Genomic DNA, 61,113 nt, shown 5'->3' on the forward strand with positions numbered 1-61,113 from the left:
CCTGGTTCGGCACAGTGATTGCCTACTACAGCCTTTCACCACCTCTTACAAAAATTTTAAAGTGGGGTTTATGAAAGTGATGATTCGGCCAGAGCTAGGGAACAAGTATTTTTTTGATGCCGAAGGGAGATCATTGTTTCCCTTGTACTGGACTCGGAAGCCGAGGAAGTACGACACGGTTTCCAAATCCCGAATGTCCCCAGAGGAGAGATTGAGTCTGAATTTTTTGGAGAAGTTGCCTCGGCCTTTGCCGTGCTGTCCTCTGGTCCGGTTGTGTGAATCGGCCGACGTAGTTGAAGAATTGATTAGTATGGTACCATTCTTACTTTTTTTAAAATTCTTACGTTATCATTGATTTTGACTAATGATGTGTAGATATCATGGCGAATCACGGAGAGGACGATTTGGATATTCGCACACTGATCAGGAATCAAGTGGCGGCAACCACTACAAACAGGGCCCCGACCGGTGCGCGCGGGAATCAGCCGTCTGCCCAAGGTAGTGGAGCAGGGCCAACAGTCAGGCCGAAAAAACCCACTCGGCCCCAGCCTAAAAAAAGAAGGCCTGACCCTAGGGCCGAGGAAGAGAGCCGTCGGGCCAAGCAGCGCCGAGTGGCGAGTTCACCTGTTTCAGAAAGCTTGGTTGGACCGAGTTTTCTGGCCGGCAATGTCAACGCTCAGGATTTTCTGAGCCAAGACTTGACCTCTGAATCGGGTCAGGGGGTGCTCAGTCATATGACCTCGGCCCAGAAATGGAGCTTCTTCTGTGAATTCCAAGTGCGTGCTGTGGCTTTAGCCCAAAGCATCGTGATGGAGCTGAATGGTGAGGCTGATGGGTTGCGTCGGCAGCTGGCCGAGCAGGAGAAGTCTCTTCGAGAGACGCTGGCAACGCTTACTGATGCCCAAACGGCCAACACCAAATACCAGGCCGAGGTGGATCGCCGGGGTCGAACAGTTGATGACCTGGCTTTAAAGGTTCAGCGCCTTGAACTTGCTTTGAAAAGCGAAACAGAGAAGGTTGTTGTTCTGAGCAAGGAGCTGGAGGCCAAGAGGATTGCTTTCGGGGCTTACCAGGAGAAAGCGCGCAACAAGGTTTTAACTCAACATCAGGCTGGCTTTGCTCAGGCCGCCCGACAAGCATGCTTCTTTGGCGACTTCCCCCCTGAATTTCACTTGGACATGACCAAGGACTTCTTCCAGGGGAAGTTGGTGGACCTGACTTCTATCCCTCCTGACCAACAAGCCGATGAGGAGGCCCCGGCACGGCCAGCTGGGCCGAATGAGGAGGTGATGGCGTACGAGGAGGGTGCGCCGGAGGATGGTCCGGTTCAGGGGGAACCGGAGGTTAGGTCTTAAGCTTTTTTCTTGTTTTTGTAATGTTGGGCCGATAGTGCCCCCTTTTTTAATGTATCCTTTTAGGCCGATAGCGCCTTTATCAATGAATGTGAATCTTGTTTGCTGTCATTCCGGTGCACCTGGCCGAAAGGGATCTCGGGAGGGAAGACTCCCTAAATAATTAAAGCCGCATCCTTGGCCGAGAGAGATCTCGGGAGGGAAGACTTATTAAATAATTAAAGCCGCATCCTTGGCCGAGAGAGATCTCGGGAGGGAAGACTTGTTAAATAATTAAAGCCGCATCCTTGGCCGAGAGAGATCTCGGGAGGGAAGACTTGTTAAATAATTAAAGCCGCATCCTTGGCCGAGAGAGATCTCGGGAGGGAAGACTTGTTAAATAATTAAAGCCGCATCCTTGGCCGAGAGAGATCTCGGGAGGGAAGACTTGTTAAATAATTAAAGCTGCATCCTTGGCCGAGAGAGATCTCGGGAGGGAAGACTTTATTAAATAATTAAAGCCGCATCCTTGGCCGAGAGAGATCTCGGGAGGGAAGACTTGTTAAATAATTAAAGCCGCATCCTTGGCCGAGAGAGATCTCGGGAGGGAAGACTTGTTAAATAATTAAAGCCACATCCTTGGCCGAGAGAGATCTCGGGAGGGAAGACTTTATTAAATAATTAAAGCCGCATCCTTGGCCGAGAGAGATCTCGAGAGGGAAGACTTGTTAAATAATTAAAGCTGCATCCTTGGCCGAGAGAGATCTCGGGAGGGAAGACTTTATTTAACAATTAAAGCCGCATCCTTGGCCGAGAGAGATCTCGGGAGGGAAGACTTGTTAAATTATTAAAGTCGCATCCTTGGCCGAGAGAGATCTTGATGGAATAACACTAAGGCCGAGAAGACCAAGAGGTGATATACTAAAGGAGGCAAGAGGAATGGGATAGTAAGGCCATTTTTGGACCTTAGCTCCTAGGTTTTATAGCATTTATTTCTTTATTCCTATTTTGCCCTTGTCTTTAATTTCCTATTTTACCCTTGTATTTTGGGGTATTTTAGTCATAGAATTTATTTTACTTGTATTTCCAATTTTACCCTTGTATTTTGGGGTATCTTAGTCATAGGATTTATTTTCTCTTGTATTTCCCATTTTACCCTTGTATTATGGGGTGCTTTAGATGATTAGGGTTTTAATTTTGGGATACGGTGTACATTAGAAGGGTGACGCATATTTTGGTGACCATTGGACCTATTTTTGGTGTTAGAAAGGCTTAGGCCCAAGTGGAGGGCAAAGGTTGCATGGTCTTATCATACACCTTGATGTAGCCAATCTAGACCCATAGATTCCAAACTTGGTCACCAAGTAGCATCTAGGGTTCATTTGGCATGTCATTTGGAGTGCATTTGCCTTATGAATTTCGGCCATGCATGTCCCAAATGCAACCCTAGATGCCTCCCCTCCTATAAATACCCAACACCCCACCACTTGTAAATACTTTGGATTATATGAATTTGAGAGAGCATTTCTTTGCCTCAAATCCTATCCTTAGTCCCTAGGTTAGTTTCGGCTAGCCCCCTTCATTCTCCACCCTTGGAGAGTGAAACCCTAGATTGGCCTCCACCTACAGTTGGAGTGAGCCAACCTTGAGCAACCATACACCACCACCCTAAAACACTTCCGCCACCATACTCTTGTTCACGCATATCTTCCTTTTCCCATCCTAAATCATCCTTTGTCTACCCTTTGGTGAACCTAGATCAAGGGCAAGGAGTCTCCTTTCAACCACTATCATCATCCATGGAAGGAACTACTCCATCAAGTGGTATCTAGAGCCAAGGTTCATCAAGGGTAAAACTTTGTCTTCCTTGTCTTCTTGCTTGTTTTTCCTATTCGGTCTTTTCTCTACTCCTTCTCATTTCTTGTGTGGCCGAATATTTTAGGGCTCATTCTTTGTTCCTTGTGAGCCTTCCTTGAATATTATAGGTTTCCATTATTAGGTGTTGCCATGCTTTTTCATTTTTAGGTTTGAGTCCCATATGAATATGCTTTTTGATTTTTGAATCTTTTAAGTTTTGTCAAAGTTTTGTTTCCTATATTTTGTCAAAAAAAAAATTCCATGTATGTATGCCAAACACTTTGCATGAATGCATGAATCAAAAATATATGATAGTGGGCGTGACATATAGAAGCTTTTTAGGGGTCATTCATGCATGCTACTTAGTCCTAGCATGTTCTTTGTATTTTTGAGTTTCCATGTGTGAAATGCTTCCTTGCACATGCATAAAAATTGCTGCCCACTTTTCCCTTGCATTCCACTTGTTATGGTCTTTATTTGATGCTTAATAACCCTAAAAGAATCTAAGAGGTGTGCTGAAAATTTTGTGCAAAACAACTTGTACTAGATAGTACAAATCAATTTCCACTCAAAAGATTCCCTAAGCACCACTAAGAAACCGCCACTTGTCCTCCTCTCCTTCTCCTAAAATTTGACCTAATTTCTCTCCACCCACAAGTGCAAAACCTAAGCAACAATTGGGCTGAACATTAAAAAAAAATTTGGACCCAAAGTATAAAAGAAAGTGACGTGAAAAGAAAGGAAAAGAAAGAACAAAAAAAAAATTTTGACCAAAAAGGACTTGTTGCTAGACTTGTGGACTTGGACCAATACCTATGCTTTTTGGAGTTGGAATTAAGACCATTATTGACCTATTTTGAGACCTTAAAGGTGGCTGGAACGCAATTAAAAGACTTAAGCAAGTGGACTAAACACTAATCCATTCTAGTGCCATTCTAGGATTACTCTTTTGTGTGCTTCCTATTTTTGATTGAGTCTTAATTTTAGTTTGTCTTTTCTTTGGCCTCTTTTGTTTTGTCTCAACTAATTCTCTCTGAGTTTAGCCTTCCCTAATTGTGCTTTTCAGTTTTATTTCTTGGACTCTTGCTCTTTGGGTTGGTTTCATTTTGAATGTAGGTGAAGAACCTATCTAGCAAACTAGCAAACTTTTGGTGGATTTGAGTGGAGGAGTGAACCGAATCCAAACCTAGCCTTTGGAGGGATTTTCACCAAACAAAAGGAGTGTTTAAACACTTGGAGAGGACTAACAAGTTTGTTCTTTGTGAAGGAACCCCAAGTGGAGGAGTTTGAAGACCAAGACTTTTGTTTTTCATAATTTTTGCTTGAATTGTTCTTTTCGGCCTTTTGTGTTCGTTGGCCTTGTTTTCATTCTTTTGGTTTGTAATTGGCCATTCTTAAACTTCTTCATTTTGGTTTAGCTTCGTGTAGTTTGAAGGTGATTTGAAAACCTTCACCTAGGACCTCGACTAGACTATGTTTTAAGTGTTTTTCTTTTGCATGCTTTATAGCTTTTGGTAGTATAATTGTTTAGGCTTTTATCTTTGTCTTCAAATCCGTTTAGAAGGCTTGCTATTTGCCTACTAGGGGTAACGTGCACACACACACTTTATTGTTGTGCAAAATTGTTTTGTAAGAAAAGTAGAAAAGGCTTAGTGATTTTTACTTGATAGGACTTGGTTATTAAGTGATTCTTTGTAGTCCACCTCCCCTTGAAAGTTCACTTTGTACACTTAGGCCTTTTCCTACCTATCTTGCACTTTGAAAACCTTTTGTGAAAACCATTTTTATCACTCACTCTTTGTGAAAACTTTTCTAACCCCTTTGAAAACAATTTGTGAAAACCTTTTTCTTGATCAAAGATGAGTGATCATTTTAGTGCACATGGTCATAATTCTTGTAGTACTAGGTATAGTGTTAGGGATGAACTTAGGCAACTCAAGGAGTACCTAAGAAAAAATATAAAAAGAGAGGAAGAATTAAGACAAAAAGAAAAAGAGTTTGAAAAGAATAATGAGGAAATAAGAAATTTACTTGCAAAGTTGGTAGAAACTAGTGGATCCAAACCTAGGATTGTTCCAACTAGATCTCAAATAGGAAAAGAAGTTAGAGTCCCTAGGAGTATGCATGAGGAGGAAAATACAAAAAGAGAGGAAAAACTTAGAAGAAAAGAAAAAGAAAAGAAAATAGAAAAGAAAGAAAAAATGAAGAAAAGCATAGAAAAAGTTCAAGAGTGGTTAGAAAATGAAAAACAACAAACACTCTTAGAGAAGAGTAAGGAGAATAATGTTTCCTCCAAAGGGCTTATGCTTGAAGAGAGTCACTTTCCCATTGAAAATGATTTAAAAGAAACTCTCTTTATTCATCAAGACCTCAACTCTTTCTCCCATGTTACCACTAGTCATGAAGTGGAGATTCAAAAACAAACCCTTTTTAAAGAAAAAGAATCTCAACTTCAAGATTTAGTGAAGAAGAAATGGACTTCACTTAGTTCCACTTCTTGTGCTACTTCCTTGGTGGTGCCCAAGGTAGATAGCCTTCCTTTGTGTAGGACTTTTCCTACCTTAGTTGTGTCAATAATGCACCCAATTTATGGAATATATTATTTGTTGGATATAACATATGAACCTTCAAGGTTCCTTGTGACGAATTCTTTTCATAACTATCCAACAAATAATATAATCCAAAATTGCTTAGGAAATTTTCTAGTAGTATTTCCTTTGTTTTCTAGGAAATGCCTAGGTTACCACATAGGGTACTTTAGGCAAGATGTTCTAGTTTTTAGGACTAATGCATTAGTGTGCTTTAGTTTTAGTCTTTTTAACTTTTTAGGTTTTAGTTATACACCTAGACTTCATCATGGGGAGGATCCTATCCTTAGCATTAGGGAGTCTAGTCTTTTTAGTTTAGAAAATCTTTTTAGCATTTTTAGTGGCACTCCTCTTAGGATGCACTTTCCATCTATATCATATACTATTACCTCTCATGCTTACTTTTATGTTTTTGTTGGTCATGACGTCCACCATAAAGAACCTCTTGATTTGAGGTCAAATCCTTTTCAAGAGGGAGGGAATGATGGAATAACACTAAGGCCGAGAAGACCAAGAGGTGATATACTAAAGGAGGCAAGAGGAATGGGATAGTAAGGCCATTTTTGGACCTTAGCTCCTAGGTTTTATAGCATTTATTTCTTTATTCCTATTTTGCCCTTGTCTTTAATTTCCTATTTTACCCTTGTATTTTGGGGTATTTTAGTCATAGAATTTATTTTACTTGTATTTCCAATTTTACCCTTGTATTTTGGGGTATCTTAGTCATAGAATTTATTTTCTCTTGTATTTCCCATTTTACCCTTGTATTATGGGGTGCTTTAGATGATTAGGGTTTTTATTTTGGGATAGGGTGTACATTAGAAGGGTGACGCATATTTTGGTGACCATTGGACCTATTTTTGGTGTTAGAAAGGCTTAGGCCCAAGTGGAGGGCAAAGGTTGCATGGTCTTATCATACACCTTGATGTAGCCAATCTAGACCCATAGATTCCAAACTTGATCACCAAGTAGCATCTAGGGTTCATTTGGCATGTCATTTGGAGTGCATTTGCCTTATGAATTTCGGCCATGCATGTCCCAAATGCAACCCTAGATGCCTCCCCTCCTATAAATACCCAACACCCCACCACTTGTAAATACTTTGGATTATATGAATTTGAGAGAGCATTTTCTTGCCTCAAATCCTATCCTTAGTCCCTAGGTTAGTTTCGGCTAGCCACCTTCATTCTCCACCCTTGGAGAGTGAAACCCTAGATTGGCCTCCATCTACACTTGGAGTGAGCCAACCTACTTGAGCAACCATACACCATCCTTCACCATTCACCATACACTTCCGCCACCTACAACCATTTCATGCCTAGCTTCCCTTGTCACCATAAACCTCCCTTTTGTCTACCCTTTGGTGAGCCTAGATCATGGGCAAGGTGTCTCCCTTCATCACACTATCATCAACCATGGAAGGAGGGACTCCATCAGATCTCGGGAGGGAAGACTTGTCATTGGAAATAAAATTGCAGGAATTTAAAGTAAGTCATGGATGATTGAACTATCTTGGTATTAATTGAATGGATGCCTCATTAAAAACCTTGCCGACCAAAACCTCTTTTCACAATTTTTTAGGAGGACAAAAGACCGGTTCAAGGAAAAGAATGCATCATTATACATTTTCAGAGGGACATGAGTTAAATTCTAACTGTAATAGGTCTTCAAATGAGTAGAATTCCATGTCCGAGGGATAATCTTCCCGGATAGTTCCTCTAACTTATACGCTCCATTGTGTAGGGCGTGCCTGATCCAGAACGGGCCGTCCCAATTGGCTGCGAGCTTTCCCTCAGAAGAGTTGCGCCTCGCCGAACCGGTTGCTCTCCATACGAGATCACCTTCATGGAATGTCCTTGGCATTAAGTTGGAATTAAAGCGTCGGGTCATGCGTTGTTTGCATGCTTTCGCCACTGCCTGTGTCTTCTCTCGTAGTTCATCGAGAACATCGAGTTCGGGCCGGAGTGAGCTGTCATTAGAGTCTTCATGGAAATGTTGTCGTCTAAAGGACGGTTCTCCCACTTCAGCCGGGATCATTGCGTCCGCGCCGTACGTTAGGCGAAAAGGCGTCTCTTTGGTGGTTGACTGTGGTGTGCAGCGGTATGCCCAAAGGACTTCTGGTAACTCTTCGGCCCATGCTCCTTTGGCCGAGCCGAGTCTTTTTTTGAGCTCGGCGAGTATAACCTTGTTGGCTGCTTCAGCTTGCCCATTTGACTGCGGATGCTCGACTGAAGTGAACCGATGTCGAATGCCAAGGTTTTCGAGGAAAATGTTGAACTTTTTGTCGGTGAATTGGAGACCATTGTCTGAAACAATGGCGTACGGGATGCTGAAGCGTGTAACCAAATTTTTCCAAACAAACTTCTGAACATTAGCAGCGGAGATGCAGGCCAGCGGTTCAGCTTCTATCCATTTTGTAAAGTAATCCACCGCAACGAGAAGGAATTTAACTTGCCCCTTTGCCACAGGGAATGGTCCCAGCACGTCTATACCCCATAAAGCAAACGGCCATGGAGAGCTGATGCTATGCAATTCGGTAGCCGAGGCATGGATGAGATTCCCATGTCTTTGACATTGAACGCACTTTTTGACGAACTCGGCGCAGTCTCCCTTCAGAGTTGGCCAATAATAACCGGCTCGCAAGACTTTAGCCGCCAGGGTTCGCCCCCCCGAGTGAGATCCGCAAATGCCTTCGTGAACTTCCCGCATCACATAATCGGCTTGTAGGTTGTCAATGCACCTGAGCAGTGGGGTGGAGAATCCCCGCCGATAGAGCACTTCGGCTACCATGGAGTACCGAGCCGCTTGAGTTCGTAATTTCTTGGCTTCCATCGGATCGGTTGGTAATTCGTCTCGAACAATAAAGTTTCGAATGGCGGTCATCCAGGTCGGCGCTTCGACTTCGGTTGACATGCACTCGGCCATCACACTCGGGGAGGGAATCTCTAGGTGAATGGTTGTGCGCAACTGTCCGGGCTTCCGGCTGCTGGCGAGCCGGGCTAACTGATCAGCTCGTTCATTGTTGCATCGTGGGACGTGCCGCACCTGAACCTCAATGAAATCGTCCCTGTGCTTTTGGAAGAGGTGGTAGTATTGCAACAAGTTGGGGTCCTTGACCTGGAAGTTGTCATTGACCTGTTCGGTCACAATCTTCGAGTCAGTCCAACATATGAATTTTTTCACACCCATCTCGGTTGCCAACCGCATTCCCGCTAGCAAGGCTTCATACTCCGCTTGATTATTAGAGGCTCGGAAGCCGAAACGCAGAGATTGCTCTACAGTGATGCTCGAGGGACTAGCTAGAATTATACCTGCCCCACTTCCTTGAGCGTTAGAGGACGCATCAACATGCATGGTCCACGACTCGTCTTTGAAACGGCCCGGAGGAGTGAGCTCGTTGATGAAGTCGGCTAAATGTTGTGACTTGATGGGGCCTCTCGGCTCAAAAGTTACGTTGAACTCTGAGAGCTCAACTGACCATGCCATCATCCGGCCGGCAATCTCAGGTTTCTTCAGGACTTTGGCAATTGGACAATCGGTTCGGACAATTATCTTGTGGCTTTGGAAGTACTGCCTGAGCTGGCGAGCGGTGTAGATGAGCCCTAAGGCTACTTTTTCTATCAATTGGTAGCGTCGTTCGGCATCCTGCAATGTCCGACTGATGAAGTACACCAGCTGTTGTTCGTCTTGTTTTTCCTGAATCAGGACGGCACTGATTGATGTGCTAGAAACGGCTAAATACACAATCATGTCGAGGTCGGCAACTGGTTTGGAAAGGATTGGAGGTGCGCCCAGGCGTTCCTTGAACTGTTGGAACGATGCCTCACACTCCGGGGTCCATTTGAATCGTTCAGCTTTCTTCAGTAAAAGAAGGATAGGTCTAGCTATCTCGGCCAGGCAAGGAAGAAACCGAGAGAGGGAGGTGAGTCGGCCTGCTAACTTTTGAACCTCCTTCAGAGTACTTGGACTTTTCATGTCTAGGATGGCCTGACACTTGTCTGGATTTGCCTCAATGCCTCGGCTGGACAGCATGAGTCCTAAAAATTTACCGCCCGAGACTCCGAACACACACTTCTCGGGGTTGAGTCTCATTTGGTGGTGCCAAAGCGCCTGAAACACCTCGGTCAAATCTTGTGCATGTGCCGACACTGTACTTGACTTCACCACCATGTCATCAACGTACACCTCCATGCTTCGGCCAATTTGATCATGAAAAATTTTATTCATTAATCGCTGATATGTGGCTCCGGCATTTTTTAAGCCGAACGGCATTACTCGGTAGCAGTAGTTTGTCATTTTAGTAATGAACGCTGTCTTCTCTTCGTCTTGAGGGTGCATACGGATCTGATTATATCCTGAGTATGCATCAAGGAAGGATAAAAATCTGTGGCCGGATGCCCCATCAACAAGTCGGTCAATGTTGGGCAATGGATATGCATCCTTAGGGCATGCCTTGTTCAAGTTGGTGTAGTCGGTGCACATGCGCCACTTCCCGTTCGGTTTCTTGACCATGACTACATTGGCCAACCATGTTGTATAATGTACTTTTCGGATGAACCGAGCATCTAATAGCTTTTCCACCTCAGCTTCGATCGTCGCCTTCCTTTCCTCTCCGGCCTTCCAGCGCCGTTGAGCGATCGGCCTTGCCTGCTTGCTCACTGATAACTTGTGGCAAATAAAGTTGGGGTCAATGTCGGGCATATCAGACGGGTACTAGGCGAATAAGTCACTGTTTTCAAGGACCACTTGCTTAAGGGCCAGGCGCTCTTGTTCGGATAAATTGGTCCCGAGGTAGGTGACTTGAGCTCCGGACACCCCCACCTGGATGGGTTGCTTGTCTTCAATAGGCTCGACCCTCTCATCTTGATAAATCCGAGGGTTGAGGTCTAAGGTCGACTGCTGTGATACCGAATGTACCCCTGCTGGTTTTGTTACTTCGGGCTTCATTTCCGGTAATCGCAAACTAGCAAAGTAGCACTCTCGCGCGGTTTTTTGATCAGCGTGAACCGTGATTACTCGTCCTGAGTCGGCTGGGAACTTCATAGCCAGGTGCGGAGTGGAGACGATTGCACCGAGCTGATTTAAGGACGGCCGACCGAGCAAAATGTTATAGGACGTGTTGGCATGAACCACCACATATTTGACCGAAACGTCTCTGTATTCGGTTCCTTCAAACCCAAACCAGGTTGACAACTTGATATAACCCTTTGTTTTGACTCTTTCCCCTGAAAATCCTACCAAAGGTTCATCGTAAGGAATTAATTCGGCTTCTGGGATACCCAATTGTTTGAACGTGTTCCAATAAAGGATATCGGCGGAGCTCCCTTGATCTACCAATGTCTTGCGCACAATGCAGTTGTGAATTTCAACGCTAATTACCATAGGATCATCCTGGTATGGGTCGATACCTTTGAAGTTGGCCTCGGTGAAAGTTATGGTGGGTAAGCGGCGACGAACAGTTTCGACGGCATGCACATGTCGAACGGCCCGTAAGTGTCTACGCTGCGCCGATGAAGACGAACCGCCGCCAGCGAAGCCGCCGGCAATGGTGTTGATGACCCGGCAAGGCTGCGTTGAAGGCTCTTCTCGCCTTTCTCTAGACCGACTGCGTTCTCGATACGAACGACTTTCTGTTCTTTGTTCAGCCCGATCGTCCCGTCGCGACCGGTGGGTGTTTCGGGATGAGTTCGAACGGTCGACGAAACCTTGCAAATGTCCCTGTTTGATCAGATCTTCAATCTTATCCTTCAAGGCCGCACATTCTTCTGCTGAATGCCCCCGATTGCGGTGATACCTGCAAGACTTCGTTGTATCGGCCCTAGGAGGGGTCGAAGCTCGTTTCGGGACGGCCAGGACCTCCGAGGTCAACGCTTGCTCTAGCACTGTCGACCGACTGGTATTAAGCGGTGTGTATTGTGAATACCTTGGGCCACGAGGGGGCCTCTCGCGGGATGCTAATTCTTTCAGACGGCTCCGAAAATTGTTTTCAGTCAGCTTTTCCGGCTTAGCAGCTGTCTCCATTCTGGCTTGATTGCGGAACTCTGCTAATTCTTCCATTTGCATGTATTTATCGACTCGTCGCCACAAGTCATCCATATCGGTCGGCGGTTTTTTGCAGATGTTGTTGGCAAAGGGACCCGGTTTTAGAGCGGTTGTGAGATGATGTAGAGCCACAACAGGGTTTAGGTCTCAGATTTCGAGAGCCACTTTGTTGAATCGGCTCATGAACGAGGTTAGCTGATGAGGGCGGCTGGTGGCGAACTGAATTGTGAACTGGGAGGCCAGCGTGCCGAATGAGTCGACAGAATTGGCTGGGAGTCGGGTGAACCAACTCAGCGCTCGCCCCTTCAAGGATGTCGAAAAGATTCGGCATAGCGTGGTATCATCGGTGGTGCTCAAGGTAACCTGTGTCAAAAACACATCCACGTGCTCATCTGGGTCGGTTGTACCATCGTATTTGTCAAGGGGCAGGGACTTCCAGTGGTCAAGAAGTGCGGATTGCATGATGTTCGGCGTAAATGGATGTCGGTGTGCCCCGGCCGGCATTAACTGTGCCGGTCTTCCGATCGAAGCATGGATGCCTGGGGGCGCGACAGAGGTATGAGGGATAGAGGTGTGATGACCGTGCGAGTGGAACGATCCCTGAGTGTGGGTCGTCTCAGATGGTTTCCATGTGGGGTCTCGGTATTGGTTTTTTAGAGCAGCATTCTCTTCTTTCAATGCGGCCATCTCGACGACATCTCTCTCTCGCTGCTGTTTCATGGCGATCATTTCCTCCTTCATCTGGTGTACCATATCGGTCAAGTTTGTCTCCTCAACCGTCTCGGCCCCGGACTGGTGCTCCTCTTTGGACTGTTGCCCTTCAAAATTAGTATTCCTTGTCTTTACCATGATTCTTTTACTCGTAAACTTTCGATGTTTCTGCAATGCTTTCGGTTCGGCCCCACGGTGGGCGCCAAAATGTACCTGCTCGAGGGTACACTCGTAGTCTTCTTGGTAAGAAGGGCCGAACGAATACTTCAAACGGATTCTTCAGAGGGGGGAGGTACCTGCAAAAGGCACTCCGACGCTCAAGTCAGGACAAGCACGATATTCTAGGATAATTAATGAACAGTGACGTACCTCGTTACGTGTGACCTATTTATAATACCTGACATGGGCCTGAACGTGGTGGGCCTTTTCTAATCTTTACCAAATTAGGTAATATGATGCTAATCAGCTAATCATGTCTTAATTATGCACTTGTCCTTGTTAACTGTGATTTGTATTATAACCCGTTTAACCTATCGGCACATTGCCGAGCCGACAGGCTAATGCTTGGGAGGTTGCATGTCTTCGGCTGTTGACCGGGCCGGTAAACGTTTACTTGGTAATCTTATCGGATCGGCATTGGGCTGAGCCGATACGTAGTATGCGGGGATGCATCATGCTATATGCATCGGCCTTCAGCCGAGCCGACATGTGCCAGTTGACTAATCTCGGCCTTCGGCTATAAGCCGAGCCGATGCTAACGTCAGCCTTGGGTATGGTCCAGTTCGCATGGGTGTCTGACGGAACGGCACGTGTTGGTCAACGTGACCGATAGGGTCCTCCCGGTACATATATATATATATATATATATATATATATATATATATATATATATATATATATATATATATATATATATATATATAATTTCATTTCTGAATAATATTACATTAAATAAATAGAATTTCTTTTAGCAAGGAATTATTTGGTGGAATTATTTACCTTCTCAACATTTGGACGCAAAACAATTTCAAATTCATAGTACCATGGGATTTTTTTGACGAAATTATTTCCTCCCAAAACATTTTGACACAAAAGAAAATGAAACTTTTAGCATATAATTGTGACAATTTATCGTCCTTCACAAACATGTTTGACAAAAAATTACAAAATTTTCAAATCACTTTTAGCTAGGGAATTTAGGAGACATTGATCCATTTCAAAAAAATTCCATCACAAATTTTAATTACAAGATTTGCAAGTTCACAAGTGACATATTAGTTTTCATAAAACAATGTTTATGTACATTTATGCTAATTATATCTTTGAAATGCTTTTAACATCTTAAAATTACATATAAATTATTAACTTTTATATTAAATTACCATATTTTATCAATTATAGAAATATTGGTTACAAAATTATAATGATTAAGTTTAGTTTTTAATTAAATATATTTTAAAAATACATATACAATTCCACAAAAAGAATATAAATGTTTTAAATTTTCAAAATGTAAATTAAAGTTATAATTAATTGAATAAAATTAATTATGATTAGTTGAGTTTTTTTTTGCGCGTGTGTGTGTGCGCGCGTGTGTTTGTGCGTGTATGTGCGTGCGTGTGTGTGTGTGTGTGATTTAGTAGCCCAGAACGGACCGTTCCAAACTACTAAATTGACTTGTAAATCGTAGTTGAGGACGGACCATTCTGGAGGGAGAACGGGTTGTTCCAAACCCCAAAACGGGGCAATCTGGAGGGAGTACGGGCCGTTCTGGGTGGAGAACGGGTCATTCTGGATTGTCGCAACCCGAAAATTTCTGATCTTGCGACTTATGATTTAGACATCCTTTTAAAAGTCTCATTAATTAAGGAATGCCCGGACACCAGACTAATCCTTAATTAATGGTTTTGAAAATAGGTTCATGGAGTCGCCACCAATATTTTACTCAAAATATTGGAAAAAGAAAAGATTTTTAAAGATCCAATAATGGCCTTGATAACCAAAATTGGGTTCGGGAGTCGATTACGTGTAGGGAAGGTATTAAGCACCCCTACAACGCCCTAAATCGGTACCCTATGATGAAGATAACGTAATAAGAATTAATAGATTAAATATTAAATACCCTTTAATAATGTTTATTTACATACTTAAAATATAAATTAAGCAATTTCCCTAAAATATCTACATTATGACGTTTATTATAATAAAAAGAAAATAAAAAATGAGGAATAAAAAGAAGAAAAGAAGATTGAATGAAATACCTCTTAAACAAGCTTTATTGAATCTTCAAATATGGAAAAGGTGCTTTGTGGCGACCTTTCACACTACAGTATGCCTCACAGATCTCAAGAAATACAATAGGAGAGAGAGAATATAGAGATGCGACACAAATCTCAAGAAATATAATAAAAGGGAGAGAGATAGAGAATTTTCGTGCTCAAAGGAGTCTTATTCGAAATTTCTCTGGCCGCCCTGAGAAATGTGCCCAAGGCTTCAATTTATAGGGATCAGCAGTGGGCCAGAACGGCCTGTTCCGGTTTCGGAACGGCCCGTTCTAGCCCAATTATTATGTGTAAATTTCGTACTCTGGAACGGCCCGTTCTGAAAATGGAATGGCCCGTTCCAGAGTAGAAAATAACACGAATTTCACCTTTCCAGAACGACACGTTCCAAATTTGCCTTGTTTGGAACGGCCCGTTCTGGTATTGGAACGGCCCGTTCCACCCAAGCCTCTTTAGGTATTTTTAGTTATATTGGAACGACCCGTTCTGATATTGGAACGGCCCGTTCCGGGGTTCAGAACGGCCCGTTCTGATTTTGGAACGGCCCGTTCTGACATTGGAACGGGCCGTTCCGATTTTGGAACAGCACGTTCCGGGTTACTAAAAACACCCTATTTGGCCTTTAGGCCTTCTGATGTCCTGTCTTGTTATTTGCCTGCTTCGGAAGCTCCTTTCCTTCATAATGGAGGTCCATTTCTTTGTTTGTGTGCCCCCCGGACGAAATTGGGTGTCTACATGGATGAGTCCCAGAACGGGCCGTTCTAATTTCAGAATGGGTCGTTCTGCATATGATTTTTGTACGTGATGAAGGGGTGTAGAACAGGCCGTTCCAGATTCGAAACAGGTCGTTCCAGATTCGAAACAGGCCGTTCTGGCCACTCTAGAACTTCTATAAATAGGGGTTGGTGGTTGAGGAGAAAGTGAAGTTTTTAGAGAAAAGTTTTAGAGAAAAGGACTCTGGGTCTGTGAGCTCCTTTCTCTCCCAAATTTCTCTGTATGATTCATTTTCTCCTCTAGATCATTAATGCCTTTTACCTTTTCTTGAAATTCAGATTAGGAAGCTTGCTTTGGGAGGATTGAAGTTCCGGGTTGAGCTTCGGAAGGGAATTCTACTTCTTCTCAGTTATTGGCTATTTTGAGCTAATCTTCAGGTGAGGGAAGCTAGAATGTAGGTTGTTTAATTTCAGGAGAGTTAGGGAAGCTTTATGCATGGTGTTCTTTTGTTAAAATAGTTGAGTTGTTGGGTGCTTAAGTTGATTTATGTTGTTTATATTGTGTAAGTTGACATGATAGATGAAATTTAAATATGTTGTATATTGCTGAAGTTGTTTACACTACAAGAAAAATCAAGATTATCTACGGAAAAATCCGTAGATAAACATAAAATTCCGTAGATAAATGTCAATTATCTACGGATTATCTACGGAAAAAAATCCGTAGATAAAATGGTCGTAGATAACGTTATCTACGGAATTTTCCGTAGATAACGTTATCTACGGAACATTATCTACGGAATTTTCCGTAGATAATGTTATCTACGGAATTTTCCGTAGATAACTCATTTCAGGAAATTTTTATTTAATTTTAATAAATTTATTAATGTAATAACTCTCATATTTGGCCTCTCAAGGATGCTATTTCATTACACTTCACTTTTCAACATGTTTTGTTCTTATTGCACATTTTCTGGGAAACTTCCCAGAAGGTCACCCATCCCTATACTACTCCAGGTCAAGCACGCTTAACTGTGGAGTTCTTATGAGATAGGCTACAGAAGAGCTAATGCATGTTATCAGTATAAGTAGTACAAATTAATTCATTTAAGTACAATCTCATACTTATACTATTTTTGGATCCCTCTCATTTTGGTATGTTCTGACCGCTATAAAAATATAAAAATATATATAATAATTATATTACCAAAAATAATAATAATTATATTATATTTAATTAATATTTACTTATAAATATACATACTTGTATAATTAACAATCTACTTATTTCAATTTAAAATTAATATTATGAAACAATTTAAATTAATGATTATAAATTTAAAAGTTTAAATAATAATTTATATATTTTAAAATTATAATCTTAAATTTTCAATCATTAATAAAATACGAATTTAAAATCTTATCTAATTATATCCTAATATTTTCATATCAAATTTAAAACCATATATTAGTATGTTATTTTTTTTATCATCAATTAATTTATAAAAATAAAAAATTTAAGATGACAATTTTTAATAATATTTATTTTAAAATATTATAATGAATTAAAGAAAATTTTAAAATATATTTTAATCATAAATAATTTTAAAATATATTTTAATCTAAAATATATTTTTTGGTCAATACGATAACTAAAAGTATTATGATAATTAATGAAATTAAAAAAATTAAATCTTATAATGATTATTTTTTTAATGATGCTAAATTAAATATTCTAATTATTTTACAATAAATTAAAATGAAAAGATAATAAATTATGTTAATTGATGTTTCAAATATGTAACCTAAGAAATTTATTTACGGGTGAAGTTATCTACGGAAATTTCCATAGATAACTTATCTACGGAAATTTCCGTAGATAACTTATCTACGGAATAATCCATAGATAAGTTACCTACGGATATTTTCGTAGATAATTTATCTATAGAAAAATCCATAGATAAATTATCTATGGAAATTTCAATTGATAACTTATCTACAGAAATTTCTGTAAATAACTTATCTAATGACAATTTTAATAATATTTATTTTAAAATATTATAATGAATTAACTAAAATTTTAAAATATATTTTAATCAAAACTAATTTTAAAAATATATTTTAATCTAAAATATATTTTAAAATATATTTTAATCTAAAATATATTTTTTGGTCAATAGAGTGACTAAAAGTATTATAATAAATAATTAAATTAAAAAATTAAATATTATAATGATTATTTTTTTAATGATGCTAAATTAAATATTCGAATTATTTTACAATAAACTAAAATAAAAAGATAATAAAATATGTTAATTAATGTTTCAAATAAAATGTATTACCTACGGAATTTATCTACGAGTAAAGTTATCTATGGAAATTTCTGTAGATAAGTTATCTACGAAAATTTCCATAGATAATTTATCTACGGAAATTTTCTTATCTACGGAAAAAATCCGTAGATAACTTATCTACGAAAAAAATCCGTAGATAAGTTACCTACAGATGTTTCCATAGATAATTATCTAATAACAATTTTAAAAATATTTATTTTAAAATATTATAATGAATTAACTAAATTTTAAAATATATTTTAATCAAAAATATATTTTTTGGTCTATACGGTGACTAAAAGTATTATAATAAATAATTAAATTTTAAAAAAATTAAATCATATAATGATTATTTTTTTAATGATGCTAAATTAAATATTTTAATTATTTTACAATAAATTAAAATGAAATGATAATAAAATATGTTAATTGATATTTTAAATAAAATGTTTTACTTACGAAATTTATTTACTAAATTATCTACGGAAAAATCCGTAGATAAGTTATCTACGAAAATTTCCGTAAATAAGTTATCTACGGAAATTTCCATAGATAACTTATCTACGGAAAAATCCGTAGATAAGTTACCTACGGATTTTTTCGTAGATAACTTATCTAATAACAATTTTAAAAATATTTATTTTAAAATATTATAATGAATTAACTAAATTTTAAAATATATTTTAATGAAAAATATATTTTTTGGTCGATACGATGACTAAAAGTATTATAATAAATAATTAAATTTAAAAAAAAATTAAATCTTATAATGATTATTTTTTTAATGATGCTAAATTAAATATTTTAATTATTTTACAATAAATTAAAATGAAACGATAATAAAATATGTTAATTGATATTTCAAATAAAATATTATATCTACGAAATTTATTTACTAAATTATCTACGGAAAAATCCGTAGATAAGTTATCTACGGATTTTTCCGTAGATAAATTATCTACGGAAATTTCCGTAGATAACTTATCTACGGAAATTTCCGTAGATAACTTATCTATGGAAATTTCCGTAGATAAGTTACCTACGGATTTTTCCGTAGATAACTTATCTAATAACAATATTAAAAATATTTATTTTAAAATACTATAATGAATTAACTAAATTTTAAAATATATTTTAATGAAAAATATATTTTTTGGTCGATACGGTGACTAAAAGTATTATAATAAATAATTAAATTGAAAAAAAAATTAAATCTTATAATGATTATTTTTTTAATGATGCTACAGTAAATATTTTAATTATTTTACAATAAATTAAAATGAAACGATAATAAAATATGTTAATTGATATTTCAAATAAAATATTATATCTACGAAATTTATTTACTAAATTATCTACGGAAAAATCCGTAGATAAGTTATCTACGGAAAAATTCGTAGATAAGTTATCTACGGATTTTTCCATAGATAAGTTATCTACGGAAATTTCCGTAGATAACTTATCTAATAACAATTTAAAAATATTTATTTTAAAATACTATAATGAATTAACTAAATTTTAAAATATATTTTAATCAAAAATATATTTTTTGGTCAATACGGTGACTAAAAGTATTATAATAAATAATTAAATTTAAAAAAAAATTAAATCTTATAATGATTATTTTTTTAATGATGCTAAAGTAAATATTTTAATTATTTTACAATAAATTAAAATGAAACGATAATAAAATATGTTAATTGATATTTCAAATAAAATATTATATCTACGAAATTTATTTACTAAATTATCTACGGAAAAATCCGTAGATAAGTTAGCTACGGAAATATCCGTAGATAAGTTATCTACGGATTTTTCCGTAGATAAGTTATCTACGGATTTTTCCGTAGATAAGTTATCTACGGAAATTTCCGTAGATAACTTATCTACGGAAATTTCCGTAGATAACTTACCTACGGATTTTTCCGTAGATAACTTATCTAATAACAATTTTAAAAATATTTATTTAAAATACTATAATGAATTAACTAAATTTTAAAATATATTTTAATCAAAAATATATTTTTTGGTCGATACGGTGACTAAAAGTATTATAATAAATAATTAAATTTTTTAAAAAAATAAATCTTATAATGATTATTTTTTTAATGATGCTAAATTAAATATTTTAATTATTTTACAATAAATTAAAATGAAACGATAATAAAATATGTTAATTGATTTCAAATAAAATGTTTTACCTACGAATTTTATTTATGGGTGAAGTTTTCTACAGAAATTTTCGTAGATAAATTATCTACGGAAAAATCCGTAGATAAGTTATCTACGGAAATTTCCGTAGATAAGTTATCTACGGAAATTTCCGTAGATAACTAAATATTACCTACGGAAATAATTCCGTAGGTAATATTCCGTAGATAACTAAAAATTATCTACGGAAAAAATTCCGTAGATAATTTTCCGTAGATAACTAAGCATTATCTACGGAAAAAATTCCGTAGATAATATTCCGTAGATAATAATCTTTTTTCTTGTAGTGTTATAAAGTTGTTAAGTTGCATTAAGTTGATATTTTAATGACTATAGTTGTTTAATTAAGTTGTTTGCATGTTGTTAAAATTATTAAAGTTGCATAGTTGTATGATTGAATAAGAAGTTGTCAAGCTGGTATATAATGCCTATTGTTGTATTGTTGTAAGTTGTCTATTGTTGTTAAGATGTATATTGTTGTAAAGTTGTTAAGATGTCTATTGCTGAAAAGTTGTATGTTGTTTAAGTTGTTAAGTTGATTAAGCTGTGATGATGAGTTGTTGATCACTAGGACTAGGGGAGATGTTTTCGAAGTTGCTCATCTCATTGTGTGGATTGAGATAGTTATGGTGCTCTGAGAGCCCAATTTGTTGAAAAACCCTCCTTGGGAAGTTGTCCCTTGGAGTGGACGTTGTGTTGTTCTCCTCTAGAACTTAGTTGATCCCGTGTGTGGGCAAGGTCGAGGCACACGTGTACAACGCTACCACGGTATAGGGGCCAGGCCGAGCTATACCGATTACAAGTGGCCAAATATTTATTGTTATAAAATTGTTATGGTGTCTATTGTTGTAAAGTTGAAAAGTTGGGGACATATGGTGAAGATATATGTCCTATGTTGAGATACATAGTACTAAGGTGATAAGTTGAAAGTTGTTTTAAAGTTGAATCCCTTAGTACTGTGTGGGCGACATGGAAATAGTAGATCCATGTCATGGTTGAATGACCAATTTGAGTAAGGTATCTAGTTAGAGATGTAGTCTTTGACTAGGTATTGGAGGGTGCGTGGTACTTGGAGGACAGTGGGTGGGCTAACTCCACATGTGGATTGGTGATGCTAGCCAAGGTCGTGGTAGGCTCATACCCAAACCCTTCTGTCCTGACAGTAGTACTAGACCTCCGATTCTAAGTGACACACTTGATCAATCGCCTATTGTTATCTATACCTGGTTCTCTTCGGAGTTCCTAAAGCTGTTCTATACCTGACTTGGTTGAGATAGGTCAAACGCCGGATTCGGTAGGTTTTATCCCACCTAAACTGCTCAACCTCAGTTGTTGGAGATCTCCCAGTTGTACATGTGTGATGACGCATTAAATATTAAGTTGTATATTGTTGTTGTTGTTGTTGTATTAAAGTTGCTTCTAAGTTGTATGAATGAGTTGGGTTTTTATGTTGAACTGTATGGTCGTTTGTAATGATGATTGATATGTATTAATATCTGTCATGAGATACATTTATTACATGATTGTTAATATGATGAAATGGTTGGTGTTTGGCTTCATGATTGATGGATTGTATTTTATGCATAAGTAGTATTGGATAGAGTATGGTGTGACTCTATGAACATGATTGATAGTTGGATGATTTTGTGGTATATGTTGAGCTTAGGAGAGCTTGAAGCCTAAAGGAGTTTTGATGATCACAACATAAGTGTACAACAACAACTTGGAAGCACATGTACAACAACAACTTACAACTTGGAAGCACAAGCACAACAAAAACAAAGTCAAAGAAAAGTCAAGAAAATGCTATGTGATAGAGCTATGTAATAGAGTTTAGAAAATAAAGTGTTTTGAATGAGTTTTTATGTTGTGTGTGCTTAGTATGCTTTGTGCATGAGCAAATCTATATCTGAGCTAAGTAGAGAGTATATGATGATGAGTGAAAAGGTTGGAAAGTTATTTTGAGACTTAAAAACGAAGTTTTAAAAACTAACTCAAAATAATCGATTATCGTTAAATATAATTGATTATTCCAGCAACAGGCAAAATGGGATGCCTTGCTGCAATAATCGATTATTTGCCAAAATAATCGATTATCCCAGAAATAACTCTCTGGAATAATCGATTATCCAGTAAAATAATCGATTAAATTGTTCTTGGTTGGTTTCCAGAAAACCTGAAGAACAAAATAATCGATTATTCTTTAAAATAATCTATTATCTGTGTCTGAGACTTTTATAAATAGTTTGAACTTTTTGAAACTTAAGACATTGAGTTAGAACTGATAATCAATTTGTGAAAAACGTTTTTGTGGAGTCTCTGTGACATCTTGGAGAGTTTTCTTTGTGAAATCCAAGAGTAAAAATGTTTGTGAAAAACTTTGTGAGAAGATCATCATCATCATATCTTGAAAGGGGAAGATTAAGATTTGCTTCAAGAATTCCAGGTGAATTCGTTCCTTTATTCTTTGTGAATCTTTGTAAAAATCTTGAGAAGGGTTTCTCAAGTGGTAAGGTTTCTTGTAGTGGGTTCTACAAGGGGTGCTTTCTTGGGGTCAAGAAAGTGGTTATCTTTAGTGTAGAAGTATATGCATGGTGTGTGCTTGTAAACCTTCTTGCTTAAGATAGTGGAACAAATCTTAATCAGGTGTTGATTAAGGACTGGATGTAGGTCACATGTGGAGTGGCTGAACCAGTATAAAAGACTTGTGCAATCTTCTTCTACCTTATCTTTTACTTTGTGTAATTTCTTGGTTGAACATTAAAGAAGATAAATCTTGATTAACAAGTGTATGTGAATATTGTTGGTTTAAATCTGAATTAGAACATTACATTTGAACCTCATAATTTTGTAATCAAGAGAGCATATTGCATTCATATTTTCATAACAAGTCTTTAGAAGAGTTTCATTTGAAAATTCAGTCTTAGAAAAGTTTAAAGTAGAATAAAGATCCTAAATACTCTGATAATTTTTTAAAGGGTCATAGAATCCAATTCACCCCCCCATCTTGGATTGTGCCATTCTTTTCTAACAGTATAGACTATTGTCTGTACTTGTATGATTGATTTTTGAACTCTAGCTTACCCTTTTGTTTCCATGTGGTGGAATTGCGATGATCATACTTGGTATAGGAGCAGGTCAGGGCTAGCTTGGAGTTGAGGTGTTCGCTTCGAGACGGGGATTTTTGATCCTTGTGTTAGAGTTACCATTTTGGGTAACGGTTTTGTCTGTGCTTGACCGACACTAGGGAATATTATTTTTGGGATGATTGTACATATATGGAGTTCTATTTTATAACCAGAAACTTACTTATTTTCATTTTTATTTGTACATGTATGTATAAATTATCCAGCTTAATATTTCTCCTAGTTTCACTAGCAATAGTGTGATTCCACTAAGTGTAGAGACCATGGCAGGTTGTTATCCAACACTTGTGACAAATGCCTGGCTTTTAAGTGTTCACAAGTCCAACAAAACATTTTCACACCTTTAAACAATATATTCAAACATTAAAAAAAACATATTATAATAAGCACTCTGATAATCTATGGATGGTATAAATGTTATTATTTTATTTCCTTTTTGTGTATAATTGTAAACATCAATTTGTTTCCTATATTTTTCACCAATTCTCAAAATTTCCAAATTATAATAAGAATAATAATTCAGGCCAACACAATACATTAGTGATTCAATAATAAAAATAATCTACAAACCATATTTAAACTCAAATAATAAAAAGGAATCAGAAAAAGACAAAAAGAGAAGGAAACAACATCTTCCCCGTATCAAATCAACGATACCCTACATCTGTTGCTGCCATTGAACCTCCTCTCACTAGCTCTATTTGAGTCCCTCGCCAGCCACCAACAATCCTCCAAAAATCCCGCTCCTGCCAGATATGTAGTTAGAACCTCAAGTCTGCCACCGGCTATTACTAAAAAATAAAGCTACTAAAGAAACTAATCTGGAACATGACATTATAAATATCCAAACATAATATGGACAAGGGGTTGGAAAAAAATTTTCAAAAAAAAAATCACCATAGAACTAATTACCAAGAGCGGGTGCATGTGGAAGACAAAGGAACTCAAGCAAAGCATGGAAGAAGAGACAAAGGCATCACAACTTTATGTATCAATATTCTGTCTAACTTGATTTCTATGATATTTTGAATGCTGAAATAATGATACGTAAGTAAAAGAGTTTTCTATCTCCCAAACAATAAAACCCCAATCCTAATAGGAAAAGAAGTGATAATGAAATGAAAAGGTGAGTGAATAGTACCAGGGAACACAACCAGTGAATGGTTCCCATGAACGTCGCCATGTGCCGCCGCTGGAGGTGATTTCTGGCGGCGGCGATGCTCGCCTTCTTATTTTCCCTCATACCCTTGTTGTGTGTCACTACAATGAGTCACCGTGTGGATAAGCTGCCACGAATGCTGTCGTGCACCACCGTTGGAGGCGATTTTCGGTGGCGATGATATATGCTTTCATCTTCTTCCTTACACACTTGTTGTGCGCAGTTGTGGCAAACTAAAGTGGGCTGAGTTGTCATGAACTTCACTGTGCGTTGTTGTTATAGACGATTTTCGATAGTGAACCTTTTTCTTATTCGCAACTCTTTCCTCTACCACCATCTTCTTTCGCTCTCTATGTGGTCGATAGCCTACGCCATTACAGTGCCATTGTACTTATTTGATCTCACGCCGTCAAGGTTAGCTAAAGGAAGCCATATATGGCTTGTGCAACCCTAACGTGAGGGTTCGACCTCACTCACGTTTTCTTTCTTTTTCTTTCTCTCCTATTACATGCATGAAACATGGCTTAATGCCACCCTTTTCTTTCTTTCTTTTATTTTTTATTGTTTTTTTTCCTTCTTTTTCTATTTTGGGCTCGATGTGGCTTAATGCCACCCTTTTCTTTCTTCCTTTTCTTTTTTCTTTTTATTTTTATTTTGGGCGCTACGCGAGCCAAGCCCATTAGGAAACAAATGTTCCCTAAAATCATTAATTAAATTTTTTATCTTCCTTTTTTCCATATATTTTAATAACGGATATGACTAGCAATTTTTTTCATTTATTTTACAACAAAGGATTAGCATAATCAATTAAGTAATTTATTTACATACATATATTAGATTGTCATGTTATTTTAATCAATTAAGGTATTGATAATAGTAATTATTATTACTATTATTATATTAATATTAATAATATCTATCTTTTTTTAAATTAAAAAAAAAACAAAAGGTCCCCTAATTCTCATATTAATTGATAAAGTCACTAATTTAAGGCCCCTTATTAATTTCGACATTACATACTCAAATTTCACCTCAATTTCCCAAAAATATTTTGATATTACTCATCTTTATGTTGCTTTATAAACATGGATTTTCACTCATAGATTCATGATCACAACACTCGATGTATAATTAATCATACATTCGACTCACTCATAACATCTCATGCTCTTAAGAAACATACAAAATCCATATTTCTATATAAATAAGGGTTTTTCATATAATTCATAGACATTCATAAATTCATGATCACAATATATAATGCATAATAAATTGTACATACAACTCATTCACAACGTTTCATGCTCATAAGAAACATACAAAATTCATTTTTCTCTATAACAAGAGTTTTCGTAGAATTCATAGACATTCCTTACAATCAATAATACATACAACTCATTCATAACATCTCATGTTCATAAGAAATGTACAAAATCCTAATTGTCTTTTCTCAAGTCAAATTATGAATTAAGAATTGATACATAGGCAAAAGGGCTTGTAAATATCTAACTCAATAGATTAATTGACTCCCAAAATTGAAAATCTTCACTCTTCCTTACTTACATGAACATTTTTAAAGAATAAAAATCTGCTCCTACTCCTTTTTGTGTTCTTCAACAAGGTGAGAATGAGGAGAATTATAATTATGGATGGGTATATGAGCTAACCCTACCTATTTAAGGCTCGGCCCGTGAAACCCACATTTTTAATGGGTTGAAGTTCCACTTATGAAATAAATTAGAGCCATCAAAATGGGCCGTGGCCCGTGGGCCAACCCGGCCCACCTTGAAAACGGGCCGGGCCGGGCCAAAATAAATAGCAGTTTTATGTTAAGTGGGTAAATTCAAACTCGGCCCACTTTTACCCGGCCCACTTGGGCTGAACCCGTAGTGGGCCGGGCAGCCCACCAGCCCACTTATTTTTTTTTTATTGAAACCGAACAGCCAGGAGCCAGCCCAGCCCAATAGACAAGTTTCACTGCTTCAGTTAAAAAATAGTCAAAAAATTAAAACCCTATTCTAACAAGCAAACGGGAGTACGGGACCACGTCCACGCCGCAGTGCTTCACGAAGGCTGTGTTTCAACTTTCACTGCTTCAGTTCGGGACTATGCACAGTGCTTCACGAAGACTTGTTTCACACTTTCACTATTTCAGTTTGACTTTCACACGAAGGTGCCCCTCTATATAAATGTTAATCTTTATTGATCTTTCTAGCATTTCAGTGGCCCCTTCATATCATTTTCAAACCGACAAAATTATTATATCTTTTTGGTTCCAACAAGCTAGAGATATGTGGATCGAAATTTGAACACCTATAATTCATTCATGTTTATTAATTAAAAAATATATTTTTCAATATGTCGTACCAATTTCTTATTTACACTCTAATTTATAAGAACCGAATTAGCTTCTATTTTTTAATGCAAAGTAGTGTAGTTTGTTTTAGGGTTTAGGACTAATTATTTAATAAATATATTGGGTGATGGATTAATGTTGTTTTTTTTAACAAATTATTTAATAAAATAGATCTATTTGAACTACTAGAGTGAATATAATAATGAAGGATTATAGTAATATATATAGAGTCCAATTGAAACATGATGTCATCATTATAATGATGATGAGTTTAAAGAAACTTCTATATTGGAAAAGTTTCACATACTTTTGAGGTGCCAAATATAATTCATCGAGTTCATAATTTCAAGCATTTAATTATTTCCGGTTTTTAATGATACAGGTTTCGCTTTTCCGATTTTTAATGTTAAATTATTAACACTAATTAGCATAAATTGTAGAAGATTATATTTTCAAAATTTGAATCCTAAGTAGCATAAATTAAGAAATTATTAAATATATCTTTTGTGATGTTATTGTTTCTTTTATTGTAGTTTCGTATAGTTACCATTTAGGCATTGCTATATATTATTAATGTCTTGATATATATTATTACTAGTGATATATTGGTGTTTAATTGTATGAGTAACTTTCTTTTTATTAATGCTTTCAATATACAGAATGGAATCAGAAACCCATGAGCAAATTATTGATGTTGGGTTAAATGAACAACTTTCTCCTATTATTGAAGATGTTGATGATTCTAGGCCAACTAAGAAGCCTAAAACAACCACATCTAAAGTTTGGGATAATTTTACTAAACTTGGGGTAAAAGATGGTAAAGAAAAAGCTAAATGCAACCATTGTGGTAATGAATATGTTTGTGGTGGTGTAAAAATAGGAACTTCATCCATGTTACGTCATTTGCAAAAGTGTGACATCTTAAAGCAAAAACAAAAATCTGCACAAATTGGAAATATGATAATTGATCAAGCTGGCAAGTTGAGGTCTAGAGAAATAGATCAAAAGCATTTTGAAGATTTGCTTTCAAGGGCTATTATTGAACATGGGTTATCATTTAGTTTTGTTGAGTATAAGTGGATTAGAGAGTTATTTTTGTATTTATATCCTGGGTTAAGAATTCCTAGTAGGAATACAGCTGTTTCTAACCTTTGGAGGATTCATGATGAAGAAAAAGTAAAGGTGAAAAATGCAATGCGTAAAGCTAATAGTAGGATTTGCTTAACATCTGACTGTTGGACATGCATAACTCAGGAAGGATACATTTGTGTAACTGCTCATTTTGTTGATTCTAATTGGAAACTGAATAGTAAGATTCTTGCCTTCTCTAAGTTAGATCCTCCACATGGTGGTCATGAAATGGCAAAAAAAATCTTTTAAATCTTGCTTGATTGGGGGATAGATAGGAAAGTGTTTTCCATAACTTTGGACAATGCAAGTGCCAATGACACAATGGTAAATTTCATGAAAACACAATTTAATTTGCAAAATAGTTTGATTTGTAATGACTCATATTTTCATGTGAGATGTAGTGCACATATACTAAACCTCATTGTTCAAGAGGGTTTGGGGGTGGCTAGTGGTGCTTTGAAAAAAATTAGAGAGAGTATAAAATATGTAAGAGGATCGGAAGCTAGAAAGATTGCTTTTAAAGAATGTGTGCTTCAAGTGAGGGGTATTGATACTAAGGTGGGTTTGAGACTGGATGTGCCCACTAGATGGAATTCCACTTATGTTATGCTTGATAGTGCAATTAAATACAAACGTGCATTTGGTTGTTTGGCTATTCGAGATAGGAATTATGTTCATTGCCCATCAGATGATGAGTGGAATAGGGCTGCAAGAATGTGCGAGTTCTTGAAGCCTTTTTTTGTCATGACAAATTTGATATCAGGCTCCACTTATCCAACATCTAATCGGTACTTTATGCAAGTTTGGAAAATTGAAAAATTGTTGCGTGAATTTGTTATGTGTGAAGATCTAGTGATTAAAGAGATGGTTTCAAAAATGATGACTAAGTTTTCAAAGTATTGGCATGATTATTGTGAGATTCTTGCCATTGGTGCTATTCTTGACCCACGAATGAAGTTTGGAGCTATTCAGTTTGCTTATAGAAAAATTGAGCCTTCAACTTCTGAAGAGAAAATTAGTGCTTTAAGAAAGAAAATTTATGAACTGTTTGAAGAGTATGAAAAAGTAAAATCAAATGAGTCAAATGCTTCAACTTCTAATGTGTCTCTTCTTCCACCACAACCAATTTCATATACAGATGATGAGCAAGTACTTGATACCTTTGATGTAAGTTAATAATTTTTTTAAGTACTTTATTTAATTTCATTTTTATTTAGTAATTATCATTGAATAATGAATATTGAATTTATTTTTCTTTGTAATCTCTTAGGAATATGTTGATTATTTGAGCCAAAATGCCACTGCTAATGGAAAATCTGAATTGGATCTATATTTGGAGGAAGGAAATCTTGATCCAAAGTTTCATGAAAAGTTAGATGTGTTAGCTTATTGGAGGGATCGTCATGATCGTTATCCAAACCTCTCTCGGATGGCTTGTGATGTGCTGAGTATTCCAATCACTACAGTTGCTAGTGAATCTGCTTTTAGTCTTGGGTCTCGAGTGCTAACTAAGTATCGCTCTACCATTCTTCCTGAAAATGTAGAGTTACTCATTCTAACTCAAAATTGGTTACATGGTTTTGAAGAATTAGGTAATTTTTATAATGAAAATTTTCTTATTTATTTTTACAATAACTCATCCTAACACTTTTTTTTCCTATTTGTAGATGAAGATAAAATGGATGTGCAAAGAGAAGAAATTGTTATTGACATTTCCGTGCAAGATTCTAATTAAGTTTATTTTGCAAGACTTTCGTATGATAAAATATTGAAGCTTTTTATTTTGAAGTTTGGAATTTGATTATGGTTTGTAGTTAATTTTGTATGATGAGACATTGAAACTTTTTATTTTGGAGTTGGACTTTGATTATGGTTTGTAGTTAATTTTGTATGATGGAACATTGATATTTTTTATTTGGACTTTTAGCATGGTTTGTATTTAATTTTATATGATAAGTTATGATTTATGACTATTAATAATGTTAATTTTATGATTATTATGTTATTTGAAATTTTAAATTTTTTTTTTGGTGAGTTGGTGGGCTGGCCCGTTTGACCCACCAACCCGTGGTGGGCCGGGCCGGACCATAAAAATTCTGAAAAAATAAAAAGTGGGCCGGGTTGGGTTGGCCCGTTTTTAAGATGGGCCAAAGTGAGCCGGCTCACATGGGCCGGGCTGACTCGTTTTGACAGCTCTAAAATAAATGGTCTTTTTAAGGTCCATATCTACCTTGTAAAGCTCGTGGGCTTAATAAAAAATTTAAAAAAAACCTCTTTTTTTATGTCAGGAATATATAGAAGAGGAATATATAAAAAAAATTATATAAAAATATAAATATCAAATAATATATAAAAAAACTAGAAAAGTATTAACAAGACTTACACATTTAAATTAAAACATTAAAATATTAACATATAAAATTTATATATTTAATATAAAACATATTAAGGTAGAAAAAATGTCATATACTTTAGATATAAAATATATTAAATTTAATACTTATTATTTGTATTTATTTATTAACAAAATATTAAATCACTTATTTAAAATCTCTCATAAAGTTAGAAATCTCTTAAATAGCTCTGCTGCTCGTAGGATTCACGATAAAACTCGTGAATTTCGCTAGTTTTGTAGGCAAGACTTAATTTCTTTTATAATTATGAGAATTTTTTAAAAATAAATTCATTAACTGTGTGAATCGTGAGTTTTGTGAGTCGAGTAGATTTGAACTCATATATTCACCCCAATTAGGATATAAGTTTCATTTTATTTTATTTTATAAAAAAATACCCTTAAACTCATTTTAACCCTCTCAATTAACTCTTTTAACTCTAGTTATGAAATCTTTTTCTTGCATTTAATCAAAATAATAACATATAATCTTATAATATAAAATTCTTCTCTAATACTATTATATAAATAATTATTCAATCATTATCTAATTAAAAATATTTATAATTATATAAATATATAAATTCTCTAATTATTTTCAGAATCTAATTAATTAATTTAATTTTTTTATATTAATTTTGGAAATCTTAGAGTGTTATATAAGGTACCAAATTTGTAAAATAATGTAAGTTAAAAAATTTTCGGAATGAAGCTTGCTTAACTTAAATCTACCCCATTACAATATCACGACTGAAAAACAAATCAAGTTTAAATATTTTAATTTGTGATGAAAAAAATAAATAAGTTCAACTTCTAAAATTTTTATATATAAAAACGTGTTTAAAAAACATATAGTATATTTTATATTCTTAAATTTTATTTTAATTTTAATTATATCATTTATCCATATTTTAAAATTAAGAACAAAATTATCCCATACTTATTTTTTAAGGATAAAAAAAAATATCCTCTAGGTAGAACACAGTGAAACTATGTCCCATGATAGGATTAGAAAATGATATTTTCTTAATGAAGTTATTTTTTAACACAGTTATATATATATATATATATATATATATATATATATATATATATATATATATATATTAATATTTTAGTTTGTCAAATACTCTGGTTAAATATTTAATATTTATAACTAAAATTTACAAAAAAAGTATATAAATATTATATTTAAATATATAATTTATATTTAAAATGTGTATAAATAATTTTTTTAAATATATAAATTATATTTAGATTTATGATAAATAGTTTATATTGTAGTATAATATTGTATTTATTATTAATGATTTATTTTTAAAATGTCAAACTTTATTTTATAAATAATTGTTAAATATAAATTAAATTAAATAAGTAGTTAAGGAAATCTTGAAAAACTTTTTCATTAAAGAAAAGTCCCTAAAAATACTTTTGTATATGATATAAATTTGTGTTTAATATATAAGAAGTTATTAATTTATTTTGATTTTTAAAATTATAATAATGTGACTAAGCATTTTTTTTTAAAATATATCTAAGTATAATATTTAGGAGGTATTTAGTATATAAATTATTTTTACTCTCAAAAATATGAAATTGAGAATATTTATTTTTTATATTTAGTTTATTATTTTAAAAAATAATATTTATGGAAATAATAGTTTTTTTTCATATACGTTTCTAATAAAATTACTTTCATGAAAAAGTAAGAATTTAACATTTTTCAAGTTAAATGGAAAAAATTATTAAGATAAAAGTATTAGTTATTTTATTTATTTATTTAATATAGTTTTTTATTTTCAAATAATATATAAACCCTTATATCCAACTAAACTAATATTATTAATTATTATAATTTTTATATTTATGATTTTCAATATTATGATTCCAGAACATATAATTTTATTTTCATGCAAAAGGCCCAAAATATTCTTGAAATGCTCACTTAGAAGGTGTTTTCGGAAGGCCGTTGAATTGAAAATTAAACAGAGATTGGACTGGACCGATTGATGCATTAATAGTACAGCACGTTCCGAAGGCCCAAAATGTGAAAACAGAGAACACATAACGTTCCGAAGCCCCAAAGCGTGAAAACAGAGAGACTCATAATATATACACTTTTTTTTTTTGTTAATGAGTACACTTCTTTTTTATTTAAAAAATAATTAAGTTCTTAAAATATTTAATTTTTATAATTTATAATTTTTTTATTTTACATCCTAACATTTAACTTAACATTTTTTTCTTCTTTTTTACACATCTCTTTCCCTTATTTTTTTTCAATTTTTACATATACCTCTTTATCTTTTCTTACCTTCACATATATTAGTAGATAATTTTAATTCTTTCATTTTTATATTATTCTCTTTCCCCCTCTTCTTTCAATTTTTTCACTATTATCTTCTCTCTCATCTTTTAGTTTTCATATGCACCTGAAACATAAAACTAGTTTTTGATAATATTATAGATATATATGATTTTCTTGATAATATCGAAAGTTCGAGCAAAATATGCATTTTTTTCTTTGAGCACTTTTCCATTTACACGTTTATAAAATAAAATATCAAATAATTTTAGTATTTTAGAAAATACTTTTTGGAAAAGTAAAATTAGTGTTCGTGAAAACATTTTTCAAATTTTTAACATACTTTTAGAAACTAATTTTAAATTTGTAAATTTAGTATTTTGAATTTTTTTTTGGAAGTATGTAAAATAACAAACTTTTATAAAGTACTTTATGGAATACTAAATTTATTATATCGAAAAGTACTTTCCAGAGGTATGTAAAAAATACAATTTTAGAAAATACTTTTCGAAACACTAGCTTCACTATCTTACATAGTTCTTCAAAATAATGAAATTGTTGTTTTGAAATTATTTTTTTTATAACACTAAATTTAATGTTAAGGTTTTTTGAGATAGGAAAGGAGAGGAAGTGTTATAAGAAAAAAATTGTACATCAAATTTGATAAATCTTTCGAGGAAATTGCATGTACTTAAAATGTATTGCGCACTAATTCTATGATTTGGGTGCATATGAAAAATGTAACGACCCGCCTGGCCGCCACACACAGCTCAACACACCACAACACCACACAGAAAAGAGCAAGTATATATATATAAACAACTAGAATATATACACAAGGTCCAATCTGGGGCTAAGAATCAGAGTAAACAAAATACATCCAACAATGCTACACAAGTAGCTAAAACAACAAAACATCAAAAGAATAGCTCCATCTGCCAGCTGCAAACCTGCCTCTAGACACCAACCTATCCCTGCTCTGCTCCCATACAACGTATGATCATTGCAGTCCAAACCACATAGAAACAACAAAGGGTAAGCTAGTGAAAAAAATCAACATATATATATAAGCATACATGAATGGTAAACAGCTACAGCTATCAGCACATCATCAGCATACAACTCATCATATATATATATATATACAGCATAAACAAAAGTAAACACACAATGCTCGTCACGCATATCAGCTAGAATTTGGCCGCTTGTAAGCCGTATAGCTCGACCTAGACCCTATACCGTGGTTGCTTTATACACGTGTACCTCGACCTTGCCCACACACGGGACCACTAAGAACTTAGAGGAGAACAACAAGTTACCACTCCAAGGGTCAGCTTTCCAGGGAGGGTTTTCAACAAATTGGGCTCTAGAGCACCACAGCCGCTCAATCCACACAATGGGATGAGGAAATTTCGAAAACATCTCCTCTAGTCTTAGTGACCAACAGCTTAGTCTTACGACCTACAACAGCTCAGCCTTACAGCCTATAACAGCTCAGCCTTACGGCCTACAACAGCTCAGCCTTACGGCCTACAACAGCTCAGCCTTACAGCCTACAATAGTTATATCAGCATACAGCACAACACAGCAAATCAACATACAGTAATAACAACATACAACACAACTAAAAAACTTACAGCACAACAATATACCTCAATTACAGCTCAACATCGTAATTCAGCATTTATCAACTAGTCAGCACAACAATATTTAAGATTTATAGCTCAGCTCAGCATATAACAACATTTATCAACTATTTCAGCATATATCAACACATAATCATCATATAAGTAATCATCACACCCGCGCCTGACGCACTCATGGTCGCGCCCGGCGTGGCATAACCAGAGAGCACCAGGGTTCAGCGCGCCTAGCACAATTCCTATTGCGCCCGACGTGCTAGGAGGCAGAGACCTCAAAAGGTCTCACAAGCCCGGCGTGCTCATCTCGCGCTCGGCGCAGGGAAAGCAAAGACCTCCCCAGGGTCTCACGCCTGGTGCAATATAAATTGTGCCTGCGCCACCTCTGGCAGAGACTCCCAAGGAGTCTCCATGCCCGGCGAGACGTGGTCACGCCCGGCGCCACACCAGAATCACTAAAGAGTAGGTCACTGACTGATAGCGCGCCTAGTGTGGTCCAACCACGCTAGGCGTGAGCCATCCAGGGGCATCTATTCTCAAGCTCGCCCGACGCGCACAACCCTATGCCCGGTGGGCTCGACCAATGGAACCCTCTGATGGTCACGCGCCCAGCGCCAAGAACTGCGCTCGGCGTGCTACCCATCAGCAACTCTCCAAGTTCGAAAATCTTCCTCAAATCTTGCTCCAACAACCATAAATTTCACATGCAAGCCAGCCAAAATGCCACATTCTCACCAAACAACTCAAAAACATCATCTTTTTTAACATGCAACCATCAAACAAGAAAAACCCAAATTTCACCCAAAACCTCGTAAACCCAAAAATGAAGTTTTCTTCAATCTCAGCCACAAATCATCCATCATCAAGCATCTAATGAGCTTCTACAACTCATTTACAACCAAAGATCAGCAGAACCTAGCTTCCCTTACCTCGATGCGAGAATCCGAGCTTCCAGGAAGGAGAAACGGAGAAGAAGAAAACGGACGGGGAGAATGAGAGACGGGGAGGAAGAACTTCAGCTAGCTCCGCACACCACAACACAACAACTGCTCAACACCACCACCTAAGGTTCCAAGGAAGAGACCAAAGGTGAAGAGAATGAAAATGAGAGTGAGAAAAAAGTGAGTGAAAGTGAAGGAAGGGAAAAGAGGGAAAGGGTCTCACAACCTCCCCAACAACAAGAGTTTTTGTCCCCGAAAACAGACTTACTTGGAAATAGAAACGGAAACCAGTCCCTGCACTACTACTCCACCTCCCAAGTAGCCTCACCAGTAGCTGCATCCCACAACACCTTCACCAGAGCAATGGACTTGCCCCTCAGCTCCTTCAGCTTATGATCAACCACAGCTACCGGCAACTTCTCAAATGTCAAATTCTCCTTCACCCGCACATCATCTAGCTCCACCACATGACTAGGGTCATGAACATACTTCCTTAGCTGGGACACATGAAATACATCGTGTAGGTTTGAAAGAGACGGTGGCAAAGCCAACCGATAAGCAACCGGACCCACACGCTGTATTATCTGATAGGGACCAACAAACCTCAGCGTCAAATTCCTTGCCTTCAGTGCTCTACCCACACTAGAGGTCGGAGTCACCTTCAGAAACACATGCTCCTCTTCAGCAAACTCCAAACGCTTACGCCTTTTATCAGCATATGATTTCTGCCTACTCTGAGCAGTCTTCATCCTCTCCTAAATCAGCTTCACCTTCTTAGTAGTCTGTAGGATCAGCTCCAGTCCCACAACCACTGACTCACCATCTTGATACCAGCACAGAGGAGTCCTACACCTTCTGCCATATAAGGCTTCAAACAGCGCCATCCCAATACTAGCATGAAAGCTATTATTGTAAGTAAACTCAACCAGCGGTAGGACCTCCTCACAGCTTCCCAAGTGGTCTAATACACAAGCTCTCAGCAAATCCTCCAAGGACTGGATTTTCCTTTCTAATTGACCATCCGTCTACGGATGATAAACAAAACTCAGCTTCAGCTTCGTGCCTAAGGCTTGATGTAGACTCTGCCAAAATCTAGAAGTGAACCTCGGATCTTTGTCTGAAATAATATTGGAAGGCACACCGTGCAACCGTACTATTTCCCTCACATACAACTATGTCAGCTTCTCCAAGGATCACTTGATGTTGACAGGCAAGAAATGTGCACACTTGGTCAACTGATCAACAATCACCTAGATAACATCACTATTCCTAGCTGACCTAGGCAACCCCACAATGAAGTCCATAGTGATACTATCTCACTTCCATTCTGGAATCTCCATCTGCTGCATTAAACCACTCGGCTTCTGATGCTCCACCTTCGCCTTCTGACAATTCAGACAGGCTGCCACATATTCAACTATCTCCCTCTTCATACCAGATCACCAGAAAGTCTTCTTGAGGTCTTGGTACATCTTAGTCATACCAGGATGTATGCTAAGTCTGCTCTTGTGGCCTTCCTCCAACACAGCTCTCTTCAGCCCAACATCATGAGGTAGGCAAATTCTGCCCTTGAACCTCAAGATCCCATCTCCGCTCAACTCAAAACCAACAGCCTTCTCGGTACCCAGCAAACCAAGAAGCTTCACCAGCTCAACATCTTGCAACTGCTTCTGTCCAACCTGCCTCAAGAACTCACTAGTTATGGTAATCATCCCACAACTAATGTGATGCTGAGCTAACTCCACATAGAGATTCAAATCTCTGAACTCCTCCACCAGCTCCAGCTCTTTCACCATCATACAATACATGTGGATGGATTTCCTACTCAGCGCATCCGCCACAACACTGGCCTTCCCAGGATGATACATCAACTGGAAGTCATAATCCTTCAGAAACTCCATCCACCGCCTCTGCTTTATGTTCAGCTCCTTCTGATCAAACAGGTACTTCAGACTCTTGTGATCAATGAAAACGCTGAACCGAGCACCATACAAATAATGTCTCCATATCTTCAAGGCAAACACCACAACTGCTAACTCCAAGTCATAAGTGGGATAATTCCTCTCATGGTTCTTCAGTTACCTTGAAGCAGCATAGTTTTAAAAACTGGACCGGTCATCGAACCGGTTAAGGTACTGGGTCAGTGGATCAAAGGTTGAACCGGTGGGTCACTAGTTGAACCGCATGACTCGATTTTTATTTATTTTTATTAAAAAGTATTCATATTAAATATATTTTATACTTATAAATTTTAATAAATTCATATCTTATTTTAAATTTTAATTTTTCTATCTTATTTAAAATTATTTTTATTTTTATTTTGTAAAAAAATACATAAAAAAATTACATGTTAAACGGTATATTAATACAAATTAAAAATATAAATAATATGTACATATATAATATGCTTGCAATTAATATCAGAAAATAATATATGTAATATATTTACATAGATATTGCATTATTAAATATATAATTTAAAATTAATAATATACTATAAAAGTTATTTAAGTTGTATATATTGCAAACAAATATATTAGAACAAGTAGTCATTGTTATATTTAATAAGACTCATTGCTTTTTCATTAAGAGATTCAATTTTCATTATTATTTTTGTGATTTATGGTCCCTTAAAAAATTAAAAAAAAAAAAAGTGGTTGAACCGGTTTGACCCACCGGTTCACCGGTTGAACCGGAAAATTGACCGGTTCAATCCGGTTTGAAACGGGTCGACTGCATAACCGATCCAACTTCATATTCGAACCGGCTGGACCACCGGTTCCCGGTCCAACCGGTCCGACCGGCCGGGTCAGTCCGGGTTTTAAAACACTGTATGCCACTACTTTCCTGTTTTGCATCAGCACGCACCCCAGACCCTGATGAGAAGCATCACAATACACATCAAAGGGCTCACCAAAATTGGGCAACACCAGCACAGGAGAAGTAGTGAACCTCCTCTTCAGCTCATCAAAACTCCGCTCACAAGCATCATTCCAAATGAATGGCTGCTCCTTCCTTGTCAACTGGGTTAGAGGCGCTACTATCTTGGAGAATCCCTCAATGAACCTCCTATAGTAACCTGCCAAACCCACAAAACTCTGAATGTCAGTGACAGTTCTTGGACGCTCCCACTGCAACACCGACTCCACCTTAGCCGGATCAACAGCAATCCCCTCAGCTGAGATCACATGTCCCAAGAACTTCACCTCATCAAACCAGAACTCACATTTTGAAAGCTTAGCGTACAGCTGCTTCGCCTTCAAAATCTCCAGCACCAACCGCAAGTGCTCTCCATGCTCCTCCGGGATCCTTGAATAAATCAGGATGTCATCAATGAACACCACCACAAATTTATCCAAGAAGGGCCAGAAGATCCTGTTCATGTAATCCATGAACACTTCCGGGGCGTTGGTCACACCAAACGGCATCACAACATACTCATAGTGACCATACCTAGTCCTGAAAGCAGTTTTCGGTATGTCACCCTCCTTCACCCTGATTTGGTGATAACCTGACCTCAAGTCGATCTTCGAGAAAACCGATGCTCCTCTCAGTTGATCCATTAAGTCATTTATCCGGGGAAGTGGATATTTGTTCTTAATGGTTAACTTGTTCAACTGCCGGTAATCAATACACAGTCGACTACCTCCATCTTTCTTCTTCACCAACAACACGGGAGCACCCCACGACGAAACACTCGGCCGCACCAACTGCTTTTCCAACAGGTCCTTCAACTGACCTTTCAACTCAACCAGCTCAGCAGGGGCCATCCTATAGGGAGCCACCGACACTGGCCCTGCACCTGGAACCAAGTCAATGCTAAACTCCATCTCCCTGATAGGAGGCAACCCAGGCACCTCATTAGGGAACACCTCAGCAAAATCCCTCACCACATCAATCTCAGCAATTACCCTCTCGGTCTCCACACTCAAAGCAACAAGCAGAAGACAACACTTTGCTCCACCCCTCAACAATGATTCAACTTGACCAGCTAAAATCAACATCTCCTCCTTCACCTGAGGAAAGATCAGCCTCCTATTGGCACAATCTATAAGAATGTGATTGGCAGACAACCAATCCATTCCTAAGATTATGTCAATATCCACCAAAGGCAAACAGATCAAGTTCACCTTGTACCTCTTCTCATTCACCACAACAGGACAACCAGCACACAGCTTAGAAGTAACTACCGAAGCAGAAGCGGGCGTCGACACTAGTAGTCTCAACCCCAAGTTACACATCGGCACACCCAGCATAGCAACACAAGCATAGGAAATAAAATAATGAGAAACTCCAGAGTCAAACAAAATCATCACATCCTTACTAGCAGCATTACCCTTCCCCTTCACAAGATCAGAAGAACTCGAAGCCTCAGCCCTGGTCAAAGCAAACACTCTCCTAGCAGTAGTGGGTCTGTCACCCCTCTGAGCATCGCCCCTCTGAGCACCACTCCTCTGAGTATCTCTCTCCAGTCTATTTTTGGCGGGACAGTTGGTCGACTCATGACCCATCTGATGGCACCTGAAATACCGGCTCTCCGTGTGTGGACAATCCCTGACAAAATGGGGTCCAACATACCTGTAACATCTAAGAGTGGCACCTCCACCCTGTCTTCCTCCTCTAGCAGCATCAGCATGTTGCCTAATGACAGGACCCCCTACTGTGGTTGGGGCCTATCATACGACTTCCTTTGATTTCCTTCTCTCTTGGACTCAGCTGGTCCCTCAACAGTCCTAGTCACACGGTTGCCACCTTCTAATCGCTCAACAACTTTCGCCTTCTCCACCAAGGCCGGAAACTCAGTGATGGCCATAGGCACCACCACCCTCTTCAGCTCTTGCTTTAACCCCTCAGCAAACTTCCTGCATTTACAGGCCTTAGAAATAGCCTACGAGTAGAAACGAGCCAGGTGCTCGAATCTCATCGCATACTCCGATACAAACAGCCCACCCTGGTGTAACCGCATGAACTTAGCCTCCTTGGCGTGCCTCACGTTCTCTAGGAAGTACTTCTCCAAGAACACCCTCCTAAAACACTCCTAGTCAACAACAACTCCTCTAGTAGTCAGCATATGGTGAGTACCTCTCCACCAATACTCAGCCTCCCCAACCAGCATGTATACAGCATATGCCAGCCTCCTCTCTTGAGAACATCCCAACATAGTGAAGATCTTCTCCAACTCACAGATCCAGTGGTCAGCTACCTCTAGGTCTGCGTCTCCCTTGAACTGCGGAGGATGGCATTTCCAGAACTCAGCAAGATCCCGGCTCTCCTGTGACCCAACTGGTCTTGCTGCACCAGCTGCAGCTCTATCAGCATCCATCCTAGCAAAATAAGCATTTTGCTGCTGCATAGCCATAACCATCATCTCCATGGCACGGGCTATCTGCTCATTGGTTCTAGTCATTGTCTACAAAAGTAATAGCATCTTTAATATACAATAACTAAACCAAACAACAATCAACAGCACAACAATCAACAAAGAAATCAGCACAGCAAAGCAACACACACAGAGTTCAGCACAACAAAAGCCTAAAGGAACCACCCTCACAGAGTGTCCACTAGACTCGAACTGCTCTGATACCACTAAAGTGTAACAACCCGCCTGGCCGCCACACACAGCTCAACACACCACAACACCACACAGAAAGGAGCAAGTATATATATATATATATATATATATATATATATATATATATATATATATATAAACAACTAGAATATATACACAAGGTCCAATCTGGGGCTAAGAATCAGAGTAAACAAAATACATCCAGCAATGCTACACAAGTAGCTAAAACAACAAAACATCAAAAGAATAGCTCCATCTGCCAGCTGCAGACTTGCCTCTAGACACCAACCTATCCCTACTCTGCTCCCATACAACGTATGATCATCGCAATCCAAACCACATGGAAACAACAAAGGGTAAGCTAGTGAAAAGAATCAACATACATATATATAAGCATACATGAATGGTAAACAACTACAGCTATCAGCACATCATCAGCATACAACTCATCATATATATATACAACATAAATAGCAGTAAACACACAATGCGTCGTCACGCATATCAGCTAGAATTTGGTCGCTTATAAGCGGTATAGCTCGACCTAGCCCCTATACCGTGGTCGCTTTATACACGTGTTCCTCGACCTTGCCCACACACGGGACCACTAAGAACTTAGAGGAGAACAGCAAGTTACCACTCTAAGGGTCAACTTTCCAGGGAGGGTTTTCAACAAATTGGGCTCTAAGAGCACCACAGCCGCTCAATCCACACAATGGGATAAGGAAACTTTGAAAACATCTCCTCTAGTCTTAGTGATCAACAACTCAACCTTACGGCCTACAACAGCTCAACCTTACGACCTACAACAGCTCAGCTTTACGGCCTACAACAGCTCAGCCTTCGACCTACAACAACTCAGCCTTACGGCCTACAACAGCTCAGCCTTATGGCCTATAATAGCTCAGCCTTAAGGCCTACAACAGTTATATCAGTATACAACACAGCACAACAAATCAGTATACAACAATAATAGCATATAGCACAGGTAAACAACTTACAGCACAACAATATACCTCAATTATAGCTCAACATCGTAATTCAACATTTATCAACTAGTCAGCACAACAATATTTAACATTTATAGCTCAGCTTAGCATATAACAACATTTATCAGCTATTTCAGCATATATCAACACATAATCATCATATAAGTAATCATCACACCCGCGCCCGGTGCACTCATGGTCGCGCTCGGCGTGGCACAACCAGAGAGCACCAGGGTTCAGCGCGCCCGACACAATTCCTATTGCGCCCGGCATGCTAGGAGACAGAGACCTCAAAGGTATCACAAGCTCGCCGTGCTCATCCCGCGCTCGGCGCAGGGAAAGTAGAGACCTTCCCAGGGTCTCACGCCCGGCGTAATATAAATTGCGCCCGGTGCCACCTCTGGCATTGACTCCCAAGGAGTCTCCACGCCCGGCGAGACGTGGTCATGCCCGACGCCACCTCTGGCAACGACTCCCAAGGAGTCTCCACGCCCGGCGAGATGTGGTCACGCCCGGCGCCACACCAAAATCACCAAAGAGTAGGTCACTGACTGATAGCGCGCCCAGCGTGGTCCAACCACGCCCGGCGTGAGCCATCTAGGGGCATCCATTCTCAAGCTCGCCTGGCGCACACAACCCTACGCCCGGCGGGCTTGACCAATGGAACCCTCTGATGGTCACACGCCCGGTGCCAAGAACTGCGCCTGGCGTGCTACCCATCAACAAGTCTCCAAGTTCAAAAATCTTCCTCAAATCCTGCTCCAACAATCAGAAATTTCACATGCAAGCCAGCCAAAATGCCACATTCTCACCAAACAACTCAAAAACATCATCTTTTTCAACATGCAACCATCAAACAAGAAAAACCCAAATTTCACCCAAAAACCCGTAAACCTGAAAACGAAGTTTTCTTCAATCTCAGCCACAAATCATCCATCATCAAGCATCTAATGAGAAATGGAGAATCCGAGCTAGATGCGAGAATCCGAGCTTCCGGGAAGGAGAAATGGAGAAGAAGAAAACGGACGGGGAGAATTAGAGACGGGGAGAATTAGAGACGGGGAGGAAGAACTTTAGCTAGCTCCGCACACCACAACACAGCAACTACTCAACACCACCACCTAAGGTTCCAAGGAAGAGACCAAAGGTGAAGAGAATGAAAAAAAGAGTGAGAAAAGAGTGAGTGAAAGTGAAGGAAGGGAAAAGAGGGAAGAGATCTCACAAAAAAAAATAAAAAAGGTGAGGAGAAAAAAATTAATGTAAAAATTAAAAAAATTAAAATTACCCACTAAAATAAGTGAGAAATTATAGAAAGATAAAAAAGTATATGTAAATATCGAAAGAGAAAATGGAGGAAATATGTGAAAAAAAAGAAAAAAAGAGGTGCACTTATAAAAAAAGAAAAAAAGAAAAAAGAGGTGTATAACTTTCTGAAAGCCCAAAGCGTGAAAACGGAGAGATATAACGTTCGGAAGGCCCAAACGTGAAAGCGGAGAAGACATAGCGTTGGGAAGGCCCAAAACGTGAAAACGGATAACAGATAACGCAGGCAACCCAAGAGTCGAGGCACTGCTGACTGACACGACAAGCTCCACTCACTCGTCATGCGTGCTTTTTCGAGTACTTCACCGCATCCAATTCACTCTCTCTCAATCCTATCACTTGCCACAATTCTCAAACTTCAATCGACGGTCCACACTAATTCACTTGATCCACCGATACAGCAGGGAATAACCTCTCGTTGACGAGTCACTAGAGAGACAATAAATAAATAAATAAATGAGATGACATACATGAGTTTTAAAGAGAAGGTTGACACAGGAACCACTTCAACAACAACTTCCCATTTTAAGCCTCACTCGCTCACTCTCTCTGCCTTTCTTCAAGGACTTTAGGGTTCTATTTTCTTATCTCAACCCCATTTCAGGTCAACCTCTCTTAGTTACTTATTTTTTCCTTTTTTACTTTTCTAATTTAATTGCTTATTTTGTTGTTGTTGTTGTTGTTGTTTTGGTTTGTTTGTCTCTCTGGTGTTGTAATTGTAATGCTGCATTGTTGCTCTGGCTTTGGCTTTGGAGATTTTACCCGTAATTTTCCTTTTTGATTACTTTTGCCTTCTCGAAATGGGTTGCCTTTGTTTTTTCTTTTTTCAATTTTTTTTAGAATAAAAAAATTGTTTGACTTTTTTTTTTTTTTTTTTTTTTTATATTTTATTTTATGTTTTTGTGTGTGTGTGTGTGTAATTTCTGGTTTTTTGAGGTTGTTTGTGTGGTGCGTTTGACGGACTTGGATCTTGCATTTTTGACCGTTTATTTTAATTGAAAATATTTTTGCTTTGCCTTCAAACCAACCGCATTTTGTTTCAGAAATGGGGTTATTTTGCTACAAATTTTTAATTTTTTTGTTCACTGTTTTGGATTACACTTTGGGTTGTTGAGGTTGTTACATGTAGAGCGTGTTTGGATTATCATTCAAAATAACGTAAACGGGAATTCTCACATTCCAAAGCAGAAAAATGAGAAGTAACATTTTGTTGCTTTCACGTTCAACGGCCGTTTGAGACTTTTTCACGATAAACCAAACAAACTGGTAGCATTTTAGGTTCGTTTTCGTGTTATTTTTTTTTAATAATTTTTTTGTAAGCGAAAACCCTAACTTTTGCAATGCATGTCTTTATTTTTTGGGTATTTGGGGTTATTGGTTACTAGATTTTAATTTCTGGTCGCTGCTTTACTGAGGGCGGCTTGAATGTATGTATTTTTCTTATTATGTACGTTAAAGGATGATATGGCATTTGAGTCTGTCATTTTTGCATATATGTGGCATTTACCGCATTAAAATAAAATATTTTGCAAAGATTTTGAAGCTTAGCTCTTTTTTTTTTGAAATTAACTATTTAATTAGCATAAGATTTTGTCGCAGTCATTTTTACTCTTTTCCTGTTTCGGTTTAGTGTCTTTTTATGATATCCATGATTGCGGAAAATAGTTCATTTTGACCTTTTGAAGTCACTCTTCAGTGAAGTTACCATTCTCAAGTGGATGCTTTTAAATTCTGGCTGCGGCAGATTTGTCATGATCTTTGATATTGTGAATAATTGTAGACAAAATGCTTTTGATGCGGCTGCAATTGTGTGAAAACTTGTTATGGTAGCTTTATAATAATTGTATTTTTTTCTCATCTGCACATCACTAATCACTTGGCTTTTGGTATGGTCCTGGTGAGTTTTAGCGGTTGTTATTTATTTTTAGCTGTATCATATTTTGACCGTATAGTATGTGGTGTCATTATGATATCCTGCTTTACCTTATATCCCTGGCTCTGTGTGTACAGGCTATGGATTCTTTTGAGCCAGATGGAAATGGGAACGGGAAGGAGGAGCCATTGCCACCACCCCCTCCTGTTGTCCCCTCTGATGTTGTACCTCTCAAAGCGGAAGAGGTGCTCTCTACCCCTGTTGAACCTGCTAAGAAAAAGGCTTCCCGTGCTCCAATAGCTAGACGTGGTCTGGGATCCAAAGGAATGAAAATACAGCTACAAACCAACCACTTCAAAGTTAATGTCTCTAAAAATGATGGACATTTCTTCCATTATAGTGTATGTCCTTTCTGTCCTTGGCTTAGTATTATATATCTGTGTTTATTTTTAAGCTTTTCAATTAAAGTTGACTATTACATCACTTGATATACAAACAGGTGGCTTTTTCTTATGAAGATGGACGCCCTGTTGAAGGTAAGGGTGCAGGGAGGAAGATAATGGACAGGGTGAAGGAGACATATCATTCTGACTTAAATGGCAAGGACTTTGCATATGATGGGGAGAAAAGTTTGTTTACTATTGGCTCGCTTCCTCAAAACAAGCTTGAGTTTGAAGTTGTTCTTGAGGATGTCACATCAAACAGGTAGAAATGATTGGTGCATTTAGTTGTTTCATTGGCCCACAAAATTGGTTTTCATATTATTTTCTCATCAATATAACTTCTTTTCTGCTTTAGGAATAATGGAAATTGCAGCCCTAATGGTCATGGAGATAATGAAAGTGACAGAAAGAGGATGCGGCGTCCATACCGAGCAAAGACATTCAAAGTAGAGATAAGCTTTGCTGCAAAAATTCCAATGCAGGCCATTGGCAATGCCTTGCGTGGGCAGGAGACAGAGAATTTCCAAGAAGCCATTAGAGTTCTTGATATCATTTTGAGGCAGCATGCTGCTAAGCAGTAAGTAAATATTCTTTTTCTTAGTATGTGAATAGCTTAAATTTTTTTGTATAATTTTTAAATAATATTGCCTGGATAATTTAGCTGTTGATTATTTATTGCAGAGGTTGCTTACTTGTACGCCAATCTTTCTTCCACAATGATCCAAATAATTTTGCTGATGTAGGAGGTGGTGTCCTAGGCTGTAGAGGATTCCATTCAAGTTTTAGAACTACACAGAGTGGCCTGTCTCTTAACATAGGTTAAACCTGTTGCCTGCATGTAATCTTCTCAAGTCAATGTGTTTTGTCTAATTCTTGCTATCTTTAATTTGTTTAGATGTGTCGACTACTATGATAATTACTCCTGGGCCTGTGGTTGACTTTTTAATTGCTAATCAAAATGTGAGAGATCCTTTTCAACTTGACTGGGCTAAGGTGAACAAGTTATTTGAATGCATTTTTATTGTCCTTCATTGATCTTTAAGGATTAGGTCTGATCTTTTTATTTTATATTTCTTTGAACAGGCTAAAAGGACCCTAAAAAATCTGAGGATTAAAACTAGGCCATCTAATCAAGAATTCAAAATTACTGGGCTCAGTGAACTTCCATGCAGGGAGCAGACGTACTTATTATTTTCCTTTTAATTTTTTTTAAATTTCTTTGGCTGACGAAGGCCAATTATTTACTTTGTGTATGTGCTATATTGTAAATGTATGGTTGTTTATTTGATGTGTCTAGGCTTTTTACTAACAGGTGTTTTTTGCAGTTTTACTTTGAAGGGTAAAGGTGGCATGGATGGAGAAGACAGTACGGAGGAAATAACTGTTTATGATTATTTTGTTAATGTTCGAAAGATAGATCTACGATACTCTTCGGACCTTCCATGTATCAATGTTGGCAAGCCTAAACGGCCAACATTTTTTCCTATTGAGGTAAATTGAGGGTGTTCTTTTTGTTTTTCACACTGCATTTGTTAGCAATAATACAGGTACAAATAGAAGTAAGCTGCACATTTCATCATTAACTATTATTTTTCTGTTTTTCTTGGTTCTTTTAAGCTTTGTGAATTGGTATCATTGCAACGATATACAAAAGCTCTGTCCACACTTCAAAGAGCTTCATTAGTGGAGAAGTCCAGGCAGAAACCACAAGAAAGGATGAGGGTTTTGTCTGACGTAAGTTGTGTTGCTAAATTTTAAGTTATATAGTTTTAATTCAAATGTCTAGGATTAGGAATCTTACTATTATTTTTTCTGAAGGCTCTAAGAAGCAGCAACTATGGCTCTGAACCTTTGCTCCGCAATTGTGGAATTTCTATAAGCACTGGCTTCACTGAAGTGGAGGGTCGAGTCTTGCCTGCACCAAGGGTATATATTTGTATATGTATTTATACCATTGTTAATTTTATTTTGTATTGTGTTTTCTGTTTTGAAGTAAATGATGTTTTCCTTGAGGTTTGATTGAAATTTAGTAGTCTACTACTAGTTGTGGGAATGAATTTGTTCCACTTATTATTATGGTACCATGAGATAGCTTGTAAAGTGGTTTACATTTTACATCTTTACCTCCTAGCAAATGTCTTGTCCTTTTTTAAGTAACGCTTGACAGAAATGTGGTTATACATTACACGAATCACCTTCAGAAAATCCTGTTTTCTTTGAAATGAACAAAACTTCTTGGGAACCCCCCCCTTTCTCTCAGAAATAAAAAAGAATCTGGATTCCCTCTCAAGTCCCAAGATAAAGTATCTCCCTTAACCCCCACTCCCCCTTTTCTTAGGCAGCATGCCATATTTCTTCAATTATCCTTGCCCAGTCAATGCAGGCTCTTAACTGATATTGTAATTTTTAACTAATTACTAATGTGTAATTAACATGTAATTAACTGCTGATGGGCATCTAACAGACAGTATCTAATTTAAGAAACGAATATGCCCTTTGTTAGTACTGTTAACACTGGTCTTGATGATCATAATTTAAAATCATAAAAGTTTATGCCTACCATAGCTGTTAAGCAAATCCCTTGCTAGTTTAATGCTTAACATTTAGCAAGTTCTGAACTATTTTTTTTTCCAATTTGCAATGAGTCAATTAACTTGTGGAAGATCGAAACAAAATACCTATGACAACTGTATGAAATAATAATAATAATTATGAACATAGGATTTTATGTTTGTATTCATGAGATCTTTTTAACAAGTTCTTGAATTTATGAAGAAGTTTCTATAGAACAAAACAAGCAATTCCTGTTGTACCTTTTCTGATTGGATCTACTACCTTTAGCATTGTTACTCAGGGCTTATGTTGTTGAAATTTGTAGTTATGTAGACAACTTATCCTTGCACTCTTTTCTAGCATGATATTTTAATTGTTATATTGCATAACAGTCTGTTTTGTTTTATGCATCTTGATACGAGTCTTTAAATTTATGGAAATCTTTAATTGCATATTGTTCTGAAGTGGTCTTTGAAAATAGCTTTTTCTTTCCCAAGAAGTAATTGCATATTTTTCAAAAGCTCGTGATGGTGGCAAAAATAATCAATTATTTATTTCCTTAATAGAATTTGAATCAAGCACACTTATTTTGATTAATTGTGTGCAGTTATGGTAATTTACTCACTGCTAATCATAAATATCAATAGTATTACATTATGGTTTGAAAATGATTTTTGGATCTTATTCAATAGTTGAAGTTTGGCAATGGTGAGGATTTCAATCCAAGGAATGGGCGGTGGAATTTTAGCAACAAGGTATTTAATTCAATTCCCTTTTTGTATGGAATTTTAACATTTTCTATCTAATAACAATAGTGCTTCAGCTTCTAATAATTTAAATGCTTCAGAGATTTGTGGAACCGTCTAAGATAGAAAGATGGGCTGTGGCAAACTTTTCTGCACGCTGTGATGTACGAGCACTTATACGGGACCTGATTAGAATTGGAGACATGAAAGGAATTGTAAGTTGTGTGATTTTGCATAGTTAGTGACGTGTGAAAGGGCTACTGACTGAGATTTTTTCTTTGATTTGTGCAGACAATAGAACAACCATTTGATGTGTTTGATGAGAATCCTCAGTTTAGACGTGCCCCACCTATGGTTAGGGTGGAGAAGATGTTTGAAACCATTCAGTCTAAACTTCCTGGGGCTCCTCAGTTCCTTCTATGTTTGCTTCCTGATCGGAAAAATTGTGATATTTATGGTTAGTGATTATGGTATGATTGTACCTCTACGACCAAGAAGTTTTCGAGTGCCCTGGTTGAAATTTTTTTGACATTGCAGGTCCATGGAAAAAGAAGAATCTTGCTGATTTTGGAATCATTAATCAGTGTATGTGTCCTACAAGGGTCAATGACCAGTACCTGACCAATGTTATGTTGAAAATCAATGCCAAGGTATATATTTATGGGTTGATATTCTGGTAATATTGGCAGCATCTCTGTACATGTTTATTTAAGCATGTGCCTGTAAAGCATCTTATCGTTATTTTTGATAATTATCACAAGTAGATGAACACATTCATGCCAATTCCCACTATAATAAGGCTTGGTTGTTATAATTGATTTTTAATTGTATGTGCCAGTAAGATGTCTCATGTCATCTCAAATAAATGAACACCTTCATTATATGCCCTTCACCATTTACTGTCATATGACTTGATTGTTCTTATAATTGATTTTTTTTTTTGCTTAGTTGATTCATTGCAAGGAATTTTTTTCCCATGGAATTTGTTTATTGTTATGCAGCTTGGTGGATTGAATTCATTGTTGGGCGTTGAACATTCTCCTTCTCTTCCTGTTGTTTCCAAAGCCCCGACCCTCATTCTGGGCATGGATGTGTCACATGGCTCACCAGGGCAGACTGACATTCCTTCAATTGCTGCGGTAAATGATTATAGGTCTTTTGTGTTTTCTACAAATATAATTAGCTTTCAAATGCGTATGTTGGTGCCAATCTTATTTTTCTGGGTGAAGATGTATTTGTCTTTTGGTGTTAGCCAGCATGCCTAATTATATACATGCAGGTGGTCAGCTCTAGACACTGGCCTCTGATATCAAAATATAGGGCATGTGTTCGTACCCAATCAGCAAAGGTTGAAATGATAGATAATTTGTTCAAGCGAGTATCTGAAAAGGAAGATGAAGGCATCATAAGGTTAATTAATTCATAAATTGTAGTTTAATAACTATTTAACTATACTAAGATTCTCTTAATTAGTTGGCACTTGAGTATCAAACTGGGTTGTTTTGTCAAGTTTTTTTTGTTTGTTTGTTTTTTTTTTCTTTTCTTTTCTTGTTAGTAAATGTTCTAAACAGTATTATCAGCTGTATTGATACAGGTATTTTTTTTCATGGTTCAAGTACTGTCTAGACTGATGGGTTTCATGATTTCATCCATTGCAGGGAACTTTTGCTTGATTTCTATACAACTTCTGGGAGGAGAAAACCAGAAAACATAATCATATTCAGGTAAGTTATCCTTGAGAATGCTGCTTCTGTTAATTATTTTCTGTCCTTTTTTTTTTTGCATTTTGATTATTATAACTGTAAATGTTTATGTTGTAAACGAATTGTGTTTTAACCTGGTGGGATAAGTTTTTTGTTGTATAAATCCTGTCAATTTTCTACAGAATGTGTTTTGGTTTTAGTTGAATCATGCAGATATTGATATAATATTTTCATATATGATTGAACTTGTTTTCTATCTAATATAGGGATGGTGTTAGTGAGTCGCAGTTCAATCAAGTTCTTAATATTGAACTTGATCAAATCATTGAGGTACTGAAGCTGGTCAACTGTGAATTTTTTCTTTTTTTTAGTCATAAAGAACTAATCTTTGAATTTTAAGGCTTGCAAATTTCTTGATGAAAATTGGGAGCCAAAATTTGTGGTAATTGTGGCTCAGAAGAATCACCACACCAGGTTTTTCCAGCCCAACTCTCCTGACAATGTCCCACCTGGCAAGTATTTTTGGGAATTTCCAGTAATTTTTATTAATTGGAATCCATCAGTTCCCTATTTATTAACCTGTTGTTTTACAGGAACTGTTATCGACAATAAAATTTGCCATCCCAGAAATTATGATTTCTACCTATGTGCACATGCTGGAATGATTGTGAGTATCCCCATTTTTTAATATATATGGCACTATTATTTTTGTAGTCATGAAATGTTTAGGCAAAGTCTTTTATACTTTTCATAACTTCATTCTGCTTGTTTGTAACTGGTTTTTTTTAGTAATGATAGTCTGTTAAGAACCAATAATTAGGCACGGGAATCTTTTACAAGAGAATCACTGGTCTATTCCCACAGATTTGCTAATCTGAATGCCTTCCCTTTATCTAGTATCCTCCCGTTCATAGATATGATGTGCCTGACCCATAATATCCCCTCTAATCAGCAACTACTCTAATCCCCTTTATTCTATATCCTAACATAGTCTAATAGAGAAAAACTGATATTTACTTTGATGCTTGTTTCTATAAATTCTTTTTAAAGTAGTATGGAATAATGGTTGGGGGTACTTGTTTCTATTTCTAAATAGGTAACCTAGAGTCAGTACATGGTTGTTTGTAATCACCTTTATTCCTTCAGTAAAATGAGGAGTTCTTCCAATGACATAGTTCATTTGCATTGTTACTTTTCTTATTTGTTGGTCTAAATTGTGTCGGTCTTTTGCCATACATTTAGTTGATGTCAAATTGGAAATTCCTATTGGTTGTTGCCCAGAAATCACCTTTTTTTTTTTTTTTTTTTTTAAAATTAATTAATTTATATTTTTTATTTTTTATTTTACATTTCATTGATATAGTCAAGTAGTGTGTATAGGCTGTGGGAAGGTCCTATACCTAGTTCTGACATTTTAAACTTGTGGTATCAAAACTTTTAAATCCAATTTCTGTTGTTTTTTAGTTTGTCATGTATTGCCTGGTCTTGCATTTGTTGAGGTTTTGGAAAAAATCTTACATCTTTGACTCATCTACTGGGGGGTGCTGTTTATTTACCTGTAAGACTAGTTGATGACAATTGATTCCAATACATGGAAAGAGGTGTCTTGATTCCTATTTCCATTTGTGTTTTTAACCTACCAACTCAATGAACAGAATGTTTTGGATTCACATCAATTTTGGTTGGATGTGGATCAGTGAAAGCAACAAAAGAACTTGTATTATCATTTTATTGATTTCTTCTAAAATATTTTGCTCAGGGTACTAGTAGGCCTACCCATTACCATGTGCTGCACGATGAGGTTGGTTTCTCTCCAGATGAGATGCAGGAGCTTGTCCATTCATTATCATACGTGTAAGTAGAAATTTAGACATCTGATTGCATTAGATTCATTTTACAGTTCCAGTCAAATTAAATATTTGCTATATGACAGGTATCAGAGGAGCACTACTGCCATTTCTGTTGGTAATAAATTCTTGCTCCAAATTTATTTATTAGATTGGTATTTGTTATTTTCTAATTATTATTGATGATTGAAACTCAACTGTTATATTATCTTCCTCTGCAGTTGCTCCAATATGTTATGCACACTTGGCTGCAACTCAGCTGGGGCAGTTCATGAAATTTGAGGACAAATCTGAGACATCTTCAAGCCATGGTGGACTGAGTGGTGCTGGTGCTGTTCCTGTCCCTCAGTTGCCTCCGTTGCAGGAAAATGTCCGCAACACAATGTTCTTTTGTTGAGGCCTTAATGTTGCCTTGGCTGGCAAGTGATGAAAATGCTGTACATAAAACTAACTATTTTGCAATCTCCGTTTCATGTGGACGCAGTTTAAGTTATATGGTAGACTTGGTTTTGTTAGCCATAGCTGAGAAGTACGTGGAGGCTTGCCAGCATAAGCCTTTTCACGTGTTTATGGTCCTTTCTATTTTGTAACAAGACTTGGAACTTTTTAGGACCCTTGTCGCCTCTGTAGCCCCCTTTAACGGTGGTGTGCGTATGTATGATATGATGATCCTATGGCTATTTGTTTTGTTTGGCTGGAGGCTAATATATATTAGATGAATGAATACTTTTTCATGCTCCGTTCCATTTGCGAAGAAATATGGTACTAGACAAATATATTTTTTTTATACTAGTTTTCTTTATTTACAAAAAAGTTCATTTACCAATTTAAATTAACTGAAGTCTGAAGGACAAAGTTCTACTTTTGGTTATTTAATAAATTATAGGACGATTTTGTATTTGTCTTTAAGGAGCACCTAAAGAATATCTACTAGTCCCATTTAGGAGTTTTTTTTTTTTTTTTTTTTTTTTTTTTTTTTTTTTTAAATCATAGTGCAATGACCAATATTTCGGATGATTAATAAATTTACAGGTATTTGTGTAATACTCGCATACATATATCATGGCAATATTTTTAAATTTTGTACAAAAAGTAAGATAAATAAAAATTAAATGACCATAGTGTTAAGATGTTTCTTGTGTGTAACACACGAGTAGTAAAGCCAGTATTATTTCAATTCAAATATTTAATCATTTATTCTCAATTAATTATATTCAGTAGGAATATTTTTATTTAATATGTTTTGTTTCCCAAATAATATTAAATATGAAAATGTTCATAAGTTAGTATTGATATAATATTAATTAAAATTGTTATATGCAAAAAAATAATAATTACTTTTTTTTTACTTATTCCAAATGTATTGATTAGCGTACATGTTTTTATCACTTATGTGGTTATAGGTTCAGGTCGAACGACTAAAATTAACATTCACATCAACATTGCAATTCAATATCAGTTCATGAGAGAATCAAATTTGCGAAATTAACATAACAGAGAAATCGAAAGTGTTATTAAATATTATTTTTATTTATACATAAAGAGGAATTTTTGTTTTGTTTTGATGTATATTTTATTGTTGACAATTTTAACTTTTAAAAAATTACACAATAATAATTAATAAAGGTAAAAAAAAACCCTTTGATATATATATATATATATATATATATATATATATATATTAAAATCTCTTAATAACCACCCACTATTTGTACTAACTTGTGCCTATTCAAACCACTAGTAATATATAAAGGAATATATCACTTTCAGTCGTTTTTGACTTCCACTTTATTAAGACGGTTTTACTCCTAAATATTTATTTATTTATTTGTTTTTTTAGGAATTTTCTTTCCTCTCATTGACACATTTTTTGATCAAAGATTGTCTCTACATTCATCTACTATTCACATAACTTCATTTTTTTCATTTAAAATAAAATAGTGTCTTAAAGTACATCTTTTTCATTAGTAATTATAAGACAAAAGTAATCGATGCTTGATAAAATCAGGATTAAAATAACTATTATTTAATAATTAAAATAATAGAGGAATGTTATCTTAATTAGTTTTATGAACTAAATAAATCATTACTAATAGTTCTAGGGCCTAATTAACTATTCCTCAAAATCCATTGTACATTCTAGAAAACAAGTAAAAAATGTTAATTGATTTTTCAATTAAAAGATATGAACTAAAAGTAAATACAAAAAAAAAAAGTGACACCCAAGACTCCAATCAAACATGACTTTGTTTTATTTCAAGAATATTTAAATTTTGTTACATATATAGATGGAGTTCATGAGCGAAATGTATACAAAGGAACCGAGTTCCAATTATATTTAACCGAACCAAGAGCTTGGGGAGCAGGAAGGGATATTGTACTTGTACATGATTCTGCGCAATCAAGCAGAACACAGATCTAGTTTATTCACCAAAACAATTCACTCAATAATACTCGCCACAAAAATCACTATATACCAACAATAATAATCCAGAGGCACAAATTCAAACCAAACCTCATGCATGCATGCATGCATGCACGCACGAGTTGTTTCATGCATTTGTTTGACGACCGTGGCAACACTTGTACTTAACAGAAGTGACTTTCATGTCATGATCACACTTATGACAAGGTATGTGAGCCAGAATGTCCGCAGGGTAGTTAGCGAATTCCCTATCTTCGCACTTGGGAGGCACACTCTTAGCCTCGCATTTCTTGTAATGCTCCTTGAAGGCCACGTCGAAGCTTATCTCTTGCTGCAACTTCTCCTTCCAACTATCGAAGTCCCTCACAGTCTGAAGCATGGCCTCGCCCTGGCCCAGAACCTTCACGTGAGAGCCTCTGCTGAGAACGGCCCACCCTTGTGGATCTTGCTTCAGGGACAACAGTTTTTGGATCTCTTCTGTTGTGGAGTCTTGCACTTCTTCACCACCACCACGCTTTCTTCCTAGCTTCCTGCTTGCCAGCAAGTTGTCTATTGTGATCCAGAAACGTGGAACGATCTTGGGGTTGTCCCTTCCCAATGGGTAGGACTCGATTGTGGTTTCCTCTAGGTTCAGAATTTCGTTGTTTTTCAGTTTCTCCACTGCTGTGGTGAACTCTTGGATCCACTTGGTGTTGGTGCCCCCGTAGATGAAGATGTACGAGTCCCTTTTGATCTAGTTTTGGACATCAATAAGTATAGATTCATTTATCTTAAGTGATATCTAAATTTAGGTGCGGTCAGGTGCTGTTCTTAGATCAGAGTTGAAATTTTATCTTGATATCATACACTTACATTTAATGTAAGTTCCATTAATATATATTTTAGATAGGACAAAATTTAGGTATAATTCCTTAATTTTTTAATCAGAGTTAGAGTTTTATATTGATATTATGTATTTGTATTTAATATAGATCTCATCGATATAAATTTACACATACTATCAAGTTAAAACTCTAACTTTGATCGGAGTATAATACCAACTGCATATAAAGAAATATATCTAAATTTTGTTCTATGTAAAAGTTAGCAACATCTAATATACTAATATTTTCTCTATTATTTGTTGAAAGTGACAATGTTTTTTTGAGTCTTATGACCAAATTAGGAGAAATATGCTGGACTCACAAAATTTAAAATTTTCAAAAAATTTCAACCAATATTAAAAAGAAAATGTCAGTATCATCCATCCTTTGTAATGATAATGTCAAGAGACCTTAGGATTATAGTCACAATCTACTTAGATGTCACCAGAAACTATCACTTTATGTTTCATTGATACATAATAGTTGTATTTAATAAAAGAATTTAATTTAAACATGCACACACGTTGTGAATAGTTTTTTTCATTATTATCTAGTATGATAATTTTGTTGACTTTTATAATAATTATAATAAATTATCTGATATAATATTTGATAAATATACTTTTTTTTTATACTTATGGTGCATGCATAGAAATTAAACACATGATTAAATATATAGATCATATGCATGATAACATGATTCCAATTTGTGTTATGTACAGGTAACAGATTAACATAACTTACATATTTAAATGCACTGCACTGGTTTGTTTGGCAGAATCCAACAATGCAAAAACAATCACTAACGAATTATGTATGAACTGAACAAGACAAGCATTAGTTTGTAGGGCTTAGTACTTACCAATTCCCTTATTGGTGGACTGAGGGTGATTATTTCAGTCCAAAACCAGTTCCATTGTTGAGTGAGTCTTGTGTGATCAGAGGTTCTGAAAGGAAAGCCATCAATGCCCCATGTAGAAATAATCTGCTTTGCATCAGGGTTTTCCACTTTACCCTCAGGGCTTATGAGCATGATCATGGGGTTACCCTTGTAGTTGAACACCTCTTTGATCAGATCAATACCTGTTTGGAAACTGAATTCCTTCACCACATACCACCCAACCTTGACATTTTCTAACTTTTTCTTTTGCTCTTCATCCCAAACACTCACTATTGGGATCCACAAAATCTTGAAATTCTCTTTCCTGTAACCCTCTAACTCCTTTGGCTCTTGCTCTTCTTTCAATTTTTCATCTATTGATTTTAGAAGCTGAATCTCATGTTCAATGTGGTCAAGGCCCGAAATGAACAACAAGACATGCTTATTCTTAAACTCTACTAGTTCAACCTGTTAAAGAGTCAAAGAGATAATAATAAACAATGAATATGTTACGTTTCTCAAGACTAGGATAATATCCATAATATGTTTTATGGTTAATGTGCATTGGGTTAATTAACACTAAGCATAAATAGGGAAATATTAGTAGTTGAGATAGGACTGAGATTTTACTATATTTGATACCTGTGCTCCGGTGACACCATTATACACTATTGATCTTGAATCCTGGGTATCACTTGAGATAATAAGAGCTTCCAAAAATTTTACAATTTCAATTTCTTTTTCAGTTTGAATGGCACTGATAATATCCTTGCGCCTCGAGTAATCTTCTATGCGCCCTGTAATCAGACACAGAATCTCCTATTAGCATTGTAGTTCAGTTCTGCAACTTCACTAGCTCTGAGCATTCAAGGGAAGGAAGCTTCTCATAATATTCATACAAAACATTTGCAAAGCACTAAACACATAATTAACCTATCTGAGTCTTGCACTTCTCTTGCTGATCCTTGAAATTTTTGAGAATGTAGTCAATCCTGTAGTCAAATTTGGATAATTCGTATCTGTAGTCCCTGAATTCAAGCATTCGAAATTATGAGTCATTATTCAAAAATTTAATATATGTTGGGCAGATTTGGATCCTCTCATGTTAATAAGTAACATGACAATACAGAGAGACAAAAACAATATGAAGTAGTACACAACATTATTTTGTGTAGGATCCATTAATTTTATTCTTGTGTCTCTCTCATAATAATATCTCATTTGGTCTTTAATCAAGTCAAATAACATCGTAAAATCCATGTACCTGATCAGATAAGACTTTTTTTTGTTGTTGCATCACACTATTGTGATATTTAGGATTTGTTTAAATAAATTTTTTCAGAAGTATTTTTAAGAAAGAAAAATAAGGAAGAAAATTGAAATAAACTTCTCCATAAATTAAAATTAATTTATACATGACTTAAAAAATAGGATTTTGAAAAAGTCAATAGAAGAGAACTTCTGCAAATTAATTAGTATGTAAACTAATTTTAACTTATAAAAAAGTTTATTTCATTTTTCTTTCTTATTTGTTTCTCTTAAAAAGGTTTTTGGAGAAATATACTAAGAAGACACTAAAAACTTAAAGAAGATTGAAATTTCATGAAATGGTTTGAATAAAATGTGATGTTGCAAAACAAAAAGAGTGAAGCAATAAATCTTACCTATCACCCAAGAAATCAATGTGGCTGGTGCAAGTGACCAAGGTGCTGATTGCCCAGTAAGCAAGAACAGGAATCTCATGCAAAGTGTCTGACAAAGAAGGCACATCCTTGATGTTATACTCTGCAGTAATGAGCTTCTTCCAATCAATGATGCATTGAACCACTTGCATGACCTTCTTCACCAAACTGTTGAAGTCATCTAGTTGCTCTATGTTTTCCATGATGCTATGAAGTCTGTTCAACTCTGCCAATGATTTCCCAAGTTTGTCACGTGGAATAGGGGCAAGTTGCCAAAACTTGCCATATTCATGAGCAAAAGCTGCTAGAACTATCACTGCTTTTGCATCCCAGGAATAGTCTCTCAGCTGTTCCAGGATCAACATTGTTGTTGCATGCGCGTATTGCTCCCCACGAGTTGTGTATATCATCTGCAACCATTACTCCAACACTTACAATTCTGTTTTTCTTGGGTAAATAGTGAGACTTTTTTTTTTAATCAGTAAGAATTCCAATGACCAAAATAGGGTTCAAAATTATTTCTATATGTTATCAACCTTCTCGATGGACTCTAATGATTTCGAAGATATTCTAAATGCAACTCAAATTTATTTGCTTCTTCATAATAAATATATAGTTTTTTTTTATGATTAATAAATGATTAAAATATTTTTTCAATCTCTATAATTTTACTTCCTTTACTTTTTAATACTTATAATTTAAAATATGTCTTTTTAGTCTTTATACTTATTTTTTTTTCAATCATTTCTAGTCCCTATATTTTAATATAAATTTTTTAGTTTTTATATTTTCAATTTTTTAATCTTTTAATTTCTATCGTTATTTTTTTTTGTAATATTGTCTGTTTTATGTTAATGTTGAAGGTAAAGAAAAGAAATATCGACAATTGGCATCATAGGTCAAAAAATTTAATTGAAAGTAATTCTAGTAGAATAAATCTATCTTGAAGCACATAAACAAAAGAAAAATAATGTTACAAAAAAAAAAATTAATGCCAAGAAATAATTATTATTTTTTTAAATAGCAAATATAAGGATTATAAAAAGATTTATCTTAAGATATAAGAACTAAAAATATTAAATTAGATAAGTATATGAATTAAAAATGTCTATTTTAAACTATAATAATTAAAAAATGTAAAATAAATTAAAAAAGTCTATCTTAAATTATAAGAATTAAAAAAGATTAAAATAAATAAATATAACGATTAAAAATATCTATTTTAAATTATCTATTTTAAATTATGAAAACTAAAAATTGAAGTATGTAAAACTATAACGGTTAAATAAATATTTAACCTTAATAAATATTTAAGTTTAATTACCCGTTTGCACATTCGGAACTAAGTGTATTTAAATAGGGGTAGTCACCTCCTTAATAAATATTTAAGTTTAATTACCCGTTTAGTTGAATTAAGTGTGAGTTATTGCAAACTCTCTTGACATCTAGTTCCATTCTCCCCTAAAATCAACGTATTGGGATATTCTATCACGTACGTTACAAGAGATATTTCAATTACAAGTTCTATAGGACATTAATTGCTCATTACTTTGAAAGAAACTTTGAATTGAATTCCAACTTTACCTGGCAAGCAATTCGCTTCAAGGCAGGGATTCGTGTGAAAGAGATCAATGGACCCGTTTCTTCTCTGGGTTGATCAATTTTTTGCCCATTCTGTACATAATAAACATATACATTCTAACTAAAATGAGCTTGCAATCATGTACATGTCACATGCAATGTTTATCATGCAAGACCTACATATAAGTTATTGAAAAATTGTACTTGCAATCAACTTTGGATTTAGATTCTCTCATACATGCAGGATACACTAATATAACTAGTAAAAGTAACAATATATCAATTATAACGAAATTTTGTTTGACAAAATGTGTCTTTTTCTTACTAAGTTCTGCTACTCAACAAGGGAGAAGATCCGGATCCAAATAACTTAACACATTTCACCATTCTATGTTAATTTTATAGTATTAAGAGTTTATTTGGATACAAATTTAATAATATTTTAAAGAGTTTTTTTACTTAAAAAATACTCTTTATTTTTCATAGAGAAATTTATAAAAATGTTTCTAACTTATATTCAAACATGCTTTAAATGGTTAGGGCAAATATGATTGTCCTAATTAATTTGCATTCAAATAAAATGATGCCATGTTTGAAGAGCACAATAGTATTTAGGAGTGTTAAGTGGGAAAGGTTACCTCCTTAATCAAATCAGCAATTTCAATGGAGTGGTTGACAACGTTTGAAGCAACATTATAAAGAGATCCAACATCGTACTTCTCAACACAATGGAAATGGGTTATGTATACTTTCTCCAAGATCTGATCATCACTAACTTCAAATGGGTTCAGCCAGACCTTCTCCTGCTGCACAGTGTTACCGCAAATTTGCTTAGGCATGTTGGTGATTCAGCTAACCAATCTTCAAAAGTATTTAGGCAATTAATTGAAAGCCAAAAATGCCTATTTATAGACCGAAGAAATAGTACACTATTTTAAAATGCAAAGACAAAATAATGGTTATCTTCTGTATAGATCAAGAAAGAGAGTGAATTACAGAATACAAAATTCATGTAGCTTTTGTGGCCCCTAACTTTGTTCTCATATAGATTTCGTAATATACCCTTAATGGCTTCATGATGTATGCTAGATAAATATTGAATAATTAAGGGTATTATCGACAATTCGTTAGGATTTCCTACACTATTGCTATTCATAAACCTACTTTCGATTCAAATCTTCAAGGAAAGAATCTGTGTAACAAACAGTACTCAAAAGAGTGTTATGTTTCCTAAAGATAAAGGGAAAATTGCGAATAAAGAAAATAATATACTCTGAGTGCTTCTGCTATCATGAGTGATGCCCGTTGATATATTTTATTATCTATAAGAATAAGAATAAGAAGATTCAAGTTTAAAATTAAATAAATAAGAATCTGCTACATTTGTGTATTATAAAATCATACTAGAGCTCCCTGTGAGGTTCTTCTATACTATACTTCAAATTAACTAATTAAGGGCATGGAAATACACGAATACGATGAGTAAATATTTACA

The 61,113-nt window shown here is 36.0% G+C and overlaps 3 protein-coding genes across 3 annotated transcripts; 2 read left to right on the forward strand and 1 right to left on the reverse strand.

Annotated features, from left to right (window-relative positions):
* Window positions 1–28,166: 28,166 nt before the first annotated feature.
* On the forward strand, window positions 28,167–29,808 carry LOC145949694 (zinc finger BED domain-containing protein RICESLEEPER 2-like). Its single transcript, XM_083060476.1, has 2 exons — window positions 28,167–29,027; window positions 29,131–29,808. The coding sequence occupies exons 1-2, from the start codon at window positions 28,182–28,184 to the stop codon at window positions 29,503–29,505; spliced, it is 1,221 nt and encodes a 406-aa protein (XP_082916602.1). The 5' UTR covers window positions 28,167–28,181; the 3' UTR covers window positions 29,506–29,808.
* A 13,527-nt stretch (window positions 29,809–43,335) lies between these two features.
* On the forward strand, window positions 43,336–52,926 carry LOC109799425 (protein argonaute 4). The gene is made up of 23 exons (XM_020359979.3): window positions 43,336–43,626; window positions 45,033–45,296; window positions 45,395–45,600; window positions 45,694–45,915; window positions 46,020–46,156; window positions 46,234–46,331; window positions 46,422–46,519; window positions 46,664–46,829; window positions 46,956–47,072; window positions 47,157–47,264; window positions 48,584–48,646; window positions 48,739–48,852; window positions 48,929–49,094; window positions 49,175–49,287; window positions 49,639–49,776; window positions 49,917–50,047; window positions 50,296–50,361; window positions 50,607–50,670; window positions 50,741–50,852; window positions 50,934–51,007; window positions 52,100–52,194; window positions 52,274–52,305; window positions 52,409–52,926. Exons 2-23 carry the CDS (start codon window positions 45,036–45,038, stop codon window positions 52,582–52,584), a joined length of 2,757 nt encoding a protein of 918 aa, XP_020215568.1. The 5' UTR covers window positions 43,336–43,626; window positions 45,033–45,035; the 3' UTR covers window positions 52,585–52,926.
* A 1,490-nt stretch (window positions 52,927–54,416) lies between these two features.
* Window positions 54,417–60,547, reverse strand: LOC109799658 (protein SIEVE ELEMENT OCCLUSION B). The gene is made up of 7 exons (XM_020360260.3): window positions 60,257–60,547; window positions 59,622–59,711; window positions 58,020–58,447; window positions 57,289–57,383; window positions 56,998–57,152; window positions 56,338–56,823; window positions 54,417–55,345 (listed from the first exon to the last, which is right to left on the reverse strand). The coding sequence occupies exons 1-7, from the start codon at window positions 60,455–60,457 to the stop codon at window positions 54,740–54,742; spliced, it is 2,061 nt and encodes a 686-aa protein (XP_020215849.1). The 5' UTR covers window positions 60,458–60,547; the 3' UTR covers window positions 54,417–54,739.
* Window positions 60,548–61,113: the final 566 nt, after the last annotated feature.

The sequence above is a fragment of the Cajanus cajan genome, chromosome 1 (genome assembly GCF_000230855.2).
Source record: "Cajanus cajan strain Asha chromosome 1, NIPB_CcT2T_4, whole genome shotgun sequence".
NCBI lineage: Eukaryota > Viridiplantae > Streptophyta > Magnoliopsida > Fabales > Fabaceae > Cajanus > Cajanus cajan.

Bases quoted from the DNA above. Each gene is read 5' to 3' on its own strand.
- LOC145949694 (XM_083060476.1), top strand. From the start codon at position 28,182: ATGGTAAATTTCATGAAAACACAATTTAATTTGCAAAATAGTTTGATT. The intron at 29,028-29,130 runs GTAAGTTAATAA...GTAATCTCTTAG, and splicing joins AAGTACTTGATACCTTTGAT to GAATATGTTGATTATTTGAG.
- LOC109799425 (XM_020359979.3), top strand. From the start codon at position 45,036: ATGGATTCTTTTGAGCCAGATGGAAATGGGAACGGGAAGGAGGAGCCA. The intron at 46,332-46,421 runs GTGAACAAGTTA...TTCTTTGAACAG, and splicing joins TTCAACTTGACTGGGCTAAG to GCTAAAAGGACCCTAAAAAA. The intron at 46,520-46,663 runs GTACTTATTATT...TGTTTTTTGCAG, and splicing joins CTTCCATGCAGGGAGCAGAC to TTTTACTTTGAAGGGTAAAG.
- LOC109799658 (XM_020360260.3), bottom strand. From the start codon at position 60,457: ATGCCTAAGCAAATTTGCGGTAACACTGTGCAGCAGGAGAAGGTCTGG. The intron at 56,824-56,997 runs GTATCAAATATA...ACTCTTTAACAG, and splicing joins ATGGTGTCACCGGAGCACAG to GTTGAACTAGTAGAGTTTAA. The intron at 55,346-56,337 runs GTAAGTACTAAG...GTCCAAAACTAG, and splicing joins GTCCACCAATAAGGGAATTG to ATCAAAAGGGACTCGTACAT.